The sequence below is a fragment of the Salvia hispanica genome, chromosome 4 (assembly GCF_023119035.1).
Source record: "Salvia hispanica cultivar TCC Black 2014 chromosome 4, UniMelb_Shisp_WGS_1.0, whole genome shotgun sequence".
In the NCBI taxonomy this organism is placed as follows: domain Eukaryota; kingdom Viridiplantae; phylum Streptophyta; class Magnoliopsida; order Lamiales; family Lamiaceae; genus Salvia; species Salvia hispanica.
This window is the reverse complement of record NC_062968.1, coordinates 16,217,883-16,274,250: the sequence shown is the minus strand read 5'-3', so window position 1 is coordinate 16,274,250 and position 56,368 is coordinate 16,217,883. Positions and strand designations below refer to the sequence as shown.

The following is a 56,368-nucleotide window of genomic DNA, read 5'->3' as shown; positions in this document are numbered from 1 at the left end:
AATATTTAAAAGTAGGATTTTTAGAGATTTTTTTTATTCTATTTTATATTATATAAATATATTAAATATAATGTAATGTGGGGTGTGTTATATTGCTAACTCTCTCTTAAATTGCTAACTACAACTAAATAATAGACATTGAATCATTAAATCAAGGTATAAGATCATTCATCCACGAATATCAATACGACGCACAAAAAATGTCAATATGAGTATTATTGTCAATTAACAAAAAGTTAGTTATAACCAACTTTTAAAAATTAACTTAAAACTTTAAATGATTATAACTATCTCAATTTATATCATTTTTTTTATACAAAATATATCAAATCAAAGATACTTTTATAGGGATTCTAACGAGATCTCACTTGCATAAGTTCCGATGTCAAAATTTGAAAAAAAGAATTGAATTTTCGTATTTTTCTAGTACCACGTAAATATCAATGTTCCTATGATAATATGTCAACATAATAAAATAAAATTACACATGACAATTTGTAGACCACTAGATCTCTATAAATCTTACGGTTTTAAATTAGTTGCAGTTAGCAATTAGGGAGTGAGTTAGCAATTGATCACTCCCCAATGTAATATATATAATATTTCAACATGTACCGATTTTTCGGTATGCACCGAGGATGCGGTATACCGATTCTACGGTATATACCAAATATTATGTATATCATGGTATACCGTAGTATAGGAAAATTGATACCGTTACTGTACCGAAAATTGCGGTATACCGAAAAACGATATTTTCGGTATGATAAATGCGGTATTTCGGTATTTTTGTCCAACTATAACCACAACTCTGTCGACTTACTAAGTGGGTTTAGATTGGACTATTCTGGGTTCGAATCTATAAAATAGAATGAACTAAGTAAATGGTACCTGATCTTTCATTTTCGCACATAAATGGTAATCGATCTTTATTTTATATCGTTTTTGGTACCCCATGACAAAAATAACCCTAGGTACCAAATATATGAATTTTTTGTTATGAAGGATATTTTTGGAAATTTCAATTAATTAGAACCAAATATGTGTTTTTTTTTTCTTCCTTTCTTATTTGTTTTTTTCTTCTTTAGTTTATTCTTCTTCTTTTTTTCTTCATTTTCTTCTTTCTTTTTAGTATTTTATCTTCTTTTCTTCTTTCCATTTTCCCCTTAGTTTATGTTTCCTCTTTTTCTTTTCTCTTCTTTTTCTTATTTCTTTTTAGTGTTTTATACATACATCTAATTGCATTCATAATATAAATCAATAACAAAACACCTAATTAAATTAATTATTTAAAGTAATTAATTCAATTGAATAATTAAATTATTTATACTCATTTTATAGTTGAAACACCTAACTAAAAATATTCAACCCTTTATCATTATGAATACAATTCACAATTAAATTTTGATTAAGATTATATTGATTAGTTATTTATTTTATATAAAATAATAATTATTATTTATTAATTACTACTAGTTTTTACTATTATAACACTTAAATGATATTAAAAAATAAATTAATTATTAATTTATAACATCAAAATAATAATATTAATATTGATTAATAATAATAGTATAAAGAGTGAGGAGAATGAGAGAATGTATTATAATATCACTTTTGGTACTAGTTTTGTCAATGCCCAAAATATCCTTTATGACACAAATGGAAAAATAAATTTGTTTAGAGGGTATTTTGGGGTGAAAATTGCATCAGGTACCAAAAATGTGATTAATATGTACCAAAAACGATATAAAACAAAGATATCAGGTACCAAAAATGTGATTAATAGGTACCGAAAACGATATAAAACAAAGATCATGTACCATTATGTACGAAAGTGAAAGATCAGACACCTTTTATATAGTTCACTCTATAAAATAAGCCCGGCACAATTCAATCCACTTACTAAATGAGCCTAGATAGGACTGTGCTAGATTCAAATTTATAGAAATAAACACAGCCCAACCCAGACCACTTCAGAGGTGGGCTAGGGCCTAAACTATCTGGCCCAAGCTGGGGCTCGGTCAACTAGCCCGACTCAGCCCATTTAACAACACTAATAAGACTAATATTATTATTATTTTTATTAAAATTCAGAATTTAGGAATAATAGAGTTTGAATCTTAAGTTTTTATAGTAAAATAGGAAATCGTATCATTTGATATTTATGGATGAATAGTATAATAAAGAATCACATATGATCCATAATTTTTGAGCTGTCTACGAATATTAATTATTAATTGTGGATGATCTAAATAAAGATAATTTTTTCAACAAAGTCATGCATTCTTGTACTACATGTAATCTTCCTCATCTACCGTGAATCCTTAAAACTCCGATTAGGATTTATTTTATTCCTTATGCAATTTGCTTACTTTTTTTATTTTATTTTATTGTTTACAACTTTTAAACACGAAAAGAACACTTTAATAATTTATAAATAATACTCTCCCTTCTCTAAAAAATACTCCCTCCGTCCCTATATAGTAGAGACATTTCTTTTTAGCATGAGATTTAAGAAAAGTGGTGTTAAATGAATTAAGTAAATGAATAATAAAGTAGGAAAGGAAAAATATAGAGAGATGAAGAGCGAATAAAGTAAGAAAGAGTAAAGTAAGAGAGAAGACAAGTTGTTGCTTTTTGCCAAAAAAAGGAAACGACTCAGCTACAGTGAGACAACCCAAAAAGGAATACGACTCAGCTACAGATGGACGGAGGGAGTAGTTAATATTTGAAACGACACGAATTTTAACGCACAATTGGTAAAGTAAGAACAATAGAAAGAAAAAAGTAATCAAAATATTTTTAGTGGAGATAAATAAAATTAGTCTATTTTTAAGGGACATCCCAAAATGATAAATACGGTCAATTTTTAAGGAGAGGAGGGAGTATTATAAAACAATATTATAAATACTTTTATACTCCCTCCGTCCTAATATAGGTGACCACAAACTTTTCGGTACGGGATTTAAGGAAATGAGGTTTTGTTAATAAAGTGGAAAGTGAATAAAGTAAGAGAGTTAATAGAGTAGAGAGAAAAAGTAAGAGAGAGTACCAAAAAAGGAAATGAGTCACTTATCTTGGGACGTCCCAGAAAGGAATATGAGTCACTTATCTTAGGACAGAGGGAGGGAGTAAGTTATAACACTTTTAAACATGAAAGAATATAAACCATTTAAAAAAGGATAAATGAAGTAATATTTTGTAACATTATTCACAATTACAATTATAATTATTTAGAAAAACAAATTAGGTAGATATCTATCCTTCAGCTTTTGGGTCTTAGAGCATCCACAATGGATGTCCGATCGCGCGTCCGATCGGCCGAGATCGGGCTCGGGCGTGGTCGGGCATCCATTGCAGCCCTTGGTCACGCCCATGCGCGACCGATAGTTCGGTCGCGCCCGATCCTGAGCCCGATCGATCGGGCGTGAGCTCGGGCGCCCATTGCAGAGGCGCGCCCGAGCCCGAGCCATATTTTTTTTTTTTTAAAATTATTTAATCCTAATTTAAACCACTATAAATACTCCATTTTCTTCACTTTTCACACACCAAACCTTTCACTTTCTCTTCTATATTCTCTCAATATCCACACTTTCAACAATGGATCCGAGTCAATACCCGAGCCCGAATAATGTCGACGACGATATGCCGATGTTTGGAGGAGGAATTTTTTTAGTATTTTAGTTTTAATGTAGTTTTTTTTTAATCTAAGTATGATGTAGTTCCACTTTTATATTAAGTAATGTAGTTTTTTTTTTTTTGCATTTGTGGTGTTTGAAATAATATATTTTGATAATTTATAGTAATTAAAAATAAATTAAAAAAATAATGATTTAAAATTGAAATGAAAAGTGAATAAGAAATAGGACATGCACTAGGATTCCATCATTGCAGAAAAATAAGGCATGTTAACATGACAACCACTAGAGCTCTCGTTAGGGCATTCATTATATAGATGCCCTTAGTCCATCTGGCAGACCAAATAATTTCATTGTCCATGTTAGGAGTGAAAACATTGACCATCTATTTATATGGCTGCATATCATTAAGTCATCATATCACTGTCAATTGCGTTGCAGCCTTTCCTCACTGCTGACGTAATCAGATTCCTTTCAACACTCCCCTAACAAATCGATTATTCTTTTATTTATTTGTATTGGGATGTAATCAATTGCTAACTAATTAGCAATCCCAAACTGAGATCAATTTTTAATTATTAAATTAGAAAATTTTGTGGTTAATATAATGCTAAGTGTAATATATTTTAAATTTAAATAATTATTAATTAAATAAAAAGGGTATTAATATCAAATCCTATATGTAGTAATTATAACTAACTACTTTTCTCTCTTCAAAATCATCTCAAATCTTTAAATTTACGTAACTCTCTCAATTTAAATTATTTTTAGCAAAAAATATATCAAATTAAAGATAATTTAATAAGGATTCCAACGAGATCTCAATTGCATATGTTCCGACGATGTTCGGGTGATGAAATTTGATAAATTATATTTCAATTTTCGTACATGTTGATAAGCAGACTATTTTCAACAAATGCAACAAAAAATCTCAATATATTGTAGGCAAAATCTCAATTATGCATGTCCAATCTCAATAAAAATGTGTTGATATTCCAATGTCATATTGTTGATATTTGTAATACACAATGTTGATATAAAAAAACACTCATGAAAATTATCATATGATAACATAATGACGATATTACCCTTTTGTTGATATTTTGTCTACTATTTATTGAGATTTTGTGGGCTTTAATCTCATCCACTCATTTTTAAATCAAAGGGTGGAAATTTAGTCTTGATTTTAGATTAGGGTGCTAAAAGCATTAGAATAGGACCCTATTTGTATATATGAAGTTATTTAATTCGAACTCTTAATCTGCGTTAGGTGTTACAGAATAAATTAACAAATTAAGGGAAGTTATTTAATTCGAACTCTTAATCTGCGTTAGGTGTTACAGAATAAATTAACAAATTAAGGCGAGTAGACGTCTGAATACTACATAAAAAAGTTAATTAGTCTCCTTAATTTATAAATTTGCTTTTATTTATTCATTTTCTGTTTTTTATGCGGAGGAGAACGGTGAGGCTAACTCATCAACTATAAATTAATATAAATAAATTACTAATAAACAGGTTATGCCATAGTTAATAGTTATCCCAGATATCTACGGTACATTGTGCATTGGAACTATAGTATTTACCAAAAAAATGTTCTTCTCCATACTTCAAACTAATTTTCATAAAACTTTACTATCTTCAGAAAATCTTGGTGAATAAATTGTGTCTATCAAATACTACTACCATATATAAAATGTATTCTCTCTATAATTGTCTTTTCTTTTTGTATTTTTCATAAAAATGAATATATTTTTAATTTTGTTAATTTCGAAGATAAAAAGGTTGGTCCAATAATAGACGATGACGATGTATAAAATGGCAGTATCCAAATCCAAAGGATATGGAGAGTACACCCACTCTTTAAGCAATAAATTTTCCAATCTATTTAAGTTTCTAATTTAAGCAACTAATTTCAGGCCTAACCCCTCTCTCTTTTCTCTCTCCCCATTTCAATCATGAACGGTGAAAAGAAGAAAAGAAAAATGGAGGAAAGTACTGCTCATGTTGCTCCCAGTGAAAACGAAGATGAAGATGAAGATGAAGAAGCGAAGATGGAGAATTTCTTCGCATTGATTAAGAGCACCCGAGAAGTGCGGGAGCAGCTGGCCGGTACGTCGGAGAAGAAAGAAAAAGCCACCACCGCAGATAAACCTCAATCGACACCGTGGAATCCGACATTCATGCTTGAAGATTTCGTGGAGGCGCCGGCGCCGGTGGTGGAGAAGGAAGGCACTTCTAAGGAGGGAGAGAAACGCGAGAGTGGTGAGAAAAAAGGATTGGAGTTGGACCTCAATCTCTCTTTGTAGGGAGTAGAGTACTTATTTTGCTTGCCCATGTTCTCAATGAAAGTTATCTTTCTCCACTCATTATTGAATTGTATATTGTTTTAAAAACCAGCTGGTTGAGCGAACCGATAAAGCTATTGGTTCGTTGTTCAACTGATCAGATTGATTGAACCACTAGTCAAATCGTAACACAAATATATAATATATACAAAATATTTTAAATTTAGTAGCATAAGATATAGATAATTAATAATATATCACAAAATATATTAAATCTCATAAATAATTAGTGACTATAATATAAATTTTAAAAACATGATCCTATTAGGTTGATGATAACTCACAACTATATCAACAACTTATGTTATAGATGTCAAAACAAAGACATTTTTATATGTTCATTATGTTATAGCGAACATATATAATTAAAAACAAATGATTAGTTGATTTAGATAAAAAATATGCTACTTATATTATTAGTTAGTACTTAAATATATAATACTTCCTCCGTCCCGCTTTAGCAGTCCCATTGATTTTTCTGCCCTCTTTTTGTAAAAATGATAAAAAATACTTAAAGAGGAGAAATGGTAAATTAAGAGAGAGAATAATATAGAGAAAAGTCTTATCTACATTATTGTTTCTCTTACTTTACCATTTCTCCACTTTAACTATTTTTTTATCATTTTTACAAAAAGAGTGCAAAAAAATCAATGGAACTGCTAAAGCGGGACGGAGAGAGTATAAATTAAATATATAATATAAAAAAACTATTTTTCTGTTCACTAAAAATAGTCACATGCTTCGACGACATATGTTTTAATGAGAATTTGATAAAATAAAAATGAAAAAAACATACTTGGTAAAGTATTTAGAGAAAGGAAAAAAAAGGTAAAGTAGGGGAGAAAAAAAGAAGAGGTTAATAAATGTTAGGTATAAGTTATAAATATGTTAAAAAATACGGGTAACAATTTATGAGAAACTTTCTATTTTTGGATGAGACTATTTTTTGAGGATGAACCGAAATGGAAAGATGAGACAAATTTTTCATGGACGGACTTCGTCCCTCTCTAAGTGGAGCATTTCTACTCCGGAACAGGATTTTATATAAATGTCTCACTTTCCTTTTTTAGAAAAATTTCTAGCACGGGATTATGTGCTAAAATGATACAATTGATTTAATTGTTTGAACAATTAATTTAATTAAGTATTTTATCTTTAATTTAGAATACCAATTAGGTTTATGCATAAAACATTAAAAAGATAGATAAAACAAAGAAAAAAGAAAAAAGAAAGAAGAGGAAACAGAATTGAGGAAGAAAAAAGAAAAAAGAAAGGAAGAAAGGAAGAAAAAGAAAATTATATTTTTGATTTTATTTAGTTGATTCCATAAATACCCTCCATGGCTAAAAAATCAAATGCTTGGTATCTATTGTTAAAAAATCAGGAACTATTGGTGTTCATTCATAAAAGATCAGGTAAAATTATGTAGTTCACTCTGGATCTTAATGCTACCTCCGATTACGGTTCGTATTACCAACATATAAATTTTATTAGAAACATTCAATTTACAAAAGCAATCCGATTATGGTTTGTTATTACCAACATATAACTTTTATTACAAACATTCAATTTACAAAATCAATCCAATTATGCTTTGTTATTACCAAGATATAAGTTTTCAAAATTTCATATATCTTCGGTTTTTCTCTCTTTTTTGGATTTGTTTTTCTCTTTTAACTTATAAACTCAACAATTATTCCAATATAAATACATTATTTCAAACTTCCTCCTCTCATAAAAGTAGATTATTTATTGATAACACGAGTTTTAATATTTAATTGGTAAAATAAGAGAGAAGGAAAAAAAGTAGTTGAAATTATATAGTGAATAATGAAGTCCACAAATAATAAAGAAAAAGAAAAATGAGAAAAAAAAGAAATATTTTTTAATAAATGAATGTGAATTATTTCTATGAAATGAATATGGTTCATATTAATGAATATGGATTATTTTTTTATAATTTTTTATAAATGAATATGGATTATAGCCATCCTGATCCTGATACTGTTTAGTTGCCTATCATTTATTTCAAATTGCGTGCAACATTTAAATACATATCAACTGCATATATATCGTCTTCAAGCGGCGATGTAGCGTAACAACAAAAAGAAAAAAAGGGAAGCCTCGTGGCGTAACAAGTTTTAGTTTATGACTAAGACGTAATTCCAACATTCACGATATATATAACAAGTTAGGCGTATCAGGTGCTCGACACCTCTCAAGATAATATATTATATACATAGAGAAATAAATGACCTACGTTAGTGAAAAAATCAATTTGAATAATCATTTTTATACTATTGACATAACAATAATTTCTAATACACCCATATGTAGTACATAAAATATACTAGTAAATTTATATAGTTTCTATGAGAGAAAAAGAGATAATACTTGATTATTTTCTCTACAAAGTAATGCCAACACCGCAATTGCATCAGCAAGGCTAAGTTTAAATTTCCTCACTAAATTAGTGTAAAAAGTAAGTAAGCAACAATATTAATATACCTTTAAATTTTACCAATTTTCGTTTTTTCCGTATTCTTGTAGAGCATGTGATGAATATATGTTGTTGTGCACATTAAGTAGATTTTTATTACATCAATTCTTTAATCATTTATCACCAGGGCGGACCGAACCGGCGGCTTCGACCGGTTCAGCCGCGAACCGATGAGTGATCCGATCCGGTTCTCTCTGTAAAGCCGCCAGCATGTTGGGCCTCTGCGAACCGCCGAAACCGGCCGGTCGAACCGGTCTATCCGGGAACCGGAAACCAGTTTTCTTCATTGTTTAAATTTTTTGTAAAATAAGTGCTTTTGGTGGGGGTCAAACTCATAACCTCTTGGACCAAGACCATTACCACTCCACCACAAGCATTTCTTGTTAATGACATGAACATTAGTTATTATTATATTAAAATAATTTTTTCTATTTACTCAACTTTCAAGCTTGGTCAGTCTTTCCTCTACAACTCTCATCTTGGTCTCGTTTTTCTTTCTATCCTCAAGCATTAGCTCTAAGATCTTTTGGATGCCGGCCTCATATTTGTCTTCCTTGGTAGGTGGCTCCACTCCTTTTTCTTTGCTCACATTGAACCCTGCAGGTGATTGGACAAAATTAAGATTATTAGCATGAGAGACATGTGGATGTGGGTGATTTCCATTATAATTATTAAAATTACCACCCCCCTGATTAGGACGATAATTATTATTATAAAGCCTGTTGGGATCACCCCCATTTTGGACATATTTGACATCTTTGATGACATTCCGCTATTTGCCCGGAGCTTCTAATTTTTCAAGTCTTGCTCTGATGGATGCCAATTCTTGAAATGTCTCATTCCCGCATGGTCTGTTCACTGCATCTAGCCTTTCAGCTTTGTGCTTCTCTCTGGACCAACCCCCACTGTTGGTAGCTAATTCCTCTATCACCTCCATAGCAGCAACTCCTCCTTTCCTCAAGAATCCCCCATTCGCCCCTGAATCCAACAAACTAGAGATTTTTTCGTTAAACCCATTATAATGGATTCTAAGCTGATGGTCTATTCCAAAACCATGGTTCGGGCATTTGTGGAGAAGAGCTTTGAAACATGCGAGAGCTTCATATAGAGGCTCATCGGATCCTTGCATGAATTGAAAGATCTCACACTTAAGCTTTAGGATAGTGCCAGGCGGGTAGTACTTGTCGAGGAAGAGGACCACTAGATCCTTCCAATTTGTGGTTTTATCTGCAGGCAGACAATCATACCATTCTTTAGCAGCATCAGTTAAGGAAAAGGGAAAAAGTCTTACCCTCACAATATCATCATCAACACCATTGATCTTGATTGTATTAGCTATTTCCACGAACTTAGTGAGATGTCGATTTGCGTCCTCGGTGTCTCTTCCTGCGAAGGCATTTTGTTCAACCCTATTGATTAAGGGTATCCCCAACTTGAAGTTGTTGGCCTCTATCTGCGGACCTGCGGGAATGTCCACAATGTTACCATGACTAAACATATTCAAGACTAGAATTACCTCCCTTGCACGTTTTTCTTTTTCAGCTTTTGCCCGAGCTCTCTCTTCTCGCATCTCTTCCACCTCCTTTCGGAGGGCGACGATAAGATCGTGGTAGGTAGGCTCCACCATCTTATTTTCTCCACAAGATACGCAAATCTGCACAACCTGCAGAAACTAAAAAAAAAAGAAAAAAAAAAGAAAAAAAAAGTAAAAATAAAAACAAAAAATAATAAAAAAAATAAAAAATAAAAAAATAAAAAATAAAAATAAAGATTGAAAGCAGTAAAATCCAAAGTAGTAAAATTGTCCGTTTGAAGATATCAGTCCAAAGTGAATTTTCTTCCCCGGCAACGGCGCCAAAAATTGATGCACTTTTTATTAGCACTAAAAATACCTGCAAGCATACAGGGTAGATCTAGTATAGCTAAAGGTCAGTACCGGGATATCGAACACGGGGAATATAATTGCAACTGGCTATTATGTACTAAGCGTCAAATACTATCTAGAGAAACATAGATTTGAGATTAAAATATATAAAACTAGAGATAAAGTAAAACAATAAAAGCAAAGAAGATAGAATTAGGCAAATAGAGGAATTTCAAGGATAATGATTTCACTAACTCTTTAGTTATTCTAATTAGTTCTACGTTCATCCGACTCAAGTTTTACCACGATTTATCCCTATCATGCATCAATACTCATGTCACAATTATTGTATGAACATATTGTTGGGGAATAACGCAACGGAAATTGCAAAAATAAATAAATCCATAAAAGAATCTATTTAGGTGATTATGTGGATCGATTCAATTTCATGCTTGAACATGTAGAGACATATTATTGCGCAATTAATCACATAATTTAGAATTAAATTATGATGTTGAATACTTACAATTATGATTCTCCAAAGAATCGAAGTGGCTTGCTACTTCTCCACGTGTAGATCTTGATTCTTCAATGTGATTGCAAGACCAAGGATCTTCTAACCTATGACCCAACTCTAGATCTAAATTCCTCGTGTGAGGAATCTCTTAGAAATGTAGGGATCTCGAAGGAGAAGACAAGAATGCCAAGAACACACAAGGTGCAATTTTCGACTTCCCTATAGAGAGAGGGGGCTGAAAATTAGATGTGTGGAGGCTAGGGTTTCACTCTTATGATGTTATTTTTGTCATGCTTCCTTCATCCCTTTATATAGAGTTTTGTGTGGGCTAGGTTAGGAATCTATGGGGCTTGGATTGGGCCTCCCCATTGGACCTTCTTTACTAATTAAATTATAACCCATAATTTAATATAAGGCCAATGGAATATTTCTTGTGCCACTATCGAAGAAATACTGACCGCCCATCCAATCCTTGATTACAAGCAATCCGGGTTAACCTCTTTAATATATTATTTCCCGTGTCTAAGACTTTCTATATCCATTAATTAATTTGTAGTCTGCTATAGACTTTAAATTAATTAATATCTTTTTATTTCAAAGAGTTTGTCTAGTACGAGATGTATATCAAAATATACTTTTCCTTTTCTATTTATTCTTGGATTAAATCCAAACCGGCCGGGTTTCCAAATAATAGAACTTCTCTCGAACATCTCTTGGGGATATAGTCAAACCACGCAGGCACACGATTCAATGTAATAATAAAACTGACACCATACTAGTTATTAATTACCACTATCCAAGATATCAGGAATATTGGGTTGTGAAAAACCCGCACCTATTGATAAGTCAAAACAGCGTATGATTAAATAACGTGGTCCTATATTATTACAAAGATTAGGAAATATTAAATCTCCAAGACATCGTCTTACAGTAGATAGCAACAAAGATGTGTCTATACTTTAGATCCATTCAATGCTATACCACACCAGTGTCACTAGTCATTCTCAAGGTAAAGACGACTTTCGGATGGACACTGCAACCTTTCACGATAGGTAGCCAAAGCCTATCTAGGTTGTGAAAAAGTTTTACTTCTACAAGGTACCGATTGGGTCACCTACTGTGATGACCTGTTCCACGACCCAACCTTCAATGTAGAAGACTTAGACTGATTTTACTTTCCGGCGCTTTAATTATATAATTTAATATATAGTTAAATACGGTCAATACCCATTAAAGTAAAATACACAGTATGAAGAAAACATTTATTATTCTCATTAAATGAAGAGTGTTTACAATATACAAGCAATTTATCAAATTCAAAATAAACTCGAAAAATGTTTTTTAGTATATATGTTCCAACACATATAAGATAAACCAATCAAAGCTATCCCCGATCAAAGATTGACAATAATTAAGGTAACGGCCAATTGGTCGAACAAAAGTTCAAGAAATATCAAGTGGAAACGAGTTCTGAACATTAAACATAAAAAGAACTACATAAAAGTCAAATACTATCAAACCTCAAAATTCTATTGTTTAGCAATCCATAGACAGACGAACTTTAACAATAATTAAAGTATGAGACATGAAATAAACAAACAAAACCCAAGGATGAATCTTGAAGTCTCCATGCTCCTCTTGCCTTGCTTCAATCTCCAAGAATGGTGATGGAATGATGGATGGAGGAATTAGGGTTGGAGAATGGAGGATGGAGGGGGAGCCATGAAGGCTCCCCTTTTGGGGGCTATGGAAGGGTTTTATTTTATGAATAAGGTTATAGGGTATATATAGGCTTGAGAAGGATTTAAATTTGGTAATAAGTTTCCTCCAAGCATTAGGAAAGATGTAATTTTCGTTCCCCATAGTAGAAGGAAAAGATTTGGCTTCACAAGGTAATATCTTCTTTCCTTCTTCAAATTTCCGCCTAGACTGCAGCTGGCAGCTTTGCGCGACTTTGGTAGAACGGACATAACTCTCTCCATAGAACTCTGATTGATGTAATTCTTATACCATCTTGAAGATCTTTTCAAGACGAAGAGAATGGTGTGTAGAACGCCCTGATCGGACTTCAGGATCGCCAGAAAATTGAGTTTGAGAAAAGATGGTCAATCATCCTCCTAAATCAACTTAAACACTATGTAAACTTAGGCAAAACTAGGAGCAAGTTCTAGACTATAATGTTGTGATCAATAGATTATTAGACTATAATATTGCATTATTAGTCGGTGTACATTATTAGAATGAAAATCTACATTATTAGATTATAATGTTACATTATTAGTCGGTGTACATTATTAGAATGAAAATGTGTATTATTAAATAACACGTGTCATTAATCTAATCGTTAAATGACAAAATTATAGAACTGAAATTCAATTAAATGTTTGAACAATATATAGAAAAAGGATATGAATACATCCTTATATCACCTATTCTCCTAATTTTTAACCACACATGTTAACATTGATATGTTAACCGAGTTTCGAATAAAGCCAAATAGAAATAATTCTCACACATTATTTCTCACAGCCACATCTTTTTGGAAGAGGAAGAATAGTACATGGTCCCATTTTTTTTATTGGGAACCTGCAATTATTACTCCCTCAGAAGTCAATAGTTTGAATTTAACAAGATAATATCTAGAGGGTTTATTGAGAAAATATAAAATATGAGAGATTGTAATAAAATAGAATAGTGTAGGTAATTGGATTTAAATTAAATTATTTCTCACAAAATCCTCTTAACTTAAATTATCTACACCAAATTACAAGTACTTTTATAAGGATTCTTAATTGTATATGTGTTCATATGTGGTTGTTTTTTGCGAGTACTCCGTATTTAACAATACTATAAGATATAAGATTCAAAATATTTGTTTGTTTCGAGTGTGATAATATTATGTCCATAATATTTATGAAGATATTTTATTTGATGACTACGGAAGGAAGACATTATGGGTAAAACATAATGACATATATAGTAGACTCAAATAAAAATTACACTTGATATTCTCTATTACTATTTTTGCATGTAGGGCTGGGTAAATATATTGAAAAAACAGTATATCGATCGTATCGTATTGAAAAATATCGACAGACGACATATATCAAATTTTCGGTATACCGAAACTTTCGGTACGATACAATACCGTATCGAAAGTTTTCGGTATGATAACGATATGAATTTTCTTATACCGCGATATGCTGTTTTATATCGAATAGACGGTATATATCGATATTATCGGTATACCGAAATATATCGAAAATCAATACGTATCGAGTTATCGATACATATCGTTTATACCATTTATACCGATGATGATGATGATGATAATAATAATAATAATAATAATAATAATAATAACAACAACAACAACAACAACAACAACAACAATAATAATAATAATAATAATATAATTTATATTTTTAAGATTAAAAGTTTAAATCATAAATATATCCATATAAATTAATTATATATATTTTGATTATGAAGATGTGGACAATGTTTATTTTATTATGTAAAAATTATATTAATTTTGGTTTTATTTTTCACTTTTAAAATTATAATTTTTGGTATAAAGGTATTCGAAATGGTATAAAATTTCAGTATATCGTACGAAGTATCGATATACCGTTCAGAACAGTATGCCGAAGTTTCGTACGATACACCGAAATTTTGAAACGGTAACGGTATAGTTTTTTTTCCATACCGAAATTTCGGTATGCCGAAATTTCGGTATGATAACGAAACAAAATTTTTGATACGATATATCGTATCGACCCAGCCCTATCTATTTGTATGAAGTTGGCATGCTACTCCTATTACATAATAAGATTGAATACATTCTGTCTGAAGTATAACATGTTAGAATAATTGAGTGAACAATTACATAAACTTCTCTACGATGATTAAACAAGAACAACGGAGAGGGAGCACAAACTGTAAAGCGGAAGCCTACAGATAAGGCTAATTTCATGCATTGGTTATAAGGATAAATTCTGCGATTTCCTAGGTCTAACAAACCTTTTTGAGCCAGGTGTGTAGAGAAAATGCCAGCCCCAGGAGGATTACAGAGATCGCCTGGTGAAGGAAGCTGGCAATGAAAATTGAGCAGAAGGATGAAGAGCCACTAGACTGAGGAGCATCGATTGGAGGGCAAAATAGGAATCACAAGAACAGTCTAGAAGCTCTATCCGCTATAAAAAAGGAGCACACAATTTACATGAAGAATATACTTGATCATCACTTTTTCCAGCTCTTAGCTTAGTTTTTTTTCTACTTTTTCTACACACTCACTTGGGGGAAAGTTTAGGGGGGTTCTCGTTTCGTCGGAAGTTTGGGTGCAACACCGTCTCTACGGAGGCGAAGAAACCATCGTCTTTAATTTTCTGTCTACTTTTGGTACTCGCCGAGTCCTCGTTGTTCGAGGCTCGGCTTTGGTGTTGTTTCTATCGTTCGATATCTCGTATTTTACAATGGATATGACTGTTTATGTTTGGTTTATCTTATTGTGTTGTTTTGGGTTTGATTTGCTGATCTTTGTTGGTTGATCTGAGTTTGAAGCTGTTTTATAAGAAATCTGTTTTTGATCGGTTAAATCTACGTAGATCAGTGAGGATCGGAGATGGTAATGGTGTTTGGTTGTTGTGGATGGCTTGGATCCGGAGTGGATTAAGCGTCCCGTGGTTGGATCTGCTTGTTTGTGTTTCATTTAGTTGTTTAAATTCTGTATTCTCGTTTTACCTCGTCTAGTAGTCGTAGATCTGCCTTAGTTTTAACTGTTCTTCGATTTTGTCGCTTTTAATTACGTCTACTTGCTTTGATCTTCGTTCTTGCTCTGTTTTAACTGGTTGTTTCATGATAAATGTTGGAGAAGATGATGTCGCTGTTAGTTAGTCCTTTAGTTAGTTATTTTGCAGCTTTTCAATCGTACTCTACCTTTTCAGAAAATGGTCCCCACATTCAGTTGCTTTCTCAGGTCTAGGTAAATTTAGGAAACTGTTCGTTCGATCTAGCAATTGTCTCGCTCTATTTCCCTTAATATGCATGTTTTTAAATTTCTGCCTAGATCTAGTTGTTAGAGTAGCATATTTCAATTACCAAGTCTAGGAATTAAAGCTCAACCCTAAAATTGCGTGGCAGCAGCCAACAAAAAAATATAGTCCCCGAGTCTTTGAACATGTTTACTTGCGCATTCATCTCTGTGGATTCGATCCCTACTTCCACGTACTAGTTTTCCTAGCTAAAGTGGGTTGAGGGTTTTTGAAGAGGGAGTTAAGGAAGTGATTGTGTGCCCGACGACAGGTAGCTCAAGGTTCTCTGAGTTCCTAGACCCAGTGTCTAGCGGATTTCCTGGACCGAGAGTTTTCTTCATTATTTTTAAGAACACGCTTTCGCTAACCATCATTAGCTTCTAAACAAGTACCGGCCAACTCTTCACCTACCTTGATTCATCTAGAATTAAACGGTGGAATTGTTAGAATTGCTTTGCAGCGACTATGGATCTTCCAAACGATCAGAGACATTCTTCGCAATAGTCTGCCGAGAGAATACAGAGATATCGAATGTTCTTCTTACGTCTAGGGACCATAACCTTTGCTTATATTTATATTAACTATAAACCCCTTTATTTTCTATTCGGTCCCTCATCAAATAGAAAATCCTATATGGTATCTACACTTATTTCCATAACAAATAAATACACTTTAGCCCAAACTTTAATCTTTAATAGATCACTTTAATTGGGCAACTGAAATATAGCCATACACATTAAATTAGTCATGTCGAATCCCAAATTTCTAACAATCTCCCACTTGGGCAACACATGACACCGAATAAATGTGCACAAACCGAATGAGCGCTCAAATATGCTACTCCCTCCGTCCGCCATTAGGAGTCCCGGTCACTTTTGCGCACTCGTTTTATAAAAGTAATAAAAAGTTAAAGTGGAGAAATGGTAAAGTAAGGGAGAGAATAATACATTCACTATTTTTTCTCACTTTGTTTAGTTAGTTATTTTTACACGTTTTTTTTTTTAATTTTAAACAACTATAATAACAATTATTTATAAAAATCTTAAAGCATTTTATATTGTGAATCATACTTTATTCCAATAATAAATAATACTCCCTTCGTCCCGCTTTAGCAGTCCCATTGACTTTTCTGCCTTCTTTTTGTAAAAATGATAAAAAACAATTAAAGAGGAGAAATGGTAAATTAAGAGAGAGAATAATATAGAGAAGAGTCTTATCTACATTATTGTCTCTCTTACTTTACCATTTCTCCACTTTAACTATTTTTTATCATTTCTACAAAAAGAGGGCAGAAAAGTCAATGGGACTGCTAAAGCGGGACGGAGGGAGTAACAAATAACTATAATCTATAATTACAATATATTAGTAATAAATAAATTACTAGTATATTGTTTATAATTGTTAGATATTATTATTGAATTAAGTAGAAAGTGATGTTTCTATATTTAGAAATGTATCATTTAGAATGAGACATCAAAATATGTCACTTAGAGTGGGGTAATTACAATTTACATACAAAATGTTTCTCTAATGTTTCAATTGAGTATAAAATGTTTTAAGTTAACAAATATCATACAAAAAGTTTAATTAGTGTTACGAATTAGTACATTCCATCTAAAATCACTAACACTATTATTTTTTCTTATTTTTCTCCAAAATTATGCCTAAAAAACATGATATTATTTCTCTAAATAATACCTTATGCATTGCCATATGGGCATTTTATCAAGCAATGAATTCACATTTAACTTTCAGCTAATATTTGTAGTTAATTTTAGAGTCGAAAAGGATGAAAAATAAGAAAAAGTAATGATGTTAGTGATTTTTAGACGGAATGTACTAATTTGAAACACTAATCAAACTTTTTGTATGATATTTGTTACCTTAAAACATTTTGTAATCAATTGAAACATTGACGAAACATTTTGTATATAAGGTGTAATTACCCCCACTTAGAGTGGGACGGGGGAGTATTAATTATAATAATCTTGTTGCAATTATTATGTTATAAACTAATAAAGAAAATCGTAATCTAATTATTATAATTATGTACCATAGTAATAAATATAATAAGAATTTATTATAATTTCGTAAACTAAATTTCTATTGGGTCGAGCTTTACGCAACTTGAAACTAAATGTAGTGATTAGGGCTGGGGAAAAATACCGAAAAAATGATATATCTCTCGTATCGTATTGAAAAATATCAAAAAATTATCGAATTTTCGATATATCGTAATTTTCGATACGATACGATATCGTATCGTAAGTTTTCGATACGATAACGATATGAATTTTCTTATATCGCGATATATCGTTTTATATCGAAAATACGATATATATCGAAAATTTTCGATATATCGATATTTTCGATATATATCGATATTTTATTTTCGATATATATCAATATTTAACGATATATCGAATTTCGGTACGATATATCGAAATATCGATACGATAACGATATGAAATTTTTTTATATCGAAAGTTCGATAATTTCGATATATCGAAACTTTCGATACGATAACGATATGAAATTCTTTCATATCGATATTTTCGATACGATACACGATACAACGTTTTCGATACGATATATCGTATCGACCCACCCCTAACAATGATACTACCCTCTCCCATGCATATTTCATTACACAACAAAAACAAAACCATCATTTCTCTCTAAATCAAATCTACTATATATATCTCCTCATTCTCTCTAACTCACCACGACACCATCATCCTCACCATCTATATTTACATATTATTAATTTTCTCTCATATAATATTGAGGGAATAGATATGACAGCATTCGCGTGCATGGTGATAGTGCAGTTAGGGTATGTTGGTATGAATATCATAGCAAAATTGGCAATGAATACCGGAATGAGTCCTTTTGTGCTAGTCGCGTATCGCCAACTTTTCGCTACGCTTTCTATTCTTCCTCTTGCTTACTTCATAGATAGGTATCAATCTATCCATCCATGTATCTATCCATCCATATATCTGTGAGGCACACACATTGCAAAGGTATCACGTGATCTACACCAGGCGATGTATAAATTAAGGTTGCTCATGGAATATCTGTCCGCAAACCAGATACACTCCTACATATACATACATAATTAAATTAAGGTTGTTCATTTTATTACTAGTAGTACTATATTTATTAGGTAATGTAGAATTAACATAAATAATATTTTTTTGAGTAGTTATGATTAAATTTTCATAACTAACTTTTAGCATATGTTGGATTTACATATTAACTCAACAAAAACTTTTTTCTTCGGTTATATTATAATGTGAATTTGACTGCCAATTTTTGCAGGAATAATCGCCCTAAAATGACACGAGGTATCTTATTCCAGATCTTCTTATGCTCCATATCTGGGTGAGTGGAAAACAAGGCTCATATATATTTTAAAAAAAAATTGAACATCTGAAAATAGGGCTTATCTTATGGTGCAGAGTGACAGTGAATCAAATCACATATTTCGTGGGACTCAAGAATTCAACTCCAACAATCGCATGCGCGTTAACCAACATTCATCCCGTGGTCACCTTTATCATGGCCGTCGCCTTTCGGTAATTATCTATCCAACCCTAACCCTCTAAATTCATTCTGGTTTCAGGTTCCACTGACATGCCTATATGTGACAGACTGGAAAAGATAGGCGTGAAGACCAGGGGAGAGCAAGCAAAAATACTGAGGACGGTGTTGTGCGTAGGAGGAGCCCTGTTTTTGTCGTTTTACTCCGGACCAGTTGTCAACAATGGAGAATCCACCATTCACTGGAAATTTGCAGAGAGAAGTGCTCCAAGCAACACCCATCCCAGTTTAATTCTAGGCCCTTTTCTCTTCATTCTCAGTGCTGTTTCTTGGGCTGTCTACTTGATCATCCAAGTAATCAATCTCATCTTAATGTCTATTGTTTTATCAACTCAAAAAACTAGAACACTAATATAATTAAATTGCAGGCAAAAGTAAGCAAAAACTACAATGTTCCCTACTCAAGCACGGCCATAATGTGCGCAATGGCAACCGTCCAGTGTGTGGCCGTGGCCTTCGCCATGGAGCCTAAATTATCTGCTCGGTCCCTTAACTCCGAACTTAGGCTCGTCTCATCCATCTACTCGGTATAATAATAACATTCTCTCATTTCATCATCATCTACATTTAGTTACAAAGTACTAATATTATGTTTGCATGGAGTAATGTGCTCAACAGTGGCATTTTGCCTAATGGCATGGTGCATAGACAGGAAAGGCCCTGTATGCGTATCTGTGTCTAGCCCTTTGCTAATTGTGATGGTAGCCATCGTCAGTATGGTTGTACTTGACGAAAAGATCTACGTTGGAACGTAAGTCTAATTTATTTACGATTTTAGTCTGGAATATTATGTTTGGTACATTCGTGTCTTTAACTATAAGTCTATAACTAACCGATTTTTGCAGAGTTGTTGGATCTTTGCTGATTATTTGTGGACTGTACGGAGTGCTGTGGGGCAAGAATATGGAGACCGATGTTTATGAAGCGCGGAAGGAGATGGCTGAGCACATATGACATGAAAATGGAATCACTCTCGCAAAGTCTGGATGCATTTAGCAGATATTCTCCACTGGTACGATATTCTCCATTCATCTTGTGTCACAGACCTAGAATTCAACAATTTTGAACGGCAAATTTTTACATTTAAATTCAATTTGGATGGTAATTGATCTCCATTCTGAATTCATATAATTAATACTCCGAATGACAATCCAAATTAATAGCTACTCTAATTTCAGAACAAATAAACTAAATATAATCCACAAATCACCTAAAGTAAGTTCTTAAAAGCAGTTTAGCTTGAAAAAATAAAATAAAGTATCAAGTCCCAATTCACTATCCCTAAATAAGTGGTCATCTAATAATTGAAAAAATAACACATATTTCTTTACGGAAAATTTTAATAATATTTAAATTCAATTTGGATGGTAATTGAATTAAATAGTAGTAAAAAAATTTGTTGGACTATAGGTGTTTGACGCAAGATGAGTGGCGAAAGAATTGTCCAAATTGCCCTTTCAAGACCTTAAGTGCATTTTCATCCAGAAAAAGTTCAAAGTACCTCAAATGATAATGACTTGTAGTTGACGGACCTAAAATGATATTTTCAAAATTCACGGACCTAAAATAATACTTTGGCAAAGTTTGTGGACCTAAAAAAGTTGTTCCCTTTTTAGAGAAAGGAAAAAAGAAGGTAAAGTAGGGGAGAATAAAAAAAGAAGAGGTTAAGGCCATCTACAGTGGGACGGACGATGCATCGTCCGTCACTGCAGCATCGCGGATGATAAGTTAACCATCGTCTGCGCCCGATCGATCGTCCGCGGACGAAATGTGGACGATGCTCATCGTCCGTCGCATCGTCCGCCACGATGCGACGCTTTTTTGATTTTTAATTTAATTTTATTTAATTTTCAAAACCTATATATATTCTCACTCTTTTCACTCATTTTTCACTTCTTTCACTCTCAAATTCACACTACATATTCTACACTTCAAACAAAATGAATCCCGGAGAATACCCAAGTCCGAATAGTCCGATGTTCTGTGGTGCACGATGGCCGGGTACAGAACCCGACGAATACTGGCCATTCGACACCAACGCCCAGTACGATCACGAGTTCAGCACGGACTCGTACAGGCTGTCAGACATGCAGCCTTCTCCGAACCGCACACCCACTGCCGCCGCCGCCGCCGCTCCATCCGCTGCCGCCGCCACCGCCGTGTCGGGCTCCGCCACCAAGAAGAGGTGGCCCAAGGCACGAGCCCAGAAGTTGCCGCAAACGGTGGTGTGTGAAGAGTTCGCCCCGGGAAGGACGAACTACGCCGCGTACGAATTCTTCGTCTTGACAAGATGTTGGATTGATGTGTCAGAGGATCCGATGTTCGCCAACAACTAGAAGGTTACGGCATATTGGGAGCGCATCACCGAAAAATACAATGAGGCCAAGCCGCCCCACGCCTACATGCGCCATAGGGAGCAGCTACGCAAGCACTGGGATCAAATCAAGAAGCAAGTCAATCTGTTCGCGGGGGAGTACGAGAAGTGCGAGAGGGAGTAGGCCAGCGGCGAGAGTCTGTCGGATGTGCGCGACAAAGCGGTGAGATCGTACACATCATTGTACGGCGAGTTCAAGCACTACCAGTCCTAGACGATCTTGAAGGAGAAGCAGAAGTTCGTTGGTGGTATGATTCCACAATCGACGGCGGTGAAGAAGAGGGCGTCGAAGCGCACCTTCGCTGATTATACAAGCAGCGAGAGCGGCGCGTCTCCAATGGACCTCAATAATCCGGTGTTCGAGGATGAGAGTTCCGGCACTCCGATATCCCGGCGTCCCCTTGGCATCAAGGCTGCCATGGCCAAGGGCAAGGCGACCACATCCGCCGCGGTGCCGCCTGACCATGCCGCAAGCCCGGCCCCAAGCTCGACTCCGAGCGCGACCCCAACCGAGACTTCAGCTGCGTCCCATGCCTACACCGATTTGGTGGCCTCCTCTGACTATAGGACGTTGTTGGACGCGCACAACGCCCTGATGCAGGCGACCAACCCGACTCAAATCGAAGGCATCCAGCGGATGATCGATGGCCTCAGCCGCAGATTGGGACTACTCTAGATCGGATTTAGTGCACTTTTTTTATAATTTCTTTTGTAACTTTTTTTTTTAATTTCTTAGTTTGTAACTTTTTTTTAATTTCTTATTTTGTAACTTTTTTTTAATTAAGTAAATGTAGGATTTGCCTTAATTGTGTTGTTTTTATTTATTTATTTTTCTTGATATATTTGCATAAATTGTATAAATACAAAATAGAAGTAAAATGCTTGGCGTGGCTTAGGGCGGGCTATAGTCCGCCCATTGCAGGTGGAAGTGGCGGAGGATAAAATGCTGACGTGGCGGTGCATAGGGCGTCGCTTAGGGCGGGCTATAGTCCATCCCACTGTGGATGCCCTAATAAATGTTGGATATAAGTTATAAATACGTTAAAAAATGCGGGTATCAATTTATGAGAAACTTTCTATTTTGGATGGGACTATTTTTTAAGGATGAACTGAAATGGAGAGAATGAGAAAATGTTTTCATGGACGGACTCCGTCCCTCTCTAAGTGGAGCATTTCTATTCTGGCACGAGATTTTATATAGTTTTGTTTTGAGTTAAGTGGAGAGAATAAATTAAGAGAGAGAAAAAAATTAGGGAGTGGACGTTTCTATTTTTAGGAGTAAGACATTCCAAAAAAGAAAATAGTTCACTTAAAGTGGGATGAAGGGAGTAGAATTTAGTAAATACTAGTAATACACGATAAGCCATGATATATCAACAAAATACTAAATCTTAGTGTGGACTAAATCAATTGTACCTAATCTTTCATAAATGAACACCAATAGTCCCTGAATTTTTTATAGCATTTTTGTTACATAAGAATCATATTTTTAGTACCTGATGCTGATTTTCACCCAAAATATCCTCTAAAAACACATTTTCACATTTTGCCTTAGAAAGCATTTATGGGCATACACAAAACAAAAGGACCTAATATTATAAATATCTTCTCTCTTTCTCCTTTTCTTCTTCTTCCTGAAATAGAGTATAAAACAATTGAATATTTTTAATTAGGAAATTTGTCCTTAATTTATAAAATAAAAACAATTTGAATGTCAAATAGCTCCTTTTTCTTCCCTAAAATGATACTCCTTCCGTCCACCAATAAACTTCTTTATTTGCCATTTCTATCCGTCCACCAATAAACTTTTCATTTAATTTTTACTACTTTTGGTAACGGACCCTATATTCCACTAACCTTTTCTCACTCATATTTCCATTAACTTTTTCAACCAGCTTTGTAACAGCCCGACATTTTAGGGTATAATAAATACGGTGATCGCTACCTAGGCGGACTTAAAAGCAACGAGAACATAGGCTAGGGTTTCATTTAAAGGGTTTTGACCAAGGTATTTAATGAACTGTTAAAACAATAAGTCAACGGCTTAATCAAGAAAATCAAAGATGAATAGATATCGTAAATTATGCTCAAAAGACAAGGGTTTAATGGGAAATTCGTACCTTTCATTCTATTATATGGCTATGAAGCCGTCTTCACTCTTTTCTGTCCTTATTGCGTGAATATATTTACTCGTTCTATTATCCTCCAAGTGTTTTCCACCTTATGGTGCAATCTTATCATGTTCTCTGTTTTCCTAACAACTGTTTTGTGTGGTCTTTCTTTAGACCCTACTTGTGAATGAGTTAAAAAAAAATTTTCTTCCTTTCAAGTACCCTATCACCATCTTGAGATTTTAAATTAAGTACGCTAACAATTCGAGTGCGATAAATCAGAATGCCGCCTAGACGCAACGTGAGGAACGAGGAACCATCTTCCCATGCTTCGGAAGAGCAAAGCGTGACGCAACCAAGACCGCCGTCACCACCACCACTACCTCCACGAGTAGATAGGGAAGTCGTGAAGCTTTTCCTTGACCAAAAGCCTTCTACCTTCGATGGAATGGGCGAACCTGCGAAAGCCGAAACTTGGATACGAGCCTTAGAGCGCATCTTCCGAACCTTAGTGTGCAACGACGCGGAGAAGATGATCTGCGTGACGCATCAGCTGACCGGATCCGCCGATTTTTGGTGGGACACCAAACTGAAGACCATGCCCCAGGATCGCATAGACGGGATGACTTGGGAGGAGTTCAAGACAGAAGTTTACGATAAGTACGTACCTAAGAGCTACCGCAAGGCGAAAGCAGCCGAGTTTCACAACCTCACCCAAGGACGTCTGTCCGTAACCGAGTATGACCGTGCACTTTGTGACATGACCCGCTATGTGCCGGAACAGACCGATACCGATGAGAAGCTGGCTGATAAGTTTCGTGAGGGCCTTAGGCACGAGATTAGGATGGCGTTAGCAGTCCGCGGAACCCTTACGTACGCCGAGGCGCTAGCTCTCGCCTTGGATGTAGAGGCAGCAATGCCAAAGGAGAAGAGTGCGGGGAACACCGCGATGACATTACCCCCGCCACATCCTAACCATGACAAGAGGAGATGGGAGGAGAGTAGGATCCACCATGACAATAAGCGATACCGTCCCAACGGAGGAGGACAGACTTCGTTCAATCCGAGGAGCGACCCCCGTGCCAGACCACCTCAGTGTAACGTTTGCGCCAAGTACCATTTCGGGCAGTGTAGAGGACCGAACTCGAATAGATGCTTCAACTGTGGAGGAAACGGGTACTTCTCGAGGGAGTGTCCGAGCAAGGGAAACGGACCAAGGCAGAACCATCAGGGTTTCCGTCAGCAGCCGAGAGCGCCACCTACGAGCTCGGGAGCAAACCCGAATCAGCAACTGCGGCTGCAGCAGCCTGTCCGCCCAAGACTTCCAGCCCCGGCTAGAGCGTACGCTATAGAGCAGAAGCAGCCCAAGGTCGAGCAAGGAAAGCCCGAGAGTGGAAATCTAGCAGGTATAGGCGAAATCCTTGATACCCCTATCGTTGTTTTGTTTGATACGGGCACATCGCATTCGTTCATCTCTGAGTTGTGTGTGCATACCCTAAGCTTGCCTACTAGGAAGTCCGAACATAAAATGATGGTGTCCTCACCAGCAGGAGAAATGATAGAGATCTCTCGTTTTTGCTTGAACGTAGAAATCGTACTAGGAGAACTTAAGTTAGTTGCTCACGACCTGCGAGTTATGGCGATGAGAGACGTTGACGTGATCTTAGGAATGGATTGGTTAACTGCGAACTTCGCGACGATTAGTTATAAGAAGCGACAGATAACCCTGCAAACCCCGGGTATGGAACCCGCCGTGTACCACGGAATCTCGATGAACCGACGACTCGCTGTAGTCTCTGCGTTACAAGCCACCGCCATGTTGAGGAAAGGACGCCCGGCCTACCATGTCTATCTCCGCGGAGAAGAGAAGGAGGAAGCGAGGCTCGAAGACGTTGCTGTCGTACGCGATTTTCCCGATGTCTTTCCCGAGGAGTTACCTAGACCGCCGCCCGATAGGCAGTTAGAATTTATGATCGATCTCGAACCTGGAGCCGCCCCCATATCGAAGGCGCCGTACCGCATGGCACCTAAGGAGTTAGAGGAGTTAAAGATTCAGCTGCAAGAGCTCATGGATTTAGGATTCGTTAGGCCCAGTGTTTCGCCATGGGGCGCACCGGTGCTCTTCGTTAAGAAGAAAGATGGGTCAATGAGAATGTGTATTGACTATAGAGAGTTGAACAAATTGACCCTCAAGAACAAATACTCTTTGCCGAGGATAGATGACCTGTTCGACCAACTCCGAGGAGCCGGAGTGTTCTCTAAGATGGACTTGAAGTCCGGATACCACCAGCTGAAAGTGCGAAAGGAGGATATCCCTAAGACCGCATTCCGTACCAGATATGGTCATTATGAGTTCGTTGTGATGCCGTTCGGTCTGACGAACGCCCTAGCCGTGTTTATGGATTTGATGAACCGCGTTTTCCACCCGTACCTAGATACGTTCGTCTTAGTTTTCATAGATGACATCTTAGTCTACTCGAAGGACGAGAAGGAGCACGCGGAACACCTACGGATCGCGCTGGAAACGTTGAGGAAGGAGAAGCTGTACGCCAAATTCAGCAAGTGTGAATTCTGGTTGAAGGAAGTCAACTTTTTAGGACACATTGTGTCAGCAGAGGGAATCCGAGTGGACCCCGCTAAGGTCGAGGCGGTACAACAGTGGAAGTCGCCATCGACGCAGAACGAGATTCGGAGTTTCCTGGGTTTGGCAGGATACTACCGAAGGTTCATAGAAGGATTCTCTAAGATAGCGAGACCAATGACCCAACAGCTCAAGAAAGGAATCAAGGTGAATTGGACGCCGGAGTGTGAAGCGAGCTTCCAACTTTTGAAGGAGAAATTGACCACCGCACCAGTGTTAGCTGTGCCAGAGCTTGGAGTCGACTACGTAGTTTACACCGACGCTTCGAAAGTCGGATTAGGATGCGTGTTGATGCAGAACAACAAGGTGATCGCTTACGCGTCGCGACAGTTGAAACCGCACGAGTTGAACTACCCTACCCACGATTTAGAGTTAGCCGCTGTAGTGCATGCCCTAAAGATTTGGAGGCACCATCTCTACGGAGTTAGGTGTGAAATCTTTACGGACCATAAGAGTTTGAAGTACTTCTTCGAGCAGAAGGACCTGAACATGCGACAACGGAGATGGCTCGAGCTAGTGAAGGATTACGATTGTGGTATCAACTACCACCCCGGCAAGGCAAACGTAGTAGCAGACGCTTTAAGCCGTAGAGACCATTCGCAACTCGCCGTCTTTCTGACAGCCGAGGAGAGCCTAGTGCGAGAGTTGAGTAAGTTGCGGATAGAAGTAGTTAGAACACCCGATACCGTGAAAGGTCGAATCGCCGCGTTAGTAGTAGAACCTGATCTAAGGACGAGGATCGTTGTAGCTCAACGGCTAGATGAGAAATTGGAGGAAATTCGAGTCGAAGTAAGAACCGGTGAGTCCGGACAGTTTGGCGAGGCTTCCGACAACACTCTCACCTTTGAAGGGAGACTGTGTGTACCAAACGATGAGAGTCTTAGGAACGAAATCTTGAGCGAAGCGCACGGAACCCCATACGCTGCTCACCCCGGGAGCACAAAGATGTACCAGGATCTGAAAAAGTCCTTTTGGTGGAACGGCATGAAGAGAGATGTCGCAGCTTTCGTGGAACGTTGCTTAGCCTGCCAACAGGTGAAAGCCTTACACCAACGACCGTACGGGAAGCTACAACCGCTTGAGATACCCGAGTGGAAGTGGGAGCACATCGCTATGGACTTCGTGACTGCGTTGCCGAAAACCCTTAAAGGGAACACCGCGATCTGGGTGATCATCGATCGGCTTACCAAGAGTGCGCATTTCATACCAATCCCCGTAACCCATGGATCGGATAGGCTAGCCCGAATCTACGTTCAGGAGATCGTGCGACTACATGGAGTCCCAGTGACAATTACGTCTGATCGTGACCCGAAGTTTACCTCGAAATTTTGGATTAGCTTACAACGCGAGCTTGGAACACGCTTAAACTTTAGTACCGCTTTTCACCCACAATCCGATGGACAATCCGAGAGGACGATACTAACTCTCGAGGACATGTTAAGAGCCGTGGTGCTCGACCGAGGCGGAAGTTGGGAGACCGCACTCCCTTTGATCGAGTTCGCCTACAACAACAGCTTTCAAGCCACGATCGGCATGGCGCCATACGAAGCACTCTATGGGAAGAAGTGTAGATCTCCGCTCTACTGGGATGAAGTTGGCGAACGAAGAGCGCTTGGACTCGATGCAGTCGAAGAAATGGTCGAAATCGTTCGACGAATCCGTGCGAGAATGAAAGAAGCCCAGGATAGGCAGAAGTCGTACGCCGACGTTCGATGGACGGACTTGCAGTTCCACGCTGGTGATAAATTTTTTTCTCAAAGTATCCACGTTTTATCGGGCCGTACGAAATTCTAGAAGGAGTAGGACCCGTAGCTTATAGATTAGCGTTGCCGCCCAGCCTTGGGAATGTGCACAACGTTTTTTATGTGTCGCAGTTGCGAAAATAAGTGTTCGATCCGAAGCATGTGATTCGTTACGAGGATATTGCTGTAAGCCCGGATCTGAGCTACGAGGAGCGACCCCAGATGATCTTGGATCGAAAGGTCCAAACCTTGAGGAATAAAACCACTGCCTTCGTGAAAATTCAATGGAGAAACCACGGGCCCGAGGAAGCCACGTGGGAGCGTGAGGATAAGATGATAGAGCTATACCCGGAACTCTTTCCGTAAAAGGTACCAAATTTCGGGACGAAATTTTTTTTAAGTGTGGTAGGATGTAACATCCCGGATTTTAGAACCCTAATTTTTGAGCCCTAGAATTAATTGTTGATGACGTGGCATCGAGGATGCTTTTATTTCATGAGTTGATATGGTCGATTTGAGTTAGGGTTTGTGTTGAAAGTTTGAAAAGTCAAACCTATTTAATTTAATGATGTGGCATGTGATATATTAAGTTATGAGACTATGTGGCAATTTAATTGTTTATGGGTGAGTGAGAATATTAGAGAAAATTTCTATAAATACTTATCACCCTAATTCTTGTAATTTTCGAACCCTAGACCCCTTGGAGAAAGAATTTCTATTTTTCCGGAATTTATTTAATCCTTGGGATATTTATCCAAATTAAATTCCAAGAGCCAATTATTTCCTTGTTTAGAGATGGAAAAATCGAGCCCCCTTATTCTTCTAGTGATTTTCGAAAATCACTATATTTGGGAAGGAAGGAATTGTTTTATTTTATTTGATTCCTTACTTGATTTCCTTCCATACCTAGAATTTAATTATTCTACCAAATCTTTCCATACTTCAAGAGATCTTGCCATACTTTATTCTAGTCAATATTCAAAAATTCATGCCTTATTTAAAAAGGCTAGAAATCGCCCCTTACCTTGTTGCATGGAGAATTTTCCTTATTTTTATTTTGCTCCATGATATTTTATTCTATATGGAAAAATACCAAAACAAAATCTTGGCTTTTTGGAAGGCCTAATTTTCGAAAATTATAGGGATTTGCCCTAGGATCTATTTTTGTTAATTCTTCTTCCCTACTTCACAATATTATTTTATTTATTTATTTAATTGGGAGAATGAGATCTTACCAAATATTCTATTCTAATTACCTAAAGATCTTGTGGAACTCTATAAATAAGAACCAAAACCCCAACCCTAGCCCCCATATTTTCGGCCCTCTCCCTCACACACACTCTCTCAATTTTTCTTCTACATTACTCCATTAATCCTTCATCCTTTGAGAAGAAATTGAAGTTTAATCTAAGAACTTTGAAGAATCAAGGCTATTACTTGTTTCTACCGATTGTTTTTCGCTAAAGAGGTATTTTTGTTTAAGAGTTATGCTTGTTCTCCTTCTACCTTTTCCTTTTCTTCTTCTAACCGATTAATCGGTCTTCTTGAACCCTCATGCATCTTAGTTGAGTGAAAGAGGGATGAAAAGGGATGTGGGAACATGTGTATGTGTGTGTGCCGTGAGTGTGTGTGTGGCGTGTGTGTGTGTGCCGCGTGTGTGTGTGTGTGTTGTTGTGTTGTGTAGTGTGTGTTTGATAGTTAAATAATCTTATGTGATAAACATGATCTTGGATAATTAGTAATGATAAGATAAATCGTTGGGAAGAGGGAAAAGTAATGAGACATGCATGAGTAAGAGTAGTATTGAACCTAATTTGTGATATGTGCCTATGTGATTAAAAGGTGAAACTTTGGTTGCGAAGCCGGATAACGGAAAAGCGAAACTACTTGAAAACTAAGCAATCGAGGTGGGCTTTACTCTAAAAACTCTCTTTTACTTTATCAAAATGTTGTTCGGAGTTATAAGGGTGGTTTAACTGTTATGCCATACCTATGTTTGTTTTTATGTGATATCTGATCTGCTTATACGAATTCGGGTCTGAGTATGGGCCGCAAGCTCTACCAGGCTGTGTACACAATGGGATCGAGAGCCGTCCTTGCTAGTCGGCCGGTCTCGTGGGCGAAAAGTGTGGCCACACTTTCGTCGCACCATGGAATGATTGTTAATTAATGATGAAAATGGGAGATTATTTTGACTGGCCAGTCTATGAAAATATATTTTGTGATACTCGTGATATTCCTTTTATAACTGCTTAAAACTCGAGTTCACTTGGTAAGGGTGGCATAACTTACAAAATGTTTTGACAACGAGCTCACTGAGTATTTCAAAATACTCAGCCCTGCATGTGTTTTCCTTATGTGCAGGTTGAATGACGACGAGTGGTGGCGGGTGTTGAGCAGCTTAATTAATTAATATGGATATGTTGAACTCTAAGTGTAGTTGTGTCACCATACATAGCTATGCTTCTCTCTTGGTCGTTTTCCGCTGAATTTTTGATACACTCTAGAATTTCTTTTTGGAATATTTGCATCTTGCCTTCGGTTTGAAGCCTTAGTCTTTTCTTGTGATTTTGACTTGGATATGATGTCGTACTCTTGAGATTTTGATCGTTATTTATGATATTTTTCTTCCTTTAATCTTCTAGGTTAAGTTGTTGCATTTAATACTCTGATATCTCCTTCAACTCTTTTGGTCAATACTCTTTAAATGAAACCCTAGCCTATGTTACTTCTTTGGAGTCGGTTTCGGGTAGCAGCCGCCGCATTTATTGTACCCTAGGAGGGCGGACTGTTACAATCATATTATCTTTCAATTTATTTGCTCAACACCGCCAACCGCTCATCGCTGCTCAACCTGCACATAGGGAAAACACATGCAGGGCTGAGTATTTTAAACATACTCAGTGACCTCATGCCAAAACATTTTTAGTAGATATGCCATCCTTACCATAGTGAACTCGAGTTTGCATTTATAAAAGAATATCATCGAGTATCACAAAATAATTTCATAGACTGGCCAGTCAAACAATTCCTCTCATTTTCTCAACAATCAACAATTCCATAGTGCGACGAAAGTGTGGCCACACTATTCGCCCACGAGACCGGCCGACTAGCAAGGACGGCTCCCGATCCTAACTGTGTACACTAGCCTGATAGGGTTTGCGGCCCTACTTAGACCCGAATTCGTTTTTATAGCCCTATAGCCTAATGGAGCGGACTCACAAACTAAACATCAGGCACACAACATAACCAAAACAATCACAGGCATGGCATAACATTTTAATTCACCCTTATAACACCATAATCAATATTTTGGTAATAAAAGAGTTTAGTGAATAAAGCCCACCTCGACTCCTTAGATCACAAGTACGTTCTTCCTCTTGCTATCACACCGAGAGCGCGAGTTATCACCTTTAATTTATGTGTATCACAAGTAAGTCTCAATCATCTACTCAAAAACATGCATGTTCCCAACGTTTTCCTTTTTCCCATCGATTAGTTTTATAACATCGTTCAAAAAAAACAAGGCATGATTATCATATCAATTTTATTCACACCACAACTCCCAATCTGACATCAAAACATGTCACGCATGAGTGTTTTACAACACACATCACACGCACACAGAAAACACACATGCACGCACACCGAGGCACGCACACACACACGATCCACACACACACATACGCATCCCATATTCATCAATTGTTTCCCCTTTCACTCAATCTATATGCATGAGGGTTCAAGAACACCGATTAATCGGTTAGATGAAGAAAGATTAATATAAAAATACCTTTTCTTGATAGAACGAACGGTAGAAACAAAGTAATAGCCTTGATTCTTCAAAGATTCTTGAGTTTCAACTTCAATTCTTCTCAAAAGATGAAGAAATATTGGAGAAAAGTAGAAGAAAATTGAGAGAGATGGGAGGCGTGAGTTGGGGAAGTGGGAGGCGTGTATTTTGTGATCTAGGGTTAGGGTTTTGTCTCTTATTTATAGAGTGCAAGATATAATCCCATAATTAAATAAATAAAAAGATTTGAGGAGATATGGGAGGAGATTGGCATTAATTCTGGTGAGAAATAAGGGGATTTCGAAATCTTAGGCTATTTAATTAGCCTATGATTTAATTTAAGTATTTCACGGAGTAGAATAAAATATTACGGAGCAGAATAAAAATAATAATCTCCCCAATTAAATAGGAAAAGTGACGATTTTTATTCCTCTCCCACAAGGAATTTAATTAATTTCTTAATCAAAATAGGATATGGCAAGATCTCCTTAGATATGGTAAGATATGCTAGAATATTTATATTTATTCATGGAAGAGAATAAATAAGGAATTAAATCATATAATAAAATAATTCCTTCTCCCATAAATAGGAGATTTTCGAAAATCTCCATATTATAAAGTGGGTTTTGAAAATTTCACAGAGGAAATAAGGAATAATCGGACTTTGGATTTAATTTGGATAAATATCCCAAGAGAATAATCAAATCCACGAAAAATAGAATTCCTTTCCAATAAATAGAAGTGGTTGATTCCAATTAAATAATGATGCTCCTATTTAATCTCACTCATCCCTTAGGAATAATTCACCACAATATTATTTCGCCCCGCATCAAAATATTCACATAATTACGTCACAAAATCCACCATTTTTAATTCCACTTCATCTTCACAACATATTTTCCACAATATTGAATTTTCAATAGCCACGTCATATAATCAACAAGTTTGACTATTCAACTCAAACTCAACTCCATATCGCAATTAGGTCACAAAGAATCATGCAATAAATCACTCATCATTTAATTCACATACTTCATAGCATTAAAACATTTAATGCAAAAATTTTATATCTCGAAAATTAGGTTTCGAAAAAGTGGGATGTTACAAGCTTTCTACTACATTTCTTAAAATCTCGAATTAAAATTCCTTTTTTATTGGTATAGAGTATAAAACAATTAATATCTTCTCTCACATTCTCTTCTTCTTTTCAGTATTTTATACATGCGTCTAATTTTCATTAATTCAATTGTGTAGTTTAATTCAACCAAAAAACAAACTAAATCCTCATTATTTAATAGAGAATACTCCTTCCGTTCCTGAAAATTTGTCACTTATTTTCATTTTTGTCCGTCCCTAAAAATTTGTCACCTTTCACTTTTACCATTTTTGGTAGTAGACCCCACATTCCACTAACTCATTCTCACTCACATTTTATTATAAAAATAATATATAAAAGTAGGACCAACATGCCACTAACTTTTTCAACCCACTTTCTACTACATTTCTTAAAACTCTTGCCGGGTCAAATGATGACAAATAATGAGGGACGGAGGGAGTAATTTTTATTATTCTATACTATTATTATTTATATTATTATTAGGATGTTATAATTCAGACTCCCTCCGTCCCATCTAAGTTGGTTCACTTCTTTTGGACATAGAGATTAAGAAATTGAGTTGAATGAGTTAAATGATACTCCCTCCTTCCACTAATTATAATAATCTTGTTGCAATTATTATGTTGTAAACTAATAAAGAAAATCGTAATCTAATTATTATAATTATGTACCATAGTAATAAATATAATAAGAATTTATTGTAATTTGGTAAACTAAAATTCTATTGGGTCGACCTTACGCAACTTGAAACAAAATGCAGTGCACATCAGAAGTTGATACTTGAAATAGAAGCAGAAATATACTCCATGTCCAACTAGAAATGAAACGTTTTCATTTTTGGGTCGTCCCATTAAAAATGAAACGTTTCTTAAAATAGAAATAATTTTATCTCTACTTTTCTCTCTCTTCTTTAACTTACAAAACAACACTACATAAAATCTTGTGCAAAACAGCAAACGTTTCATATTTATTGGGACGGAGGGAGTAGAAATGAGTTCACAATTATTTCAATATTGTTTTAAAAAAAGCACAACCAACCAACCAACCAACAAGGCAAGAGGAGAAATGGAAGAATGCAATTTGATTATTGCAAGACGTCTGCATGTAGGCCTGGCAAATCGGGTACGCGCGGATACTCGATTCAAAAATTTCGGTTATCCGATCCCGAATTTCCAATAATCTAATATTCGATACCCGATCTGAAATTATTTTTTCGGGTACCCAGATACCCGACTCGGGTATCCAGTCCCGATTGTAGATTTTTTTAAATATTTTTTTATTATTTTTTTAAGAAAATTAACTACTACAAATTTTTGGAAATACAAACTTGTAGTTCGAATTAGATACAAACTAAAAGTAGTTCGAGTTGAAGATAAAAAAACTACTACAAATTATTAGAAACAAAACTTAAGAGTGAAGGATTTCGTGAGTACGTTTGAATTTTTTAAATAATAAAATAAATACATAATTAATTAAATTTTAAAAAAAAATCGGGTAATTTGGGTATTACCCGATCGGTTATCGGCCCGACATCCAATAATACAAAAATCCAATTACCCGATATTTCGGGTTCGGATATCGGGTATCCAATTTCCGATACCCATTTTGACATGCCCATGTGTATGTGTAGAAAAATTGGAGTTTAGTAATAATGAATTAAAAAGGTAAGCTGACAAACAATATTGTGTTAACTGAAAGTGGATTTATAGCATAAATGACAATGAGGAAGCGTGATACTCCCCTCTCCCGGGCATATTTCATTACACAACAAAAACAAAACTATCATCTCTCCTCGTTCTCTCTAACTCATCACAACCTCTGTCTTTACATGTTATTAATTTTCTCTCTAGGGGAAAATTAATCAGTGAAGATGGGGGGAGGAGATATGACAGCATGCGCGTACATGGTGATAGTGCAGTTAGGGTATGTTGGTATGAATATCATAGCAAAATTGGCAATGAATACCGGAATGAGTCCTTTTGTGCAAGTTGCATATCGCCAACTTTTCGCTACGCTTTCGATTCTTCCTCTTGCTTACTTCGTAGAGAGGTATCTATCCATATATCTATCCATCTATATGTATCTCTATGTCATCATTTTCTTGACTTCTTCTTGCCACCCCACCTTGAATTCATTTTAAATGTGATAACTTTTAGCATACAACTCATCAATTACTCCCTCCGTCCTACAAAGATTGTCTCACTTTGACCGGGCACGAGTTTTAAGAAATGTAATGAAAATTGAGTTGAAAAAGTTAGTGGAATTTAGGTCATACTTTTATATATTAGTTTTATAATAAAATATGTGTAGGAATGAGTTAGTGGAATATGGGGTCCACTACCAAAAATGGTAAAAAGTGAAATGGGATAAATTTTGTGGGACGGACGAAAATGGAAGAATGGGACAATCATTGTGGGACGGAGGGAGTATTTGCTATGTTGGATTCACATATTAACTCAACAAAAACTTCTCTCTTCGGTTATATTATAATGTGAATTTGACTGCCAATTTTTGCAGGAATAATCGCCCTAAAATGACACGAAGTATCTTATTCCAGATCTTCTTATGCTCCATATTTGGGTGAGTGGAAAACAAGGCACATATATATATTAAAAAGAAAAAATTGAACATCTGAAAATAGGGCTTATCTTATGGTGCAGAGTGACAGTGAATCAAATCACATATTTCGTGGGACTGAAGAATTCAACTCCAACAATCGCATGCGCGTTAACCAACATTCATCCCGTGGTCACCTTTATCATGGCTGTCGCCTTTCGGTAATAATCTATCAAACCCTAACCCTCAAAATTGACACAGGTTTTCAGGCTCCACTGACATCCCTATATGTGACAGATTGGAAAAGATAGGCGTGAAGACCAAGGGAGGGCAAGCAAAAATACTGGGGACGGTGTTGTGTGTAGGAGGAACCCTGTTTTTGTCGTTTTACTCCGGACTCGTCGTCATTCTAGGCCCTTTTCTCCTCATTCTCAGTGCTGTTTCTTGGGCTGTCTACTTGATCATCCAAGTAACCACACCACCTCTTCTAATCAATCTCAAATTAATGTCTTGTCAAGTCAAATAACTACAACATTAATATAATTAAATTGCAGGAAAAAGAAAGCCTGAACTACAATGTTCCCTTCTCATGCACGGCCATAATGTGCGCAATGGCGACTGTCCAGTGTGTGGCCGTGGCCTTCGCAATGGAGCCTAACTTATCTGCTTGGTCCCTGGCTTCCGAACTTAGGCTCATCTCATCCATCTACGCGGTATAATATATCATTCTCTCATTTCTTCATCATCTATATTTAGTTACAAAGTAGAGTAATATAATGTTTGCAGGGAGTAATGTGCTCAGCAGTGGCATTTTGCCTAAAGGCATGGTGCATAGACAGGAAAGGCCCTTTATACGTATCCGTGTTTAGCCCTTTGCGAATTATGATGGTAGCCATCGTCAGTTTGGCTGTACTTGATGAAAAGATCTACATTGGAACGTAAGTCTAATTATTTACGATTTTAGGCTGGAATATTATGTTTGGTACCTTTGTGTCTCTAATTATAACTTACTGAGTTGGTCCGTTCTTGCAGAGTTGTTGGACCTGTGCTGATTGCGTTGGGACTGTACGGACTGTTGTGGGGCAAGTTTAGGGAAACAGCTGTTCATGAAGCAGAGAAGATAGCTGAGCATGACATGAAAATGGAGGAAGTGCCGCATCCAACAATTTTTAACGGCAAATTTTTTTATTTAAATTCAATTTGGATGGTAATTGAATTAAATGGAAGAAATTATACTTTTGATTTTATTTAATTGATTCCATAAATACTCTTCAGTCTCCATGGCTCAAAAATCAAATGTTTGGTATCTATTGTTAAAAAAATCAGGAACTATTGGTGTTCATTTATAAAAGATCAGGTAAAATTATGTAGTTCACTCTAGATCTTAACGCTACCTCCGATTATGGTTTGTATTACCATCATATAAATATTATTAGAAACATTCAATTTACTAAAGCAATCCGATTATGGTTTGTTATTACCAACAAATTATAAATTTTATTACAAATATATAATTTACAAAATCAATCCGATTATGGTTTGTTATTACCAACATACTATAAGTTTTCATCAATTTCATATATCTTCGGTTTTTCTCTCTCTTTTGGATTTGTTTCTCTTTTACTTATAAACTCAACAACTATTCCAATATAAATAGGTTATTTCAAACTTTCTCCGTCTTATAAAATAGATTATTTGTTGTTAACGCGGGTTTTAATGTGTAATTGGTAAAATAAGAGAGAAGAAGATAAAAATAGTTGAAATTATATAGTGAACAGTGGGGCCCATATATAATAAAGAAACAGAAAAATGAGAAAATTTTGTTATCATAAATGGATATGAATTATTTCTGTGGAATAAATGAAAAAATATAATACTCCTATGACTTATTTCTATGGAACGGGGAGGTAGGACTTTATAAACTTATAAAATATATGTCGGAGCTTATAAGTTTTTCAATAAGCTTAATTAGCCATCCTGAAACTGTTTAGTTGACTATCATTTATTTCAAATTGCGTGCAACATTTAAATACATATCAACTGCATATATATCGTCTTCAAGCGGCGATGTAGATATAACTCGTGGCGTAACAACAGAAAGAAAAAAAAAACACTCGTGGCGTAACAAGTTTTAGTTTTTGACTAAGACGTATATCCAACATTCACGATATATATAACAAGTCAGGCGTATAAGGTGCTCAACACCTCTGAAGAATCAAGATAATATATTATATACATAGAGAAGTAAATGACATATGTTTAGTAAAAAATCAATTTCAATGCATTTTTATACGATTGATATAACAATAATTTCTAATACACACATATGTAGTAGCTACTAATTTATATAGTTTCTATGAGAGAAAAAGTTATACTCCCTCCGTCTCGGCTAAGATGACACATTCCTTAGCCGACACGAGATTTTAGGAGTTATTGGTTAAAGTGTTTAATTGAAGAGAGAAAAAGTGGGTGTAAGTATTAAAATAGAGAGAGAAAGAAAGATGAATATTTTAATAGGAGTGAAAAAAAACTGTTGGTTGTATTAATTGAAGATAGAAAGTTTCCAAAATAGAAAATATGTCATCTAAGTTGGGACAAACTAAAAAGGAAAACGTGTCATTTTAAACGGGACGGAAGGAATACTTGTTAATAATTTGCTCTCTATAAAGTAAAGCCAACACCGCAATTGCATCAGCAAGGCTAAGTTTTTACTCACTAGATTAGTGTAAAAAGTACGCAACAATGATTTAAGTTCATCGTATGCAAAAGTATATTAAGTAACCAACAATATTAGTATACCTTTAAATTTTGTTACCAATTTTCGTTTTTCCATATTCTTGTAGAGCATGTGAATATATGTTGTTGTGCACATTAAGTAGATTTTTATTACAAAAATTCTTTAATCATATATCTCCATATTCTCCTAATTAATTTTTAACCACACACATGAGTATATAAAAGTGTTCCGATTAACATTGATATGTTAACCGAGTTTCAAAAAAGCCAAATAGAAATAATTCTCACACATTATTTCTCACAGCCACATCTTTTTGGAAGAGGAAGAATAGTACATGGTCTCATTTTTTTATTGGGAACCTGCAATTATTACTCCCTCATTAGCAATAGTTTGAATTTAACAAAATAATATCTAGAGGGTTAAGTGAGAAAAAATAAAATATGAGATATAGTAATAAAATAGAATAGTGTAGATAATTGGATTTAAATTAAATTATTTCTCACAAAACACTCTTAAATTAAATTATCTACATCAAATTACAAGTAATTTTATAAGGATTCATATGTGGTTATTTTTTTTAATCGAGTACTCCGTATTTAACAATATAAGATTCAAAATATTTGGTTGTTTCGAGTGTGATAATATTATGTCCATAATATGTATGAGGATATTTTATTCGATGACTACAGAAGGAAGACAATCACACATTATGTGTAATTACACATAATGACATATATAGTACTACTCCTATTACATAATAAGATTGAATACATTCTGTCTGAAATATAGTACTACAAAATACGAAATATTAAGTAATTTATGATTACATATGATGCCATTTTAATTCGCATAACTCTTGGCACAAATCATCTTTTAATTATGATTATATGAATCTATGTGATAAAAAATTACTCCCTCCGTCCCAATTTAGGAGTGCAATTTAGTTAGGTCACGAGTTTTAAGAAATTGTTGAAGTGTATAATTGAAGTTAGTTGTTGTTGGAATGTGTAATAATTGAAGTGAGGTAGTGGAAAGTAAGACCCTTTTCACTTTTTGTATGTTTAGGATTTTGTTTTGTTTGATTTTTATGAAAGTAATGACATTTGAGTGTAAATTTCATTAACAATGAGGTTAAATTTTATGTCCAAATATGGTAAATTCTAAATGAGACTCTTAAACTGGGACGGACGAAAATAGCAAAACATGACTCTTAAATTGGGACGGAGGGAGTATATGCATTTTGTCTTTGAGTAAATATCACATTTTCCTTTTTTATTTATTCTACGAAAATGGTCACGTTTTTATTTTGAAAAATGTAAACTATCATTATGATATTCAACCATATTTTCCCTCTCTTTTTTATTTTGATTATTTTTTTTATCACCGCTAATACTTTCAACTGTTTTTTCTCACTTTGTTTAACATGGATTATATATTGAACAACATCATCCTCTAACATCTCGTAACATCTCGTAAGTGTGATAACTACTGATCCGCGACAGATGAAATATTTAATTTGATATGTATTTTTGTGGAAAAAATATTTAAAACAAAAAAAGTTACATGAAATTAAAATTTTTGAGTTATTTTAGGAGATAGAAAGTAGTTTCCATAGTAATTAAGTGATATTCTATAAGATGGAAAACGGGAATCATCAAAATTGATGTTGTGTTAAAATGACTCAAATATATCATCTTAGATTAAAATCATTTGGATCAGACTGTAATGTAGCATTATTGATCGATTTAAATTTCATATCATATATATGGCCCATACTAATGATTGGTTATTATCAATTTATCTATAATAATGATCTAATCTGATTTAAATTCTGTAGGAATATTCGACTCTTGAATGCAAATGAAGTGAATTTTGGACTTTTGGTGAGGAGTTGAATGTAAATGAAGTCAGTATAATGGCGAAGATCCGATATAATTCCGTGGATAATAATATAAATGCCATTGGAAGTACTTAATAAATACTTATGATATATGTATGGGTTAAAATGAATCGTAATCTATCGATATATAAAATGAGAAATTTGGAGATAGTATACAACGCCACTGAAAATAAATATAATTTTTTAATATATGCTCTAGGTTTGTGTTTAAATGACAACCCCTCTTAAAGTGATACCGTGACACCACTTATACAACAATATTATAAACGCTACACAACAATATTCAATACGCTAGACAACAATCTATATAGATTGCTGTCTAGCGTGTTGGATATTGCTGTCCAAGAAAAATTGTTGTACAGTGTACAACATATTGCTGGCCGTCTTTTATAACTTTTTTTTTCTTTTTTTGCCACATGACAGCTTATTATTCGTCCACGTGTACAAATGATTGGCTAGAAATGATGGTATATTGTTATTTTAAGAGGTGATGACACCCTAACATGCCCCTATGCTCCATATATATATGAATTGTGAGTATCAAAACATTAATTTCAATACTATTATTTTATACTTCAAAATAAACATAGACCTAATCTTATACTAATAGTCCTAAAAATAGACACTTTCCATTTTAGAAAATGGACCTACTATTTCCTAGCACTAATTTTAATATTTTTTTTCTTCCTCTTTCTCGTTACCAGTTTTATATTAAAACTCGTATTGTTTCTAAAGCTCCTATAGTTAAAAAAGGGAGGAAGTATATATTGTAATTTTTTTGAAGTGTATAAATAATAAAGTTATTATTGAATCTTTCTATTGGTAATAAGTTTCTGATATAACATTCACATTAATTAATTGACATGTCATGGTGAAAATAATAGAAACATTAAGATGATGCTAAAATTCAATAGTAATATAAAACGATTGATATTGCTAAAAGTGTATTCCGTTTCTACTAGTATGACTTTGTTTTATTCTCCGTTTCTGAAAAACGGAAACTTTGAAAACGACACGAATTTTAATATAAAATTAATAAAGTAAAAACGGTGAAAAGATAAAATGGTTAAACCAAAGTAAAAGAAAAGAAAAAAAAAGTAGTAAAATTAGTGTTAATGAATTATAAAATCTATTTTTTAAGTGAAAAGTTTTTATTTTTAGGAAACAAGATAAATATAAAATTGTAAGCTTTTGTAATTTGCATATACAACTGAAAGAAAAAACAATAGGCGTGTTTCTCGTTTTACACGGAATCAATGCACCAAGAATGGGAAAGTACAATGAATTTTAGTACTGCAATCTTTCAATCTATATTTAGAACCATTGCAAGGATAGGAAAGTCCAATAATATCATCGCTCACAATATTTAATAAAAAGAAAATTAATTTAGTGTGTAGGTACCAAGTCATGTAAAATTAAATTTTAAAATTAGAATTTACTATCATAAAATCATGAAGTTTACCGAAATTTTATTTTGTGCCGCGCGTATCTATGTAATTACAAATAACTTATTTTGTGCCGCGCGAAATTTTATCATAAAGTGAAATTATAAATTTAATTATGAAAATAACTTATAGCTAAATTTAATTTGATTGTGATTCGATTATTTTTTTAATATTAAAATATAAAAATTAAGGATTAATTAAAGAGTAAAAATTTAGAATTAATTAAAATTTTACACTTTTAATATTAAAAAATAATCAAATCACTTATAAAATTAAATTTAGCTAAAAGTTATTTTCATAATTATATTTATAATTTTAATGAATTGTACTTATAGTATGTTTTTTTATGTTGTTTAGTTAATTTAGTCTTTCGAGTTAATAATTACAATAATACCAACCCTATGTATTTGTACTTATAGTATTTTTTTACGTTGTTTAGTTAATTTAGTCTTTCGAATTAATAATTAATAATTACAATAATACCGTACATTTAATATAAAAATTGTCAATATTTTAAAAGTATCCCTTAAAATGTTGACAACAACCATCAAAATCTGGTCAAGGGCAACCCTTTCTCCTGCTTCACTCTAATTCATCCTTAATTGTGGCTTAAAACAAGGTGCTTCTTCCAATAATTCATTTAACACAGGTCTTTTATTTAATTAGTGAAATAACATTTAACGTGGCTGAATATATTCATGCCAGTGAACTACACACTGTTGTCCAAATTCAACGGATTAACTCAAATAGCTGGATTCCTGATCACTGATCAGTTTAATGCAATTCCCAATTCAAAATTACAATTTCAAAAAATAATTGGTGACCTTCAATGAGACATTTACAGAGGTAAAACTACAAATTAAAAGGAATCTCAATTAGTTAATTAATGTTCTATAGGAAGATTCTGTTGGATGGTTATCCTTCACTGTAGTTGGCATTTATGTTAATTAATTTTATGATAATGATATGTATGTTCATTCCTTTCCATGAAAGCTAGTACATATATATCGAGACGTCATAGGGAAATAAATGAGGGCCCTTCTTTTCATGTTGCATAAGCCAATACATGAATTAATCGGATCTAATTTACAACCCAAGTATGTGCTGTAGGTAACTTACACTACTCCTACAAGGCTATAACAATAGTAATATACTAATATCTCTGTCCCTCAAAGTTTGTCACAATTTACTATTTAGATCCGTTTCTAAAAGTTTGTCACACTTCATTTTTTACTATTTTTGATAGTAAATCATATATTCCACTAACTCAATCATACTCATATTTTTTCAACTCACCAATTTTTTCAACTCACTTTCCATTACATTTCTTAAAACTCGTGCTGGTCAAAATGTGACAATATTTGGGGGACGGAGGTAGTATAATTTATTAGTTCAACTTAGGGTTTGAAATTATTTATCATCATTTGGTACATACTATAAATTAGATCCTTTAATTAGTAAATATTTGTGATATCGAATTATTCGATTTATAGATTTATAAAAAAAAAAAAGACAAGTGAGAGTGCTATATAAATAATACTATATGATTTAGTTATTTTTACACATTTGATTTTTATTATTTTAAACAACTATAATAACAATTATTTATAAAAATCTTAAAGCATTTTATATTGTGAATCATACTTAATTCTAATAATAATAATAATAGTAATAATAAATAACTATAATCTATAATTACAATATATTAGTAATAAATCAAATATTAGTATATTGTTTATAATTGTTAGATATTATTATTGAATTAAGTATAGAGTGATGTTTCTATATTTAGAAATGTAATATCATTTAGAGTGAGACATCCAAAATAGGAAAATATATTTTATTATAATAATCTTGTTGCAATTATTATGTTATAAACTAATAAAGAAAATCGTAATCTAATTATTATAATTATGTACCATAGTAGTAAATATAATAAGAAGTTATTAAAATTTCGTAAATTGGGTCGACCTTTTCGCAACTTGAAACAAAATGCAGTGCACAAAATGCAGTGCACAACAGAAGTTGATACTTGAAATAGAAGCTGAAATATAGATATTAGTTCACAATTATTTCAATATTGTTTAAAAAAAAGCACAACCAACCAACCAACCAGGCAAGAGGAGAAATGGAAGAATGCAATTTGGTTATTGCAAGACGTGTGTATGTGTAGAAAAATTGGATTTTAGTAATAATGAATTAAAAAGGTAAGCTGGCAAACAATATTGTGTTAACTGAAAGTGGATTTATAGCATAAATGAGAATGGGGAAGCGTGATACTCCCCTCTCCCATGCATATTTCATTACACAACAAAAACAAAACCATCATTCCTCTTCTAAATCAAATCTACTATATATATCTCCTCATTCTCTCTAACTCACCACAACACCATCATCCTCACCATCTATCTTTACATATTATTAATTTTCTCTCATATAATATTGAGGGAAAATTAATCAAAGAAGATGGAGAAAGATGGAGGTGTGGCAGCATTCGTGTTCATGGTGATAGTGCAGTTAGGCTATGTTGGTATGAATATCATAGCAAAATTGGCAATGGATACCGGAATGAGTCCTTTTGTGGAAGTTGCATATCGCCAACTTTTTGCTACGCTTTCTATTGCTCCTCTTGCTTACTTCATGGAGAGGTATCTATCTATCTATCTATTTATCTATTCATCTGTATGTATGTCTGTCTCATCATTTTCTCGAATTTTTCTTCTTCTTCCAATTTAATAGTAGGGCATGAAATTGGCATAAGGTCCGGAACAATTAAAATCTCAATATATTTATGCACATATACATATAAATTGTGTTTCTTACAATAAAATTGTTGTTATTTGAATTCTTTTAATTTATGTGTGTGTATAAATGGTGTGAGAGTGAGGCACACACATTGCATAGGTATCACATGATCTACACCAGGCGATGTATAAATTAAGGTTGCTCATGTTATATGTGTCCGCAAACCAGATACACTCCTACATATACATACATAATTAATTTAAGGTTGCTCATTTTATTACTAGTACTATTATATTAGGTAATATAGAATTAACATAATTAATATTTTTTTTGAGTAGTTATGTTTAATTTTTCATAACTAACTTTTATCATTCTACGTATCATTTGTTTGCTATGTTGAGTTTGACTGCCAATTTTTGCAGGAATAATCGCCCTAAAATGACACGAGGTATCTTATTCCAGATCTTCTTATGCTCCATATCTGGGTGAGTGGAAAACAAGGCTCATATATATTAAAAAAAATTAATTGAACATCTGAAAATAGGGCTTATCTTATGGTGCAGAGTGACAGTGAACCAAATCACATATTTCGTGGGACTGAAGAATTCAACTCCAACAATTGCGTGCGCGTTAACCAACATCAATCCCGCGGTCACCTTTATCATGGCTGTTGCCTTTCGGTAATAATCTATCCAACCCTAACCCTCAAAATTCATACAGGTTTCAGGCTCCACTGACATCCCTATATGTGACAGACTGGAAAACATAAGCGTGAAGACCATGCGAGGGCTTGCAAAAATAGCGGGCACGGCCTTGTGTGTAGGAGGAGCCCTGTTTTTGTCATTTTACTCGGGACCCGTCGTACCTATTGGACAATCCATCATTCACTGGAAATTTGCAGAGAGAAGCGCTCCAAGCAACACCCATCCCAGTTTGATTCTAGGCCCTTTTCTCCTCATTCTCAGTGCTGTTTCTTGGGCTGTCTACTTGATCATCCAAGTAATCAATCTCATATTAATGTCTATTGTTTTATCAACTCAAAAAACTAGAACACTAATATAATTAAATTGCAGGCAAAAGTAAGCAAAACCTACAATGTTCCCTACTCAAGCACGGCCATAATGTGCGCAATGGCAACTGTCCAGTGCGTGGCCGTGGCCTTCGGCATGGAGCCTAACTTATCTGCTTGGTCCCTCGCTTCCGATCTTAGGCTCATCTCATCTATCTACGCGGTATAATAATAACATTCTCTCATTTCATCATCATCTATATTTAGTTACAAACATGCATGAGTACTAATATAATGTTTGCAGGGAGTAGTGTGCTCAGCACTAGCATTTTGCCTAATGGCATGGTGCATAGACAAGAAAGGCCCTTTATACGTATCGGTGTTTAGCCCTTTGCTACTTGTTATGGTAGCCATCATCAGTTGGGCTCTACTTGATGAAAAGATCTACACTGGAACGTAAGTTTAATTTATTTACGATTTTAGTCTGGAATATTATGTTTGGTACCTTCGTGTCTTTAACTATAACCAACCGAGTTGGTCCGTTCTTGCAGAGTTGTTGGATCTGTGGTGATTGTGTTGGGACTGTACGGAGTGTTGTGGGGAAAGGGTAAGGAGACCAATGTTAATGAAGCAGAGAAGAAGATAGCTGAGCATGAAATGAAAATGGAATCACTCTCGCAAAGTCCGGATGCATTTAGTAAATATTCTCCGATAGTACGATATGCCTAAAATTGGTTGTGTTTGTACGTTCTTCGTTATTGAGTTGATTGAGAATCTACTTGTTTTTTTACCATGTAATTTGCATAGTACTACTAGTGTATCTTATTTACAATGTTGAATTGTTTTGTGTACATATCTTAGATCAAACGTGATGCAAAAATAAAGAAAAAAAGAAAACATGTATTGAATGTCTAAACTAGAATAGTAATGAATGTAACCTAGTATCTTGAGAAATGAAAATATTCTTATGAATTAAAATGTGACTGCACAAAGAAACTCACTATTTAAAGTGATTGGAAAACCCTATGAATTGAAAAGAAAATAAAATGAAAAATGGAGAACAGTAAATTGTTCTGTTCACCCTTTAAACAATGTCTGATGGTCAAATTCTGTCATACAACATGGTGCAGCTATGATTTTTGATTCTTCATCCTGTTTCACAATCGCGAAGCAAATTTCGCGTTATTTCAACATTGTTTTTGTTTCGGCAATTTTGGCATCAACTGCATCACGTCACCAACTCGAATTGCATCATACTCCATTTATTGAAAAATACTCGACCCTTTATCTGTTTCAACTGCCTCATCTTCACTGCTACTTCATATGCAGATAAATGAGCAACGTTGAACGTCGTTGACAAATTGTACTCACGAGGCTAGTTCACCTTATATGCATTATCAATTATCCACTTGAGAACATGGAAGGGACCATTTACCCAATGATTGTAACTTCTCCAAACACCCACTAGGATCCATATTAAATTTCCTTCATGAAGACCACTTTCTTCTGTCGCTTATGAGCTCATAATTTATACCAATGGTTGTTGTTGGGAATCGGTGGTGCACCCGAACTCCATATTAGTATGATATTGTCCGCTTTGGGCAAAATCCTCACGGTTTTGCTCTTGGGATATCCCCTAAAAGGCCTCACACCAATCTTTCTCTTAAAAAAATGAGACCCGGCAACGACTGGAGTACCTCAGAGGGCATTACTCGGGCCTTATTCGATTGCGTTCATGAGGCTGCGGCGGATTGCTTGGCCTAAATGGAGCGCGAGCGTGAAGCGGCAGAGCGAGTCCAAGCGAAGCAGATCCGGAGGCCGATTCGACGTCGGACCTTTGTCCACCGCGAGCACGACTTAGCTCACCAACGTCTGTTCGCAGATTATTTTGCCGAGGAACCACGGTGGGGCTCAACGGATTTTCACCCCGGTTTAGAATGCGGCGGGATCTTTTTCTCCGCATTGTCCACACATTGGAGGCACGTGATCAGTACTTCTAGTATTGGGAAGATGACATCGGTAGACCTGGACTTACGCCGTTGCAGAAGTGCACGGTTGCGATCCGACAGTTGGCCTACGGTACCACGACGGACATGTTCGACGAGTACTTTCACGTCGGGGAGACAGTTGGCCGCGAGTGCCTAAAGAAATTTTGTAGGGGGAGTTGTGGAGGCTTTTAGCAACACATATTTGCAAAAGCTGACTATTGAAGATTGTCAGGCCCTGATGGACATGCACGAGATGGTTCACGGCTTTCCTGGAATGATAGGGAGCATAGATTGTATGCACTGGGACTGGCAGGGTCGAACAACGACATCAACGTCCTGAACACATCGTATCTCTTCACTGACAAATGCAATGGCAACGGCCCGGCCATCCAGTTCACTTCAAACAGACGCTTGGCGGATGACATATACCAGAGGTGGGCTGTTTTTTTGAAAACGATCAGCTGCCCAATGGATCGGAGGAGAGCTTTATTTGCGTAACGACAGGAAGTTGCGCAGAAAGATGTGGAGCGGGCATTTGGTGTGCTCCAAGTGCGGTGGACAATAGTGAAGGGTCCGACGCGTTTCTAGTACTAGGAAGTCATCGCCGATGTCATGTATGGGTGCATCATCTTGCATAATATGATAGTCGAACACGAAAGTGGAAGAGTCACCGATTGGGGCGATGATCAAGTTGGATCTAGCTCTGGCACGGCAACCCCGCCCCATATTCGAGAATTACCGATTGGCTACAATGAGGTTCTAGCGGCACATGCCTCAATGTGCAACCAACAAGACCATGGCCGGCTCATGTCCGACATGGTTGAAAAAAATTGGGCACGTAACCGACGCTGAAATTGTACTCCCTCCGTCCCTGAAAATTTGTCACTTATTTCCGTTTTTGTCAGTCCCTAAAATTTGCCACCTTTCACTTTTTACCATTTTTGATAGTGGACCTCATATTCCACTAACTCATTCCCACTCACAAATTATTATAAAACTAATATATAAAAATAGGCCCCACATGCCACTAACTTTTTCAACCCACTTCCTATTACATTTCTTAAAATCTGTGCCGGGTCAAATGGTGACGAATTATGGGGGAAGGAGGGAGTAGTTTTTTAAAGTATTTTGTATTGTGCCCTTTCAACTTTCAATAAAATGACGTGTTTTTAAAAATTTTGTTGTGTTAAAATTTTATTATGTATTCAAATACTATTAAAAATAAATAAATACAAAAGATAAATAAAATGTTAAATGGCGGAGTATAGGGCAGGCTATAGGACGTCCCACTGCAGGTGGATGGGTAGGAGGATAAAATGTTGATGTGGCGGAGGATTGGGCGCCCCATTGCAGATGCTCTTAAAAATTTCCAAACATTAGTAATTGCGTCTCAAATTTTGTGTCCCTAAAAGATAAGGTTTTTGTTGTGTTAGTTTGCAAGATTATATCCCATGATTAAATATTTATTATGTTTGGTTCATGAAATTAAATTTCATGACTTAATCCCAAATGAATAGTCATGTGATAATTAGTTATTGTCAACCCCCTTCTACTAAATAATCTCACAACTTAATTTTAGATTCTATCGTGCTACTATTTTATCCAGGAAACCGAACACCATAAATTAAAACTATTTAATTGAACCTAAAATTATCGACTTTGTATTAAATATATGATGCGTTTACTTTAAGGCCTCCCAAAATTTTGAATTTTTCTATCAAATAATACTAAAATAATATCGCTTTGTGCTCAAATACTTATAAAAAATGACAACCAACGTTATGATTTGGGGCAAAAAATGGAAACCCAACATATTGTTATGCAAAATCAAAAATTTGAGGTTTAAGTAAATCATTCTTGTAGTTTGTGACATTTGTATAGAAAATATACGTGGTTTATTTAGACTCTGAAATAAGTACGTATAAACTACTTGTAATGTAATATCGAAGAAGACTAGGCTTCAAATCTATAATTAATTTAAATTCAAATGGGAAATTCAGATCACAGATCATTCATCAGGTCAACGACTCTTAGGACAATATGTGAGCTTTCTCTCCCTCCCCTAGCTTGTGTTTGCAATGTTATTTCCGATCATTGGTTTTTTAATTTGGTCCACGAACTTTAACAAAGTATCATTTTAGATCCGTGAACTTTGAAAATATCATTTGAGGTCCGTCAACTATGAGTTAATATCAATTGAAGTACTTTTTTACTATTTTCATGTATTTCTAGATAAAAATACCCTCAATATTTTTACGTGTATATATGTTTAATAAACTTATCATATACTAATATTTTTTATAAATATTTTTACTATATATGTTTGATGAATTTTCTGAATATAATTCGACCTTCAATATTCAATTTTTTATTATCAAAGAAAAGTTCTTTATTTAGTTTTAAAATTATATAATATAAAAAATTGAAGAAGCAATTTGACTTGCATGTCACAAAATTAAGTAATAATATTGAAGGTCAAATTATATTTAGAAAATTCGTCAAAAATATATTGTAAAGATATTTATAAAAAATATGAGTATATGATAAGTTTATTAAAAATATATACCTTTAAGATATTGAGGGTATTTTCGTCTAAAAAAACTTGGAAATAGCAAAAAAGTATATTAATCCATAGTTGATGGACCTCAAATGATATTTTCAAAGTTCACGGACCTAAAATGATACTTTGGCAAAGTTCGTGGACCAAAAAAGATGTTCCCTCTATTTTATAATAGTCATAGTTACAATAGATAAATGTAATCAAGTTGCACTATTATCTTAAAATAAATATATATATTAATAAACAGCCCATTTTTATAATACAGCCCAATATTGTCCGCTTTGGGCAAGCCCTCACGGTTTTGCTCTTGGGATACTCCCCAAAAGGCCTCATACTAATGGAGTTGGGGTAGCCCTTTATATATGCTAGCAACTCCTGTTCATTCTCCGATGTGGGATATGGTTTGCTCTATCATAATCCTCACCTCAAACCAAGACCACCAGACCAAGACCACATGTCTGTGCCCCATGTTACAGGTCACCAGGTCACCACAGGTCTTGATCGAGACCACACTGAGACATCGGAGAACTTGCAAGCGCAACAACCGAACCCTGAGGCACACAGGCCCAGCCCTTGAACCAGGGCTCTGATACCACCGTAGGGATCAGATTAGTCTAGATTCACTAATTACCGAGACCTCTTTGTTCTTGTACAAGAAAGCTCAGCCAAACTCTCGCCCACGCGGCTGATATTACAATAAAACCAAGTATTACAGATTAAGCACAAGAATTAGAAACCCTAGCTATTACAAGATCTTGTATGGATCTAAGCTAGTATCCTTGCTAGCTCCATAATCTGCACACTTAATACACCAGTTAGTAATGACAAGAAGGATCCTCTCGGATCTAAACAGAAATTACTAACTAAGAACAAAGAACACAAAAATAGATCGAAGAATCTTGGCTCAGAACCTGCCACGACCACACTGATCTATTCTACCATAACAAGATCCAAGGGAGCACAACTAGATCGGCTAGAGTTCACCCTCACACCACCGATGCCATCACTAGAGGTCCCCCTCACACCAGATCAGGTTACACCGATCAAAATCTCTGAACAGAACCTTCAAGTCCCACAAACCCTAGTTCTTCTCCAGCACACAGCAATCGAAGAGATTGCCTTCTCAAGCACTCACAAAATATCTATCACTTAGAGAACCGCGAGAGATCACCAAGAGATGGCCGGAGACTCATCGGAGAAGAAGAGAGAAGGGAGAGAGAATTTACTGAATCGAGTGTAGAGGGAGAGTGATTAGAGAGTGAATGAGACTCAAAGAGTCGTCTCTCACATAACAAACACATCCCTACATCCCACGATGCAGAAGCAGGATCCGAGAGAGGGGACACGTGGCAGCATATGGTAAGTTCCAGTAAGTAAGTTGGGCTCAGCCCAAACAAATCATCCAGGCCTAAATAATAATACAACCCAAATAATAGTCCACACCAAAATCCAACATACTCCACCTTGGACATTATTCTGGAAATCCAATCAAGTGTTATAGGCTAAGGTATTATCATCACAACCTACAAGGCAGTTCCCTCAGCACCAAAGGAGTAAGTCCACAAGCATTTTGGAAACCACCAGGTTGCCTTTACACACCAGAGGAGCTGACACCCATTAGTCTAAAGGACTTTATGCCTCCAGCCACCTACCACCCTTACCACAACTGATAAGAAGGCTGAGGTCTTTCCCCTGGGACATGCAACCTATCCTAGATCAAAGTGCAAGTATTTAATGCAGAAAAAAAGTTTTTCTAAGGGTAAGGGCTTACTTCCCATGTCAGCTGGGTTTTTATATGTATGCACTTTTTGAAAAAAAAACTTCACCCTTTACTACAATATCTCTAATGTAATGAAACCTTACATCTATATGCTTTGTCCTATCATGGAAAACATGATTTTTACACAATTGAATAGCATATTGAGAATCAGAGAACACAACATGAGAAGTTTTCACAAACTTAAGTTCAGAAAGTACCCCTTTTAACCATACGACCTCTTTCATTGCCTCAGTGATAGCAATATACTCTGACTCAGTAGTAGACAAGGCCACTATATGCTGCAATTGTGATTTCCAACTTATGCAAGACCTACAAACAGTGAACACATAGGAGGTTGTTGACTTTCTCTTATCCCTGTCATTAGCATAATTGGAATCCACAAAACCAGTCAATAAAACACCATCATCACATTTAGAATAGCATAAACCATACTTAGCAGTTTGTTTCAAGTGAACGGGACTAGGATTTGACATATATCTACTAAGACAAGAAACTGAGGCAATATCAGGCCTAGTGCTAACCATCAAATACATCACAGATCCAATAGCATTAACATAGGGAATTCTCTTCATAGCATCAATTTCAGTATGAGAATTAGGGCACAGATCTTTACTCAACATAAAATGAGCAGCTAAAGGCACAGAAGCAGACTTAACATCAAACATGTTAAACTTTTTCAGAATTTTGTACACATAAGGTTCTTGATGCAACACAAGGGTAGAAGCTTTCCTATCTCAATAGATGCTTATCCCTAAGATTTTCTGAGCATCACCTAGATCCTTCATGTCAAAATTCTCACTCAAAGCAACTTGCACACCCTTATGGTTTTCAAACAAGGACCCATAATAAGCATGTCATCAACATATAACAACAAGAACACAGGCAAAACATCAAGATTCTTAACATATAAGCATGCATCAAAGGTACTTCTAACAAAGCCTAACTTCTACATACATGTATTAAACTTGATATTCCACTGCCTAGGGGACTGTTTTAAACCAACAAGGCCTTTTTTAACAAGCAAACATGATTGGGAAACTTGGAATCAACAAAGCCCTCAGGTTGTTTCATGTAAATAGGCTTATAAAGATCACCATGCAAAAAGACAGTTTTAACATCCATTTGCTTTAATTCTCAATCAAAACGAGCACACAAAGCAAGCATCATCCTGACAGTAGTAAATTTAACAACAGGAAAAAATATTTCTGTGTAATCTACCACCTCTTGTTGAGTAAAACTGTAACATCCCGGATTTTCGAACCCTAATTTTAGAGCCCTAAAATTTTATTGATGACGTGGGAGATGAGAATTAAGTGATGGATGAATTTATTGCATGAGTTGCTATGACCGAGTCGAGTCTAGGGTTCGCGTTGGAAGTTTGAAAAGTCAAACTTGTTGATTATATGATGTGGCATGTGATTAATTAAATTATGAGGTGAATTATTTGTTTAAGGGAGAGTGAGAATATTTGGGAAAGTTTCCATAAATACTAGCCATCTAATTTTTGAGATTTTCGAACCCCTTGACTCTTTGGAGAAGGAATTCTATTTTTCCGGATTTAATTTAACTCTTGGGATATTTATCCAAATTAAATCCAAAACCCAATTATTCTGTATCTCTTAATGAGAAAAATCGTACCCTATTATTTCTAAGGTGATTTTCGAAAATCATCTATTCTTGGGAAGGAAGAATTTATTTTATTTTAATTGATCCCTTGTTTGATTTCCTTCCATACCTAGCATTTAAATATTCTACCAAATCTTTCCATACCTCAAGAGATCTTGCCATATCTGATTTTAGTTAATATTAAAAATCCATTCCTTATATATATGCCATACTACACGCCTATTTTCCTTTCTTCAATAGGAGGATTTTTATTTTATTTTGCTCCGTGATATTTTATTCTACTCCGTAAAATATGCCAAACGAAATCTTGGCTAATTAAAAGCCACAATTTTGAAAATCCCCATGCTTAAGCCCTAGCTCACTTTGTTTTATTATTTCTTCCTCCCTGCTCCACAATATTTGTTTTTAATTAATTATGGAGAATCAAATCTTCCCAAATATTCTAAAGATCTTATTGAACTCTATAAATAAGAAGCCAAAAACCTAACCCCAGCCATCACAATTTTCGCCCCCCACCCCATATCACACGCCTCTCCCTCTCTTCTCACTCTCTCATTTTTCTTCTACTTTTCTCCAATAATCCTCCATCCTTTGAGAAGAAATAGAGTTTGAACCTCAAGATTTTTTAAGAACCAAGTCTTTACTTCATTTCTATCGTTCGTTTTTCTCAAAAAGGTATTCTCATATTAATCTTCTTCTTTCTACTCGATTCCTCTTCTTTCTAACCGATTAATCGGTATTCTTGAACCCTCATGCATCTTGTTTGAGTGAAAGTGGGATAAAGGGGATATGGAAAATATGTATGTGTGTGTGTGCGTCGTATGTTGTGTGTGGGTTGCGTGTGTGTGTGCGCGTGTTGCGTGTGTGTGTGTGTTGTGTGTATGTTGGCAAAAATACTCTTGTGTGACATATGTTGATGTTAGATCTAGAGTTGTGATGCGAATGAAACTTATGTGATGAACAAGGCCATGATTGATGATGTTAAGATAAATCGATGGGAAAAGGGAAAGCGTTGAGACATGCATGAGTTAGGAGTTTGTGTTGAATCTGATTTGTGATATATGCCTATGTGATTAAAAGGTGAAACCTCGGTTGTGAAGCAGGATAACAAAGAAAGAACGTACTTGAAATCTAAGCAGTCGAGGTGGGCTTTATTCTTAAACCCTTTTATGTGCAAATTTATGAAAGTGGAGAAATAAGGGTGGTTTAACTGTTATGCCATGCCTATGTCTGTTTTGTTGTGATATTGTGCGCCTGATGCCCAGTTTGTGAGTTCGCTCCATTGAGCTATAGGGCTATGGATATGTTTAAACGAATTCTGGTATGAGTTGGGCCGCAAACCCTACCAGGCTGTGTACACGGTGGGATCGGGAGCCGTCCTTGCTAGTCGGCCGGTGTCGTGGGCGAAAAGTGTGGCCACACTTTCGTCGCACCATGGAAATGTTGTGATTTTGGAAATTGATGAGAAAAGTGGGGAGTTGTTTGACTGGCCAGTCTATGGAAATATTTTTGTGATACTCGTTGATCTTTATTTTTGATAATTGTAAAACCTCAAGTTCACCATGGTAAGGGTGGCATAACTCATAAAATGTTTTGGCAACGAGTTCACTGAGTATTTCAAAATACTCAGCCCTACATGTGTTTTCCTTATGTGCAGGTTGAACGACGACGAGCGGTGGCGGGTGTTGAGCATATTAATTTATTAAGATGGGTGTTTTGAACTTCAAGCGTAGTTGTGTCTTGATACATAGCTGCACTTTCTATTGGTCGTTTCCGCTGAATTTTTGATACACTTTAGTATTATCTGGGTATTTTGCACTTGTTCCTTTCGGTTTAGAAGCTTTAGACTTCTTGTGGTTTTCTTGGAAATTATGTCAAACTCTTGAGATATTTGATCGTAATTTATGGTACCTTTCTTTTACTTATAAAGCTTCTAGGTTAAACCGTTGACTTGTTGCTCTGATAGTTCCTTTAAATACTTTGGTCAAAACTCTTTAAATGAAACTCTAGCCTATGTTTACTTCTTTTAAGTCCGTTTAGGTAGCAGTCGCCGCATTTATTGTACCCTAGGGAGGCGGGTCGTTTAGGAATGGACTGGTTAACCGTGAACTTTGCGACAATTCGTTGTAAGGAGAGACAGATTTCCCTACAAGCCTTGGGAAAAGAACCCATGTGTATCACAGAATCTCGATGAACCGGCGAACCGCCACAGTCTCGGCACTACAAGCCGCCATGATGATGAAGAAAGGACGCCCTGCCTACCTTGTCTATCTCCACGGAGAAGAGAAGGAGGAAAGGAGGCTCGAAGACGTCGCTGTCGTACGAGATTTTCCAGACGTTTTTCCCGAGGTGTTACCTGGACCGCCGTCGGATAGGCAGTTAGAATTTACGATCGACCTTGAACCTGAAGCCGCACCTATATCCAAGGCACCGTACCGAATGGCGCCTAAGGAATTGGAAGAACTTAAGATACAACTGCAAGAGCTCATGGATTTAGGTTTCGTTAGGCCCAATGTTTCGCCATGGGGCGCACCGGTGCTCTTCGTCAAGAAGAAAGACGGGTCAATGAGAATGTGTATCGACTATAGAGAGTTGAACAAATTGATCCTCAAGAACAAGTACCCACTGCCAAGGATAGACGACCTGTTCGATCAACTTCGAGGAGCCGGCATGTTTTCTAAGATGGATTTAAAGTCAGGATACCACCAGCATTCCGTACCAGATATGGTCACTAT

General features: G+C 35.5%; 4 protein-coding genes across 4 annotated transcripts; all 4 read left to right on the top strand.

Annotated features, from left to right (window-relative positions):
• The first annotated feature begins 5,500 nt into the window (after positions 1–5,500).
• Positions 5,501–6,010, top strand: LOC125223503 (protein NIM1-INTERACTING 1-like). Its single transcript, XM_048126681.1, has one exon. The coding sequence runs from the start codon at positions 5,600–5,602 to the stop codon at positions 5,948–5,950; it is 351 nt and encodes a 116-aa protein (XP_047982638.1). The 5' UTR covers positions 5,501–5,599; the 3' UTR covers positions 5,951–6,010.
• Positions 6,011–12,571: 6,561 nt separating this feature from the next.
• LOC125220470 (WAT1-related protein At1g09380-like) lies at positions 12,572–20,463 on the top strand. Its single transcript, XM_048122641.1, is given in 7 exon segments — positions 12,572–12,643; positions 18,693–18,865; positions 19,228–19,290; positions 19,368–19,484; positions 19,560–19,803; positions 19,878–20,260; positions 20,355–20,463. Coding segments are annotated over 7 exon segments (1,161 nt in total).
• Positions 20,464–35,157: 14,694 nt separating this feature from the next.
• Positions 35,158–40,434, top strand: LOC125220469 (WAT1-related protein At1g09380-like). The gene is made up of 8 exons (XM_048122640.1): positions 35,158–35,336; positions 35,805–35,867; positions 35,948–36,064; positions 36,141–36,312; positions 36,398–36,556; positions 36,630–36,781; positions 36,876–37,018; positions 40,418–40,434. Exons 1-8 carry the CDS (start codon positions 35,158–35,160, stop codon positions 40,432–40,434), a joined length of 1,002 nt encoding a protein of 333 aa, XP_047978597.1.
• Positions 40,435–44,389: 3,955 nt separating this feature from the next.
• LOC125185638 (WAT1-related protein At1g09380-like) lies at positions 44,390–46,532 on the top strand. Its single transcript, XM_048082198.1, has 7 exons — positions 44,390–44,573; positions 45,093–45,155; positions 45,234–45,350; positions 45,426–45,669; positions 45,744–45,902; positions 45,984–46,135; positions 46,231–46,532. Exons 1-7 carry the CDS (start codon positions 44,392–44,394, stop codon positions 46,406–46,408), a joined length of 1,095 nt encoding a protein of 364 aa, XP_047938155.1. The 5' UTR covers positions 44,390–44,391; the 3' UTR covers positions 46,409–46,532.
• Positions 46,533–56,368: the final 9,836 nt, after the last annotated feature.

Coding starts and splice junctions, on each gene's coding strand:
- LOC125223503 (XM_048126681.1), top strand. CDS start 5,600: ATGAACGGTGAAAAGAAGAAAAGAAAAATGGAGGAAAGTACTGCTCAT.
- LOC125220469 (XM_048122640.1), top strand. CDS start 35,158: ATGGGGGGAGGAGATATGACAGCATGCGCGTACATGGTGATAGTGCAG. Junction 35,337..35,804: donor CTTGCTTACTTCGTAGAGAG/GTATCTATCCAT, acceptor CAATTTTTGCAG/GAATAATCGCCCTAAAATGA. Junction 36,313..36,397: donor CTGTCTACTTGATCATCCAA/GTAACCACACCA, acceptor ATTAAATTGCAG/GAAAAAGAAAGCCTGAACTA.
- LOC125185638 (XM_048082198.1), top strand. CDS start 44,392: ATGGAGAAAGATGGAGGTGTGGCAGCATTCGTGTTCATGGTGATAGTG. Junction 45,670..45,743: donor CTGTCTACTTGATCATCCAA/GTAATCAATCTC, acceptor ATTAAATTGCAG/GCAAAAGTAAGCAAAACCTA. Junction 45,903..45,983: donor TCATCTCATCTATCTACGCG/GTATAATAATAA, acceptor TAATGTTTGCAG/GGAGTAGTGTGCTCAGCACT.